Source organism: Lontra canadensis, unplaced genomic scaffold (genome assembly GCF_010015895.1).
Source record: "Lontra canadensis isolate GAN:19392208 unplaced genomic scaffold, GSC_riverotter_1.0 scaffold24, whole genome shotgun sequence".
Lineage (NCBI taxonomy): Eukaryota > Metazoa > Chordata > Mammalia > Carnivora > Mustelidae > Lontra > Lontra canadensis.
Genome location: NW_022631018.1, coordinates 7,936,813 through 8,008,901, shown reverse-complemented (window position 1 = coordinate 8,008,901; position 72,089 = coordinate 7,936,813). Strand labels below are relative to the sequence as shown.

The 72,089-nt window shown below is 41.7% G+C and overlaps 2 protein-coding genes across 5 annotated transcripts; both read right to left on the bottom strand.

Moving 5' to 3' along the window:
- Positions 1 to 36,180: 36,180 nt before the first annotated feature.
- LOC116870731 (torsin-1A-interacting protein 2-like) lies at positions 36,181 to 70,385 on the bottom strand. Of its 4 annotated transcripts, none has more exons than XM_032862733.1 (6): positions 61,129 to 61,227; positions 56,964 to 57,138; positions 46,294 to 46,472; positions 42,876 to 43,355; positions 40,344 to 40,445; positions 36,181 to 37,192 (listed from the first exon to the last, which is right to left on the bottom strand). In XM_032862733.1, exons 3-6 carry the CDS (start codon positions 46,325 to 46,327, stop codon positions 36,432 to 36,434), a joined length of 1,377 nt encoding a protein of 458 aa, XP_032718624.1. In that variant the 5' UTR covers positions 46,328 to 46,472; positions 56,964 to 57,138; positions 61,129 to 61,227; the 3' UTR covers positions 36,181 to 36,431. The 4 variants fall into 4 exon arrangements, with proteins under 4 accessions (XP_032718624.1, XP_032718626.1, XP_032718623.1 ...); XM_032862735.1 differs by lacking the exon at positions 61,129 to 61,227 and adding an exon at positions 58,147 to 58,163; XM_032862732.1 differs by lacking the exons at positions 56,964 to 57,138; positions 61,129 to 61,227 and adding an exon at positions 70,212 to 70,385.
- Positions 55,219 to 56,964, bottom strand: TOR1AIP2 (torsin 1A interacting protein 2). The gene has a single exon (XM_032862736.1). It carries the CDS (start codon positions 56,470 to 56,472, stop codon positions 56,077 to 56,079), a length of 396 nt encoding a protein of 131 aa, XP_032718627.1. The 5' UTR covers positions 56,473 to 56,964; the 3' UTR covers positions 55,219 to 56,076.
- Positions 70,386 to 72,089: the final 1,704 nt, after the last annotated feature.

Here is a 72,089-nt window from a genome sequence, read left to right as displayed (position 1 = left end):
CCAATTAGATCTTCAAATTTACTCAGTTTAATTTTATTTAACAACAGGTACAGCTCAACTAAATTTGAACTTTATTCCTTTCACTTCCCCTTGCCTGAAACAATAGTGTGATTAATCTGTCATTTGTTTGGAATATGTTATTCCTTTGTAGGCTTATTAAAAGACATTATCCTTAATGCTATTGGCTCATGAAATTCCACAGTGAACCTGTGCTGACTATATTTTTGGCAAAGACAAAATCAGTCTCTGAGTGTTAATTTGCCTCCCGAAACAAAACATTTGGCGATGTTAGCAACCCAACCCAAAGTAATAATTAGCATTGGTCAGTGCCATGGGATATATCATACTTCACGCCAAATATGAAATTATAAATATAAATGATGAATTATCTTAAATTTGTAATTGACAAAAACCTGCTAGAGCCCATTACTGGGGTTTGGGTTTGCTCTTTGGGTTTGGGTTTTGAGTTTGACAAACTTTAAATTTAATATACTGTTTACCATCTATAGCAACCTCCTGAAATTATAAACAGCTTTTGAATAGGCAAAACTGATAGAGCTGTTTTATAGTTTGGATGCTAATGTTTACCACAATAATTTTTTTTTAAACAAGACTACATCAGATTTAAAAGCATACAGACAGAAAATCTACACAGATGTGAATTCCAAAGACAGGCAAAATGAATTATTTATGTCATCTTGAATTAAGGAGAAGTTAAGGATCTGTGTCTTCAAAGGTAAGGGATGTCATCCTCAGAAAGAATTAAAAAGAGTAAATGGTAAATAAATGTTTGCTGGGTGACTCAGAAACAATGGGACAGAGAGAAGATCTCAATCTAACAGGCCCTGCTAGGTTCCTCCCTGTCCGCCATACCTAGCTCATAATGTAATGCAGTTATCTCTGGTGATAGCCCTCTTCCTGAAGTAGGTTCTCAATTTAATTTCTTTTTCAGGCAGTTATGGGGGAGGTAGAGCTTTTACTGAATCTGCTGGGATTTGATTGCTTTTTATTTATTTATTTATTTTTAAAGATTATTTATTTATTTATTTGACAGAGAGAGAGAGAGACCCAGCGAGAGAAGGAACACAAGCAGGGGAATGGGAGAGGGGGCAGCAGGCTTCCCACAAAGCAAGGAGCCCAATGTGGGGCTCCATCCCAGGATCCCGGGATCATGCCCTGATCTGAAGGCAGACGCTTAACGACTGAGCCACCCAGGTGGCCCTTGATTGCTTTTTAACTCAAAATAATCTTCATGCCAAAGTGGCCTGTCTTAGGGTAGCCCACCCTTGGCCCCTACAGTTCCTACTCCAAAGCATCCTTGAAGTTTCACAGATTACCAACTGAGCTGGTCAATAGCTTCTTCTTGTTGAACCCACAGAAATTATCTTAATACTGCTTTAGTATATTATAAACTATTTGGAACTTTCTATTAAGCATCTCTGTAGGAGTGCCCACAATACAGACTCCATTTTTGGCCCTCCGTCTTGCTCATGTTCATATGATGACCTTTCTTTGGGCTATGTTCTGGGCCCCTTGGAGATTAGTAGACATACTTTAGAAATATCCACCAAGGCCAGGATGGGGAAGCTTGCTTTGATCTCCCATGAATCTGTTAGAGATAACATAATCTTTCCCCCTTCCTGATGCACAGATGGTGCCACAAGATCTAATTAAAGGTTAGCTGTCAATTAGGTGCATGCAAACTCTTTAATCTCACTACAGTGCCCTTCTGCATGTCCCCTCACTCTGTAAAATTGTTACTGAATGATCTATCACAGCCACTAACTTAGGAAACAAATGGTAAGTCTTGGCATGCTGCCCTGGCCAACTGCTCCATCCTAGAGAATCCCAAAATTCTGGACAAATAAAAACATGGTTCTTGGATGGGTTTGCCAACAATGTTACTGAACAAACTTGGAAAAAAACATTGCAACAGAAGCCAATGACTCAAGAGATGAGGGTTTGGAAAAGAGAAAGGGAGCAATTTATTTCATGTGCCCCCAATCAGGGGAGGTGGCAGGCTCAGGCCTTAACAACCAATGCCTCCACCACCAAGATGGACACCTAGAGTTTTATAGAGATAGGTTTGGGGAGGGGGATGGTATATGCAAGACAGCAGCCAGAGAGCATAAGATCGTGGGTGGGTATCAGTGTATGTTCAGCCCATAATCGTAGGCAGGGAAGGGATCATGCAGGGTGAGGTCTTCTAGACATTCAGTCATTGCTATCAGGGAATTTACAGTCTGGTGGGTGGAATGTTCTAGTCATTGCAAAACATCTTCATCAATGTCTTAAGGTCTTAAGTGCGATATGAAGTATGCACAATAGGTTTTAGTTAGAACATGAGTTAAGTGGTCTTGTCTATTTGTGGTTCTAATTACTAGGGACTATTTGAGTAAGAGGGTCCATTGACAAAATCTGTGGACTAAAGTCTGGACTTTGCAGAGAATATGCAGCTGCCACGGAGAGCCATCTGCCTGATTTCCTGTCAGTAAGTTACCTTGAATAAAACTCTGGCTAAGTGTATGGGGTTATCTGCTTCATGTTCTGGTCTCAAAGTGCCTTTTCAGCTTGGGGGATACATTACTGTCTCTCCCCCACCTTCTAACAATCTTCATAAGAAAACGTATTTGAGCACTATTGTAAAAGGCAAGAGGACAATACCAAATATGGCTTCCTCATTAACCCTACAAAATTATTCAAGAGGTGGTTAGAGATAGAACAGACTATGTATATTGATTTCTGAGCATCCCTAGAGTCTAAAATGTACAGAGCACATGACTTCATCATTCTTTCACTCTCAATTTCATTATTGGGTCCCCATGCACATATAACCAAATTTGGGGGGGTTCTTCCTCCTATTAATCTCTTTCATGTCAATTTCTTAGACCAACTAGAAGAGCCTTGAAAAGCAGAATAAATTTTCTCATCCCCAAAATCTAGAATCAAGACTCCCAGTTATCTCTTAACGAAGGGTACCGCAGCTAGCCTACTTGGCCCTGCCCTAGCAAGATGGTTCAGATTCCTCCAACTTTGCCTTCAGAGGAAATATGCGCATTTGTTGAGTTTAGGGCTTGAAATAGGAAATGCCATGGAACCCCACGGCCCATTCCTGAGATCTGGCCTCACCCTAAACTTGGTCTGTTCCATCCCCTGCCTACAATGACCTGTATGACCTACCATGACATATGCACCCTACACACCTTGTCAGCTGACCCTTGGCTGCCATGGTACATTTGTACATTTGCAGGCCTGGCAGAGATTTATTATGTAAATGTAATGTCACTCTAAACTGCAATGGAAAGAGTGTTTTATTTCCTTGTCATCAGACCAAGCCCCAAATTTTGTTTTTACTGTGTTAAAAAAAAAACCACAGGCCTAAAATGACATCACTTAAGCCAAGTCCAAAAACCAAGATTTACTACCTAACTGAACTGCAGGTTCACTCCCCAGAAGGGTAAACTTTCATTAGTCAGCATGGAAAATCTGGGTCAATACTAGCATAGACCACTTCCACTCCACTTGAGGAGGACAACCTTTCCTACACAATGCATTCCTTGCTAACAAATTCCTTCTTTCTTCCTTCCCTTCCCTTTCCCCTTTCCCCTTTCCCCTTCCCCTTTCCTTTCTTTTCTTTTGCCTTGTCCAAGGAACATTTCTTTTAATAACTTTCTTGTCCCATCCTTCTTCTGTAAAAACCTTCCATTCTGTACAACTCCTTGGAGCTCCCTTCTCCTTGCTAGATGGGATGCTGCCCAATTCAGGAATCATATAATAAAGACAATTAGATCTTCAAATTTATTCAGTTGCCATTTTGTCCTTTTAACATATTTGGTGGTGGCATTGGGAACCAAAGCGAACTTCTGTTGGCATTTGGGTATAATGAGAGACACAGGAGTGGTGCCTCAAGAACACTTGTAAGTCCGCTGTCTTTCTCACCATTTCTGAGAGCTGTTGGTAAGCCCCTCTCCATTTCAGCTCTGTTATTTTGCATTCAAGCTACCCATCTAATTGGCTTTCCGGTCTAGATTAATGGGTGAGTCTAGATTGACAGGAGGCTCTAACAGAGTCCTGGTCCTTAGCTCTTGGTTCAGTCCACAATTCCACTTTGGAATCTTTGTCCCAGTTTCCCATCTGCAGTCTCCCTGAAGGGAGTCCGCTGGTGTAGCCCATATTGGGAATTGCTCATGGTGCCTATGGCCTTCTCTTGGCCAGTCTGCCACGACATTTTGGTTACTGGTGGTATGTTGAGGTGTGCATGTTTGTCTTGTGTTGTGTAAATAAAGGCTAGTGCTAGCTGAGATCTCACAGGTGAAAAAGCCATTAAAAATTGGGGGACACAGCTACCCATCTAACTGGTAACAATTAGCTAACACTTAGGAGTTATTAGAGGGACTACCACCTCCAGAAAACTCCCATGTTAGATTAAGTTTATCACGGACTGGATTAGATTAGATGGTGAGTTAGTTTCTCACCAACTAAGAAAACTACTCTGCAACAAGGCACACTATAAAACACGCACGATCCCCAGCCCCGCGGCAGCTGTCTCCTAGTTTTAGTTTGCCTACGAGAAACCCAAAGACCTAGCTAAAGGAGATGGAATTCTTTATATCCAGAAGTGAGGAAAGGCATTCTTTATATCCAGTACCTTCTGGCACACTTACTTGTTTTATGTCTCAGAATAGAAAAATTGTACTGAAAACAACATGGAATTACAATGGCCATTATGGGGAACATTCCAACTAGATAAGATCATTTAAAAAGTGCACTTGAAAGCCATTCCCAAATTAAGTGGAATGGGACACCTGTTTTAACTGGCAAGCAGAAGCCTCCCAAAGGTTTCAAAATTCCAAAAGTTTCATTAAAAGATTCATTGCAAAAAGTGAATGAGAGAGGGAAAGGACACCTAAACAAGACTACAGGACTGACATAACTCCTCCCATTGCTCCCCTCTCTCCTTTGTTACAGGCTTTCCTTCTCCTCCGGTGCCTACGGTTCTTGGTCACACCACTTCGGAAAATGAAGAGGTAGACCAGACAGAGAGGAGGGCAGCAAAGCAAGGTTTATTAAGAGATAGTAAAGTTTATTGAATGATAGGGTACAAAGCTCCCAAAGGGGGAGGGGACCTGAGAGGGCTGCCACTGGAGTTTCTAAGTTTAGGGGTTTATAGTGGGCTGGTCGGCAGGTTATTTTAATCTGATTCATCCTCCATGTGCCTGTCATCCAATTAGGTTTTTGTCATCTATCTGTCACGTGGGAGAGGCTGGGGAGCTCCTTCCAGGAGGGTGTTAGAGCCTTGTAAGGGTGGTTTCCTCTTACGGCAGGGGCCCCTTGTTCCTGCCTGCCTTTCTTCCAACTATCCTCATCAGTATTCATCCTAGGGATCCTGTCTGAATTGCTTTTCTATTCTTGAGAGGCTGGTAAAGTTAATGTTTGTTTGTTTGATTATAAGTACACTCCACACCAGCATGGAGCCCAGCTGGGGCTTGAGTTCATGACCCTGATTAAGTCAGATGCTTCCCAGACTGAGCCACCCAGGTGTCCCAAAAGTTACCTTTTAAAATAAGATCCTGTGAAGAAAAAAAAAGACAAAAGAGAAAATGTATTAATTAATTTGTGGATTCATTAAAATAAGACCCCCTCAGGCTACAGGTGCTCTGCAGATCTATGTTGCTTAGTCAACTTAAAGAATTTCTTAAACTTCAGGAGGATTCTCACAAGCTTGGGGGCGGGGGGTGGTTGGGGCTTTTCTTTTTTAATTTTTAAGTAATCTCCACACCCAACATGGGGTTCAAACATATAACCCAGAGATCTAGAGTCACATGCTGTACTGACAGAGCCAGCCAGGCACACCTAGCTGTTTGTCTTGCTTGTTTGTCTCATTTTACACCCTAAGAACATGGCTTGGTTTCTGCCTGCTTGGGATGGGTTCTGTCTGTGGCTGCCTTTGGGAGTGACTCTAGATCTTACAAAGATAGTATCTTTCACACTCTCTTTAAGGACACCTCTTTGGTTCATGAAGTTGTTTGATACTGCCTGAAATATTAACTATTTGTCCTGGTTGAAAACCTGGTAAGATAGTTCAAAGGATTTAATAATTCTATAATCAGAAATCTGGCCAAATTGGAAGCGGATATTCAGAGCCTTACAGGAGGTTTTTGTTTTTGTTTTGTTTTGTTTAGGTCGTCTTCCCTAAATTGTATATACCCAGAGGGAAAGAAGGCATTTTCATAGATGGATGGGTAAGTCTGTCCTTTGGTACCATTTAGGTGGCAATCAGTTCTTTGAGGAATTAAAAACCTCCAGTTCTTTGAGGAATTAAAAACTTTGAGGAAATTTTACACATTTGGTGTTCAAGCAGGATCAGAGGTGTAGTTCCAGAAACAATTCAAAGACCACATATCCTTTTTACAGATTCAAAAACCTTGCCTTTTTTTAATCTCAAACAGCTTGGAAGTATAAAGATTCTGGTCCTAAGGGAACACAAGTCCTTCTAGGGAAAACTTGCATTTTTTTCCCCTGTGCTTTTAAAATGTAAATGTTCAATATTCTGCCTGGTACTCTCCAGAAACTCTATCTAGTGCACCTCTTTTAAATGCAAATTACAAGGAGGTAATTCTTATCAAGAAAAAACAAACGGGGGGGGGGAATTATTTTGGAACTTGACTTGCCAAGGACAAATATGAATCTTAAGTGTCTTCTCTACAAATGGAAAAATAAGAAAGCTTTAGCCATCTAAACAGATATTATCCCATCCACCACAAAAACAAACTCAGATCCAACTTCTGTAACTAATAAATTTTGTACCTATTTCAATATGTCAATAATTTTAAAACAGAAGCTGTAAGTTCTCTATATCTGTATGTTCATCTGTGTCCATATATATATATATATATATATATATATATACACACGCATTGTAGTTACGTGGTATTTTCTACCTCTAGATGGTATTGCTAAAATTAATTTGTAAAAGAGCTCTATTTAGTTGGTTTGGAGGCAAATGCTTGTAAGGATTGGGCATTCTGAAACTCTCAGGCAGTCACCTGGGCGGCTCAGTTGGCTAAGTGTCTGACTCTTGACTTTGGCTCAGATCACCCTCTCAGAGTCCTGGGATAGAGCCAAGTGTCAGGCTCCCCACTCAGCGGGGAGTCTGCTTGAGATTCTTTCTCTCTTTCTTCCTCTGCCCCTCCCTCATTTGAAGGCCCCCTCTCTCTCAAATAAATAAATAAATAAATAAATCTTCATTAAAAATAAAACTCCAGGGGCACCTGTGTGGCTGAGGTGGTTGAGCATCTGTCTTTGGCTCAGGTCCCCAGGTCGGGCTCCCAACTCAGCGGAAAGTCTGCTTCTCCCTCTCCCTCTGCCTCTCCCCCTGCTTGTGCTGTCTCTCTCTCACTCAAATAATCAAAATCTTTAAAAAAAAAAAAAAGAAAGAAAGAAAAGAAAATACACTCTTTGTACTAAGAAGTAAAAAGACATCTTTCTCACTAGAGATAAGAAGGACTATGAAGCTAAGAAAACTATAGAAAAAACTTTATGACCTTTTTTCTAATCTACGACCTCAGCCCAAATTCTGCCTAGAATTCCTTACGAATAAAAGCTTCCAAACACGCTTTCTTTATCCTGCCAATGTCTCACAAATTTATTGTCTGTTTGTCTAAAGTGCATAAACACTGCCTACCTTGGTCATTTCTTTAGTTCTCAATTTCATTATCTAGCCTCTGGGGGCATGTAATAAAACTTTGGGTTGTTTTTTTTCTCCTATTAATCTTATATGCATTTCTTACTCCAACTGGAAGACCTTGAAGGGTATAGAAAGAATTTTTCCTTCCCTGCATCTTAAACTAATCAGCCACACACACACACACACACACACACACACACACACACATTTTTCTTTCTCCTTTAAATAGGCTCTAAGCCCAAAGTGGGGCTTAAATTCGCAACCCCGAGATCCAGATTTGCATGCTCTACTGACTGAGTGAGCCACGTGGCCCATCAACTAATCAGGCATGATATGTAGATTACACAGAAAACATTGTCAAATAAGTAATACTAAGCCTTCTTTCTACTGTATTTTTGAGACGTAGCACATGTGGATAAAGTCATCCTGTTTCTGCAAAAAACGGCCCCTTGTTGCCAGACTTTTGCCATCCTGGTGTCCTGGTAACAGTCTCCTTCTAAATTAGAAAAAAATAAGGTACATAATCAATAGCTACAAATTAAACAAATATTTGGAGCTATGGGAACCCCTAGATGGCCACTTGGTTCTTCCCGGCTCCCTGGCAAATACTGTTTTCCAGTTTTTGCATTACATTACCTTCCACGGGGCATTAAGATGAACTCAAATTATGAACTGACATTGGTAGAGAGACTTCTGTAAAACTGTAGAAATAGTTTACCAGCAATGTCGGATCTGCCAGCCCATAGTACTAGAAAGATGATTTTTGTTTGTTCCCAGAGGCCTCCTCCCTCTGGACCCCTGAAATGCCTACAGTGGGACTTCATTCCGTTGCCACTTAGCATGGGTTATCAATATGTTCCTGTTACGATGCGTGTGTTTTCTGGATAGATTAAAGCCTTCCCCTGCTGCAAAGCTGATGCCCCCACAGTAGCAAAACAACAACAACAACAACTTAAAAAGTACATTTCCCACTTGGGGAAATGATCTCCTGTGATATAGCACCCACTCCCCTGGAAAAATGATCTGAATCGTAACAAAAACCTTGCAAACTTCTTGAAATTCTATCAGGGTACAACCTCTCACTGACCCTTCTTTTTTTTCTTTTTTCTTTTTTTAACATTTTATTTCTTTATTTGACAGAGAGAGACACAGCAAGAGAGGGAACACAAGCAGGGGGAGTGGGAGAAGGAGAAGCAGACTCCCTGCCTAGCAAGGAGCCCAATGAAGGGCTCAATCCCAGGCCCCTGGGATCATGACCTGAGCCAAAGGCAGCCTCTTAACCAACTGAGCCACCCAGGCGCCCTACTGCTGACCCTTCTTGTCTCCTGCTATGATGCCCAGCTACTGTAACTCTCTAACATCTTACCCTCAAGCCAGTCATCCACAGGTCAGAGAGGCCTCTCTGGATCCCAGTTCAAAGGAACCTGTTGGTCACAGTCTGGAGTCTGGTGACTGGGTATTCTAGAAACATCATCAAAGGAAGACAGCCTTGAAGCGCACTAAGAAGGGACCAAGTGCTCCTGACCACTGACACTGCAGCAAAATGTAAAGATGCTGGAGACGTAAATCAAATTGATGAAGAAGAGAAGGAGCGGACATCAAGGTAGACTCCTTCCAAGATAGGTCCAAGATGACACATGAAGACTTCATACTTTATTTTTTTTAATTTGTATTTATTTTTTATAATTTTATTATGATTATTTTTTTAAATGTTGAGGGGCCCCTGGATGGCTCCGTGGGTTAAAGCCTCTGCCTTCGGCTTAGGTCATGATCCCAGGGTCCTGGGATCCAGCCCCGAGTTGGGCTCTCTGCTCACCGAGGAGCCTGCTTCCTCCTCTCTCTCTGCCTGCTTCTCTGTGATCTCTGTCTGTCAAATAAATAAATAAAATCTTTAAAAAAAATTTTTTTGAAGTCTTCATACTTTATTTTTTTAATCATTTTTTTAATTTATTTTCAGCATAACAGTATTCATTGTTTTTGCACCACACCCAGTGCTCCATGCAATCCGTGCCCTCTCTAATACCCACCACCTGGTTCCCCCAAACTCCCACCCCCCCACCTCTTCAAACCCTTCAGATTGTTTTTCAGAGTCCATAGTCTCTCATTGTTCACCTCCCCTTCCAATTTCCCCCAACTCCCTTCTCCTAACTCCCCATGTCCTCCATGCTATTTGTTATGCTCCACAAATAAGTGAAACCATATGATATTTGACTCTCCCTGCTTGACTTATTTCACTCAGCATAAACTCTTCCAGTCCCATCCATGTTGCTACAAAAGTTGGGTATTCATCCCTTCTGATGGAGGCATAATACTCCATAGTGTATATGGACCACATCTTCCTTATCCATTCGTCCGTTGAAGGGCATCTTGGTTCTTTCCACAGTTTGGCAACCGTGGCCATTGCTGCTATAAACACTGGGGTACAGATGGCCCTTCTTTTCATTACATCTGTATCTTTGGGGTAAATACCCAGTAGTGCAATTGCAGGGTCATAGGGAAGTTCTATTTTTAATTTCTTGAGGAATCTCCACACTGTTCTCCAAAGAGGCTGTGTACTCGAGGAACTACAGAACACTCATGAAAGAAATTGAAGAAGACACAAAAAGATGGAAGACCATTCCATGCTCTTGGATCGGAAGAATAAACATTGTTAAAATGTCTATACTGCCTAGAGCAATCTATACTTTTAATGCCATTCCAATCAAAATTCCACCGGTATTCTTCAAAGAGCTAGAGCAAATAATCCGAAAATTTGTATGGAATCAGAAGAGACCCCGAATCGCTAAGGAAATGTTGAAAAACAAAAATAAAACTGGGGGCATCACGTTACCTGATTTCAAGCTTTACTACCAAGCTGTGATCACCAAGACAGCATGGTACTGGCATAAAAACAGACACATAGACCAGTAGAACAGAGTAGAGAGCCCAGATATGGACCCTCAACTCTATGGTCAGTTAATCTTCGACAAAACAGGTCGAAGACAAAAAAAAGACAGTCTCTTCAATAAATGGTGCTGGGAAAACTGGACAGCTATATGTAGAAGAATGAAACTCGACCATTCTCTTACACCGTACACAAAGATAAACTCAAAATGGATAAAAGACCTCAACGTGAGACAGGAATCCCTCAGAATCCTAGAGGAGAACATAGGCAGTAACCTCTTCGATATCAGCCACAGCAACTTCTTTCAAGATATGCCTCCAAAGGCAAAGGAAACAAAAGCCAAAATAAACTTTTGGGACTTCATCAAAATCAAAAGCTTCTGCACAGCAAAGGAAACAGTCAAGAAAACAAACAGGCAACCCACGGAATGGGAGAAGATATTTGCAAATGACAGTACAGACAAAAGATTGATATCCAGGATCTATAAAGAACTCAAACTCAACACACACAAAACAGATAATCATGTCAAAAAATGGGCAGAAGATATGAACAGACACTTCTCCAACGAAGACATACAAATGGCTATCAGACACATGAAAAAATGTTCATCATCACTAGCCATCAGGGAGATTCAAATTAAAACCACATTGAGATATCACCTTACACCACTTAGAATGGCCAAAATTAGCAAGACAGGAAAAAACATGTGTTGGAGGGGATGTGGAGAAAGGGGAACCCTCTTACACTGTTGGTGGGAATGCAAGTTGGTGCAGCCACTTTGGAGAACTGTGGAGATTCCTCAAGAAGTCTTCATACTTTAAACATAAAACCCTTTCTCTTTCTTTTCCTTTCTCTTACTCTGACGTTGCCCTGGAAAGATAATGCCCTTATCTTTATCTCCCAAGCCATTGCTGGGGGCAGCGCTGGGGGCGGGGGTAGAGATTAGAAAGTGGGTGACCTCTGGAATTTAAAACAACCTTTTATTTTAGCCTAGGAGAAAATCTAACTGTGCCCCTAACTTTTCACAAGCAAAATAAGACATCTCATTGGTCACCTACCCTTAATTTACATTGTTGAGCTTAAAAGCACCTACCAGGTGGCTTTCCTGATTCAGGATTCACTCCTTTTGGCAAGTCCTTTTGTCCCTAGTTAGAGACAAAGGTAGATGAGGCTATGATCAAGAACTTCTCCTTAACTCCTGAAATTATTGCAAAATCTACCGCTAGAGCAATCGCAGCCCAGCAAAGAGCCTCACACTCTCTAGCCAGTCATCCTTGATAATCGAAGAGTCTTGCTTGTCTGTTAGCTAAGCAAGAAGTTATCTGTGCTATGGCTAGTACCTTCCAGGCCTGGATTAACACTTCAGAAGAAGTGAAAACTTGATTACATAAAACCCAAGAATAAATCACTTGGTCTAAAAGGGTGACTCCTTCTGTAGAGAGCAAGATGAAATGTCTGATGTCCAGCAGGGGCCGGGGTCAAGCCTTGATAGCAGCAGTTACCGCACTGCAGCCACGGGATATTGCTGAGACCAGCGCCAGTTGCCGACACCCCAGGGCTGATCGCGAGCACAGGCACAGGAGGTCCGCAGGGGCCCCAGACCCATTCAATCCCTTTGAAAAGGCGAAGGTTTTTGCAACAAACTGTCAGCCTCTCCAGACACTGAGCCCACTATGTCTGACCATTAAAAGAAAAGCAGCTGCCCCTGAAGGCTCTGCTCCATGGATCTGTTAAAGAGCCCAGACCGGTCACTGCCTGAACATCAGAAGCAGTGAGTGCCCAGTGTTGACCCCTGGGCTGAGGCCTCATCTCCACTGCGCAGCCACAGACGGACTTTGCACTTGGTTCACTAACTTCCTACACCCTTCTGTTACCTTGCTTGTCGCCTGGCTTGTCTTAGGTTCTACTCTGTGCGCCGTGTAAGAAGTCAAGTTTAATTACATGGTGAAATGTCATTGAGTTTGGAATCCTGAACCTGCTTTATAATTGTGGTTCAATTTCCTTTACGAGTGAAAAAAGCTGCGGACGTTGTAGAAAGACACAGCTCATGTGTGTGCCTTCCTAGAGTGCTTATGACACTTTCCATGAGTCTTCCTATGATTATTTGATTTTGATTTGTTTGGGTCTTGAGACTATGGCTCTAAAGTGCAGCCCAGGGATGCCTGGGTAGCTTAGTCAGTGAGGCGTCTGCCTTCGGCTCAAGCCCTGATCCCAGGGTCCTGGGATAGAGCCCTGCCTCGGGCTTCTTGTTCAGTGGGGAGCCTGCTGCTTCCTCTGCCTCCCCTCCCCCTGCTTGTGTTCTCTCTCTCTTTCCCTGACAAACAAGTAAATAAATAAATAAAATCTTTTTAACATTTTTTAAAAAGTAAAGTGCACTCCAAATATTAGGAGTAATCCTGTTTATAGTAATCATGATAATCCCACTCGCACGTTGCCTTCTCTCACAAGCTGTAACCGCCTGATTGCCGTCATTAACCATCAAGTAAATGATCTGAGACGGCAACATGTAAGGAACAAAAAGAACGACCAACTTAATATGAAACTGAAGCCATGGGGCACCTGGGTGGCTCAGTGGGTTAAGCCTCTGCCTTCAGCTCATGTCATGATCCCAGCGTCCTGGGATGGAGCCCCCCATCGGGTTCTCTGCTCAGGAGGGAGCCTGCTTCCTCCTCTCTCTGTCTGCCTCTCTGCCTACTTGTGATCTCTGTCAAATAAATAAATAAAATCTTTAAAAAGAAAGAAAGAAGGAAAGAAAGAAAGAAAGAAAGAAAGAAAGAAAGAAAGAAAGAAAGAAAGAAAGAAAGAAAGAAAAACTGAAGCCATGACCTGTGAATATCAAGGGGAAAAAGTCATGATCCTGATGGGAGTTGATATTAGGGTCTGAAAGTGAACTGTCAAGAAAGAATTCTTGAGACGGTTTTGGTGCAAAACGGTGGTTTCATTAAAGGACGGGGGCGGGACCTGCAAGCAGAAACAGCTGCACGGGGATTGTGAGGAATGACTGATTATATACTTTTTAGTTAGTGGGAGTTGGGGATAGGGTTAAGTCTCTAAGGAATTTGGAAGGAGGGCTCCCAGGACTTTGAAAGTCTAGCTGTTGCTAAGATAAGGTTATTTACTACTGTCTAGTAAAACATTCGGCATGAGACCCTTCGGGAGTGTATCACTGGGTGGGCCATATGCTTGGAGGAGGACTCCTAACATACATCTGGGGGGGGGTGGTTACGGTTATCAAAGTGAAGTTACATTAAGCAGAGCAAAGCCGCAGTAGGTCAAACATGAAAGGAAATCCTTGAGGAAGGTGTAGGAGTGTTAGAGTCCGAGTGCTTCCAGAATCCTGGTTGGAGACCCTGCACCACGGCAAAGTCTGGCCTTTGTCCCATTTTCCCCCATCAATACCACTCAAAAGAACAACAAAAACAGTGAGAACATCAGTGGTAGCCAAGAGGGATGCTATGCCTTAAATTCTGACCACGTCTTTCAGTTAAGCAGAGAGCTTATCGGAAGGGGTGAATTCCTAAAAAGAAAATCACAGACCCAAAATGGTATCACTTAGGCTGAGACTCCAAACTGGGGCTTAATACATCATCTCACTGTAGTCTCAAGCTCCCCCAGAAAAGTAGTTTTAACTGGTTAGTCAGGAATTTTTTTTTTAAGATTTTATTTATTTAACAGACAGAGATCACAAGTAGGCAGAGAGGCAGGCAGAGAGAGAGGAAGGGAAGCAGGCTCCCTGCTGAGCAGAGAGCCCGATGCAGGGCTCCATCCCAGGACCCTGAGATCATGACCTGAGCCGAAGGCAGAGGCTTAACCCACTGAGCCACCCAGGCGCCCTGGCACGATGGGTTCTTAAATTCTGCAGGCACTTCTATCACCAATGGGCATATAATTGCTATTTGCCTTCCTTCTAAAATCACTGTTGTTCACTGTTCAGCCCACACGAAGGAAATGGATGCTAAATCTTTAGGAAACAATAGGGCTGACAGCTGCTAAGTATGAACCCCAGATGGGCCCCCTTATCCTTTCTCCACTCAATTTTCAAACCTACCTTCATCCCCGACTAATACTATTATTAGGCAGGTGCCCCACAATCTGAGAAAGACAGTTGGATACAAAAGGGTGTTGAACAGTTATCAGATGGATGACACCATCTGATATTATTGACTCGCCACCAAATGGGCTACAAGCGCTGATAGGAAATAGTTAAGGAACTAAAAAAACGATTGGTTTTGTCTCTCATACACACGATTTCTGACCAAAATACTTGTCAAGTTGTGTACGATCTCACCAAAGTTCTGGAAGAAATCAGCATACCTCAGGAAAGTTTTCCAGCACTCCAAATGGATTTGAAAGGTTTGCCACCAGTCTCAAGGCTATTCTCACCGTCTGGATATTGTCTGTCTGTTTAGTGGATGGTCTGACACTAACCAATCGGACACGCTCGTGCCATAGCAATGGTAAAGAAATTAGTAACTGAGAGGCGCCTGGGTGGCTCAGTGAGTTAAAGCCTCTGCCTTCGGCTCAGGTCATGATCCCAGGGTGCTGGGATCGAGCCCTGCATCAGGCTCTCTGCTCGGCGGGGAACCTGCTTCCCCCTCTCTCTCTGCCTGCCTCTCTGCCTACTTGTGATCTCTGTCTGTCAAATAAATAAATAAAATCTTAAAAAAAAAAAAAGAAATTAGTAACTGAGATTATTCCTCATGTTGGCATTCCTTTATGGATTGAGTTAGACCAAGAAACTCACTTTATGACAGAGATAAACCACTTGCTTACAAAAACTTGGGGTCCTCATGAAAATTTCATACTCCATATCATCCTCAATCATGATGGCAAGTAGAACATAAAAATCTAGACATAAAAGGGACCTCGGGAAAGTTCTATCAAAAAAATTGGACTAAAATGGCCAGAAGCATTGCCGTTGGCCCTTACTGAGACCCAGAATACTCCAAACAGGAGACACTACTTTGAAATAGTGTTTTGTTCCCCCAATACCTACTGACATGGCTGAACCTGTCGATGTGACTACCTGGTGGATGAAATATAGAAGATGGATAAATGACAAGGTATGATGTCCATGACCAGAAGAACATTTCCCCTGATGAGCTACTTGGGCTTTAGACAATATCTATAGAAGCTCAAGGATTATCCCTTGTCTTAATAATGACAACAGTCAAATTTTTTTCCCTTTGCATTGAAAACAGACCCACCATTGGACTTCTCCTGAGTGATACACCAAGACTATATTGCAACCAAACTCTGTGGTTTGATGCTAAAAATGGCATCTTCATTTTTTTTTTAATTAGATTTTAAAACTTGGGTATAGTTGACACACAATGTTAGATTAGTTTTTGGTTTACAACTTAGTGATCTGGCAAGTTTATACATTATGCTACATGTACCAAAGTATAGCTACTATCTGTCCCATTACATTGCTAATATGATATCATTGACTATATTCCTTATGCTCTGCTTTTTATTCCTGTGACTTACTACTCATTCCATAACTGACGACCTATATTCCCCTCTCCCTTTTATCCATTATGCCCAATGTCTCATCCTCCTCCCCCCGTCCACCATCAGTTTGTTCTCTGTATTTATAGTTCTAATTCTTCTTTTCACTTGTTTATTCATTTTTTAAAGATTCCATTTATGAGTGGAATTATATGGTATTTGTTTTTCTCAGTTTGATTTATTTCACTTAGCATAATACCTCTAGGTCCATCCATATTGTCCCAAATGGCACAATCTCATTCTTTTTTATGACTATGTAATATTTATACATACACACACACACACACACACACACACACACATTTTCCTTATCTAATTATCTATTGATGGACACATTGCTTCCATGTCTCGGTTATTGAAAATAATGCTGCAATAAACGTAAGGGTACATTTATCTTTTTGAGTTAGTATTTTCATTTTTCCTGCATAAATACCCAATAAAGCAATTACTGGATCATATATTTCTATTTTTAATATTTTGAGGAAGCGCCATACTGTTTTCCACAGTGACTATACCAATATACATTCCTACCAACAGTTCATGAGAGTTCCTTTTTCTCCACATTTTGCCCATAGTTATCGTTTTTTGTCTTTTTGATTTTAGCCCTCCCCACCGATGGTGAACGTGACGCCTTCAACTCTGACAAGAGTAAAAGTAACTGTAGCATAGAAGTTTGCCAAATCACCATCTATTTTACGGGTCAGCCCTGTACAATATGGGGTAGCTCAGCTGATGCCTTGTTAGATGGCCCAATACCACAGATTATATTTGCCTGGATCAAAATTCTGGTCTGATTAGGCCAGGGGACAAAACTAAGCTGTACAGCTGCCTGAACGGAACCACAGGCCTCCTACATCAGATGTTTCTCAACTGGTTTTGCTCTCACAGATTGACAGAAGCACATGGAAAAAAGGAGATGTATGGATGTTAACATTATCAGTGGAAAAGGTCATGGAATGCTCTAGACCTTGAAGAGTATAGGTTCCAACCTAACCTTCTGTAAACCACACTAGTCTTTTTTATTTCATGGATCAATCAAGTATATACAGAGTTCCCACCTAAATGGTCAGAGTGATGTGGAGTTGGATACCTAGCTCCTTCTCTCACTGCATACTCCACTCCAAATGCCAGCCAAATTACAAATGTGGGCTCCTTTATTCATGAAGTTGTACCACATGGATGTGCCATTTGAGAACTTATAGAAAACTGCTTGTGTATCACAACTCCAAGGTTTTGTTTTTTTTTTCAGCCTTAAAGTTCTTACTCCCAATCTTCGGAGATTATGAATTGAAACAAGCCATCCTAAATCTCTCTATGGTAATGGAACAAGAGTCAATATCACCATGCAAACTTTGAAAATACTCTAGTCAGAAGTTAACAGCTTAGCCTCTGCGGTACTTCAGAATTGTCACATCTTAGCTACACTAACTGCCCAGCAAGGAGAAGTTGGTGCAATTGTCAGTGAAAACTGTTTCTTCTGTGTAAACTCAATGGGACAATATCTAACTTAAATCTACTAAGGGAAAGGATTAAAAATTTTCATCAGATAAATGAAGCACAGACATTCTATTAGACTAATCTATCTCCAGGGTGGGGGGCGGGGACTGATTGAATTGGGTGTGGGGAAATGTGTTTTGGTTTGTTCTTTTCTTTTGTTCATTTTCATTCTAATTGGTGATCTTTTCTCTCTTTGCCAATCTCTTACCACTCAATTCCTAGCTCGATTTCTTTCTCCACAGTGACCACCTCTGCTTTCAGTATAGGAAGCTTCCAGAGGAGAGAACTGTCCAATCCCAGGGCGGGCTGCCTCAGGAGGTGCCCCAAAGGCATATTGATTACGTTGAGTTCAAATTACCTAAGAAATGACCAGTGCAGGAAGAGCACTTTGACCTTCCTTTTTTTCTAGGAACCAAGAAATAGATCTCTCATGTGAAAAGTACCCTTCCCCTTCCAAGAGGTAGAAAGAAATAGGGAATTCAGGGATGAGAAGGCTGTATAAACCAACCTCGTTGCTTTACCAATTTACAACCCAGCTCCAAATCCTGTTTAGAATTTCTTACTATTTGAAGCTCTCAAATGTAAGTTTTCTTTGTCCTATCGATTCTTTACAAATGTATTGTCTCTTTGTCTAAAAAGTATATAAGCTAGATGTCCTGGTTATTTCTTGCTTATTCAACTTAATTCTTAGACAAGCTGGAAGAATATTGGAAGGAATAGTAAAAATTTTCCTCCCCAACAGGGATAATAGTAAGACACGTTTGTGAAATAACAGAGAAGAGTGGGGAATTTAGATGGACAGAGGCTCAAAAAACAGCCTTTACTTGTTTGAAAAATGCTCTCAGAACTGTTACTACATTGGCACCGACTTATGAGGACTTTAGTGCCTATACTCGCAAGAGTTTGCAACATGGTCACTGTGGACTAAAACAGCACAGGACCTAAAATCCTATCCAATTGCATTTTGGACTCAGAAATTCCCATGGTCCAAGAACAGATAACCCCCAATTCAAACATTCATCTGGGCATCCTATAAAGTCCTACAAAATACAGAGCCACTAACAGAAAATAAAGTAATTATACTTGAACTGCAACACCCCATCCTGGAGTGGGTAAAGCAGACCCCTGACAAACAAGGGGGAACTCTTCCTCACAATAAGGTCCTAACATGGAAATGTTATATTTCCAAGCAAGGCATACAGATGGGGGTTGACCTTCCCAAATAAATAAGGAAATCTCATCAATGCTGTTGGTAGATTTTTCTGGGATATCTAAGCTCAGGCCATTGGGCAGTTGGGACTATCCTGGTCCATGACACTCGACAAGGCATGGTTTATAGATGGGTCAGTCCCCATAATGCCACATGGAGTACACTGACAAGCTGTGGTCTTAAGACTAATGATGGTCTGCTGAGGAGAATCAGTTCAATACGCTGAACTAATAGCCATAAAATTGGCTGCCAATCTATTAAGGAGAATCAGAATAAGATATTTCTTTTCTTAGACTCGTGAGAAATCACTAATGAAATAACTCTTTGGTCAGGAACATGGTCAGAAATCAAGTGGAAAATAGGAAATAGGAAAATATAGGTAAGGACATATGGCAGAAAACATGACTGGCTGAATGCTCAGTTTCTTCCCACGAGTCTCTGCACATCAGAAGAACAAGTCTGAAGTAACCACGTTTAATAACCAGGTAGACAAACTCACTAGGAAAACGAGTGAGGTGAAGATTCCTGAAGTTTATGTTTACAAAACACACTGAGGGACACCTGGGTGGCTCAGTGGGTTGAGCCTCTGCCTTTGGCTTGTGTCATGATCCAGGGGTCTTGGGATCGAGTCCCACATCGGGGTCCTTGCTCAGTGGGGAGCCTACTTCTCCCTCTCTCTGCCTGCCTCTCTGCCTACTTGTGCACGCTCTCTATCTCTGACAAATAAATAAATTAAATCTTTAAACAACAACAACAACAACACACTGATTTGTGGCTGAGGAAACCAATTAAAAATGTAACCATGCATGGGGGCATCTGGGTGTCTCAGTCGCTTAAGCATCCAGCTCTAGATTTCGGCTCAGGTCATGATCTCAGGGTTATGAAATTGAGCCCCTTGTGGGACTCTGTGCTGGATATGGAGCCTGCTTGAGGTTCTCTTTCTCTCTCTCCCTCTGCCCCTTCCCCCTGCTCACCATATGCATGTGCACATGTACTCTATTTCTCTCAAAAAATACATTATATATAATGTATTTTATGTAAGGTATATATAAAATACATTATATATACATATTATAAACTGTATATTATATATATAGATAAACCATACACAAGAAGGGCAAGGGATCATGCAACCTGAACAGAGATATGCCAAATGATAGGGTCCTTGCGTGGGCACCTCAGCAAACAACTCATGCTGGCACACGTATCATTAGAACATGATTAGAAAGAAGAAATATGTACATACCTACCAAATACCTCCAAATTCAAATTAAGAAATGTGATTGCTACTGCATATTTAAAGCTTGGAGTCCTTTAATGAATACTCCAGATGTCATGAAAACGACAGACCCCTCCAAAATAAACAAATTGATTCTATAGGAGCCCTGCCTATATCGGGATAGAGTATACATGTGCTCCATTGTAGACACGTGGTGAGGAATAGGATTACTCAATCCCTACAGGAAAAATGATCAAAAATGCACCATCAGAGCATCAGAAATCTAGATGCTTGCTGTGGTATCCCAGCCATCGAAAAATCAGACCACAACACCCACTTCACAGGAAGGGGAATATAAGAAAGCACTATGGAACCAGGCCTAATATGAAACTCCCTTTTATCCATAACCCAACTGTCTTTGGATCAACGGAACGGTATAATGGTTTGTTTGAGCAGAAGTTCAGGTTGCTTACTGATAATCTAGATATGAGAGCTTATACCCAAACAATCTGGGAGGTGGCAAGACCTCTAAACCACAGATATAGAAAGGATGGAAAAATTCCTATTGAATTAGTATTGCAGGCACCCAAGAGAAAAGAATTAGCACTAACTAATTAATCTAAATTAATACCCTAGAATCTAAATTAAAAGGTAAAGAACTGATTGTTATTAGCAGCACGCGCAACTCATAACACCTTTAGGGAGATCAAAGGAGAGAGCATATTACATCAATTAAAGAAAATAATTTGATGCCACAATAAAAATTTCAGGCATGAAAAACCCCATCTTTGACAGTAGACGCCTAATATTTAGCCTAGCATGATGCAGAGCAACTGTGCTTGGGCCATCATAACAACAGATTTTCTTGGGCAGCAAGAAGAATAACAATAAAGAATAAAAAATGGACACTATTAAAATAGGACAGTCCCTTGATGTTGCAGGCATGAGACTACGCTGCATGGTTAGCTAAGCTACCGCTTGCTATTAGCTGCCATACCCACTGCGACTACCAAGACTCTGGCCATGCTGGCAAGAGCTGTGCACCATGGTTCCAAAGTGCAATGCCACCTTCTGGTCCAGATTCAAGGCCACTGTCTGTGACATCCTCACTTCCTTCACAGATCACTGTCCTGATCACCTGATTGCCAATGAGGGCTCAGCATCACCGACATCGCCAGCATCACCAAGCCCAACCTCCCCACTCCACCCTTCTTTACCAGCACTGCCGACTTGCTGGGAAACCTTCAATCAGTGGAGAAACCAGATACTTCGGGAAGCTGATGGAGCAGGGCAAACCTCCACTTCAATCTCTGCAAGAATCCAACAGGGATCCCGAAAGCGGAAAAATGTCTACTGGATTAGTACTGCAGGCATCCACAGTGGTAAGAATGAGCACTATTTCGTTAATCTAAATGAATTCCCCGGAATATAAATTAAAAGGAAAAGGGTTTTGTGGTTTTGTTATTGTGTTTGTGTTTGTTTTTGTTGAGAGAGAGGGAGTTCATGAGCATTAAGGGGCAGAGGGAAAAGGAGAGAAAGAATCGTAAGCAGTCTCCATGCTCAGCGTGGAGCCTGATGTGAGACTCAGTTTCAGGACGTGATGTCATCACCTGAGCCGAAATCAGGAGTCAGAGGCTTAACCAACTGAGCCACCCAGGCACCCCCCCAAAGGAGAAGTATTGATTAAAAAACATAATGATACATATAGTACCAGGGAAATTATAGCACCTGCTACTATAGTACCCCCAAAGGATACTGAGGTGTGGGATGAAGATTGGCCTGAACCACTAGCTGGCTCTTGGTGGTATGACCCAGCCCAGATACCAAGACGACAGGCAGTGACCTTTGTACTTCTCCCTCATCTTGCTGAAACAAGAGGCACACAACACACATGGCAAGAGACTCCATAAAAATGACCCCAGCTTAATTCCCAGTTTTCATTATGTTCTAGCATTTCGTTGGTAAAAGAGCAGTGGCTGATTTTGCAGAACGGGCAATTAGATCTTTAAATATAAATAGGCCAAAAAATGGATCATATATGCACTTTTTAATCTATACCCACTGTTAGAAAAATAAGAATAGATCCTTAGTCACTATATCGAGACATTAAAAGAGCAGGGACACCCTATAAAGTGTATGGAGGACTCATAGGAAATGCAGCATAGAACACATATCTTCTGTCATGGTACTTATCAGGCTCCTCACACCCCAGATTTCTACCCCAATACTTATTGTATTGGAACCTACAGTAGTAGACTATGCCTTGAAATTTAATATAGAGAAATTTCAAGCCAGATATAGATCTCCAAATGTTGCTCCATTTCATCTACATTTGTTTATGTCCAATTTATACTCTATGACCAAACCAGATTTGCTAAAAGGAAAGAAACGCGTATGGGCACCTGCATGGCTCAAATGGTTGAGTGCCTGCCTTCAGCTCAGGTTATGACTCCAGGGTCCTGGGATCAAGTCCTGTATTGGGCTCCCCACTCAGCAGGAAGCCTGCTTCTCCCTCTCTCCCTGCCTGTGCGCGCGCGCTCTCTCTCTCTCTCTCAAATGAATAAATAAAATCTTTAAAAAATAAAAATAAAGGAAAGAAACACGTATAGTTCCTTATTGGACTTGTAGGAGTTTTAATTGGAGGAACAATGACAGCCACTTTTTCTCAATTTCAAATTGATCAAATCACATTTGATTTTAAAAATTTTGAAACCAAACAATCTCAGTTGAACACATACACATGGCAGCTTTGTCAACGTTGTATATACAGATTGATAAAATTAGCAATACATCACAAAACAGAAATGAATTTCACATGGAAGTAAACAGAGCAATGGAAGTTTGACATAAAGCAGTTGGAGAAAATGCTAAAAATAATGAAACACTTTTAAAAAGTTCATAAACTATGCTTCTCCAAGTGTGGATTGTCAATGTGAAAGTTAAGCTTGGTTGGTATATGAAATCTTAAAAAAGCTATAATCTCAGGGCAGTTTTGGTCACCTGAGATCATAGACAGCCCAACGAGAAGCAGAGTAGACACCACACATCCCTAGTGGTTCTGATTCCTTGGGCAACTGTGAAATCAGATATTGACACCTGAAGGATGAAACGTGACATTGGTCCCACACTTTTGCAGTTCCCCAGTATCGGAAGGGAAGGTGGAGTCTACAGGCCACAGAAAGATCCCTTACGAGAGAAGGAAAACACATTCCTGAAGGTATATTGTTGGAATGCAACCAAAACACCTTTATGACTGTTGGACTTTTGGATATTCATACCTACGAAACAAGGACTGGTGATCATGACCTTGGTGCCTCCTCCACCAGTTAATACATAACACAGAAACTAGACCAGGATAGTAGGCTCTAAGCCAAATCTCATACTAGCCTATTGGGGTCGGGAAAACATAAGGAGCATAACATGATAGGATGTGTAAAAATAGAATAGGTAATGAATGCATCAGTAAAAGAAAAAATATATTTGAGGTCAATGGGTGATAAAGGAACTATTAAAATAACCAGAGAAATATTTCACATTAGACCTCCTAAAATTAATCTAGTAAATATAGGGGTACCTGGCTGGCTGTTGGTGGCATATGTGGCTCTTGATCTCAGGGTCATGAGTTCGAGCCCCACATTGGGTATGGACATTAAGGAAGAAAGGAAGGAAAAAAGAAAGAAAGGGAGAAAGGGAGGAAGGGAGGAAGGAAGAGAAGAAAGAAGGAAGGAAAAAAGAAAGACATTTTGTTTTTAAAAATATCTAATAAAGGTAAATCATACATTAGAAGTAAAATTGTTTTGCTATTGATTAAGGAAAACTTCAACTTTTTTTTTTAATTTTATTTTTTATAAACATATATTTTTTTCCCCAGGGGTACAGGTCTGTGAATCGCCAGATTTACATACTTCACAGCACTCACCCTAGCACATACCCTCCCCAATGTCCATAACCCCACCCCCCCGTCCCAACCCCCCTCCCCGCTGCAACCCTCAGTTTGTTTTGTGAGATTAAGAGTCACTTATGGTTTATCTCCCTCCCAATCCCATCTTGCTTCATTTACTCTTCTCCTGCCCCCTTAACTCCCCATGTTGCATCTCCTCTTCAACTTTTAAATTTTTATTTATTTTTAAGTTTTTATTTATTTACTTGACAGAGAGAGAACACAAGCAGGGGGAGTAGCACGCAGAGGGAGAAGCAGACACCCCGCTGAGCGGGGAGCTGGATGAAGGGCTTGATCCCAGGACCCTGAGAAGGTGATCTGAGCTGAAACCAAGAGTTGGACACATAACAGACTACACCACCCAGGCACCCTGACATCTTTAACTTTTAATATTTACGGGCTGTGTTCCTAGACTCCCAGGGAAGCTTTATTTCAACATTTAACAAGATCACAGTGACTTGGCAAAACCTCAAAGCATGGGCTCTCATGTCTCCCCTGAGCACACAGTGTTCATCTACTACGTTAAAGAAAGTAACCAACAAGGAACATTCTGAACACAAAAGAAAAAGGAAGAAAGTTCCCTGGTTTCCCCACGGCTGAAGTCATTCAGCCCCGCGTATACTAGAAACCTAAGGTCTGCAACTTTATGAAATGTCCTCTGTCTAATAGTTTGTAACTTTTTATGTAAAAAATGTGGATAACCCTACCCCCAAATGTTCTTTTCCTGGATCTTTGTGAAGATTGTGTAGCCTGAGCAGTAGCTTGGCTGGGCTTGGGCTCCAACAAAACTCTCTCTTTTTTTTTTTTTTTTTTTTAAGGCATTCTAGAAGGGTTGTTCACTTGGCACTGGCAATACAAACACGAAGTAAATGGTGTCAGGATGTCCTCATCTCATCTGTCCTCATGGATGAGATCTCAGTCCAACAGCTGCTGAGGGGCCTGCTGGGGTTTGTCAAAAGCAGATGAAGAAGTAACTACGGCAAGGGGACATGTAGACGGCAAACACGGAGTTTGTGAGGACCGGCCAGCAGTGTTTGGTCTGGGCAAGCCTACCATTTGCTCATCTGAAATCGCGACCTGGAAACCACGAGTCCCAGGGAGTAAAGGCAGTTTTTTCACGAGCAGTGGCCAAAGCCATGCTGCGGCTCCCGGCAGATTCTCTCGTCCTTCAACACCATCCCCCTCGTTCTCTAGCAACGTGTGCCGCACTTGGTCACGAGGGACATCTACTTCTGCACGGGCCGCACCTGCTCCCCCAATGCCAACTCACGTAAAGGCGCATCTCAGCTAAAGCTGGACTTTATCCCTTTCATCTCCCTTTACAGGAGTGATTAGTGTGATTAATCGATCATTGGTTTGGATTAGGTCTTCATGGTTTATGAGGAGACATCCAATAGGCTTGTGAAATTCACAAATACAGTGTGTGGTGTACATTAATTTGCCTCCCCAAAGAAAATGGTCTTCAGCAGGAATATGTGCATTTGTGTTTAGGGCCCAGGATTACTCAGCTGCCCGGTGCCATCAGCTGCATCAGTGGCCTGCCCTCACTCAGCACTTTCTCTATAAATTGGTTTCTGGCTGCTGTGAACTGGGAGGCCTATTCATGTACCGGGCATGCTCCTTGGGCCGGCCAAGGGCAATCAGACCCTCCACGCCTGCGGAGCCTGGACCATCCCCAGGCATCTGCATAACCTCCTGGACAAAGGATTCCCACCCGCGGCCAAAAAAAAATCTTTCTGAGGTGGTACCTTTAAACTGGTGACAGTCCCATCTGGACTGGCCGCCTGGTGGGGTCCCAGACTTGCCAATAATCAAGATGCCCAGGTGTCTTTTATTTTTTTTTAAGATTTTATGTATTTATTTATTTGAGAGAGAATGGGGAGGGGCAAGGAGAGAGGGAATCTGAAGCAGACTCCTCGCTGAGCTTGGAGCTCGACCCCACGACCCTGAGACCACGACCCAAGCCAGAATCAAGAGTCAGACACTGAGTCTCTCAGGTGCCCCTAGACTCTCAGGTGTCTTTTCGTGAAGGACCCCCAGAGCAGCCCACAAGGCTCCACCCTGGCCAGGTGGTCCATATTCTTCCAGCAGAGTCTTCTGAGAAAGATGGAACATCTGTGTAGATCAGGGCTGAGAATCAGGCAGGTGGCATGGACAACCAAGAACCCACTCGGAGTCCTAGATACTCCATACACTTCTCCAGTTCCGAAATCCTGCCAGCCCTGTCCTGCTGCCTATGAGCGACACACATCCCATTAACCAGATCTGGGCATCAAGGCCCTCAGCCTGAGAAACTCAGACAGTCCCAGCCCTCTGTAGAGGCTCCGTGGCAGAGTAGCCCACTCACTGGATGTCTTCCTAAAGTAGCAGAGAGAGAGAGCACACATGCGAGAGCAAGCGAGGGTACCATCAGGGGCAGAGGGATGTGGGACTCGATCCCAGGACCCTCAGATCGTGACCTGAGCTGAAGGCAGATGCTCAGCTGACCGAGCTGCCCAGGTGCCCCTAAAGCAACAGCTTTAAAGGGCCAGCACTCAGGCCCCACGTGGCCTGACTGCCGAATTTCTGTTGCAATCAAGGTGCTAGGTGTCTCTGAGGTGCCCTCAGAATGCAGTGTTGGCCAGGCAGGCCAGATTCCCCCAGCTCTGCCTCCCACCCTATTCTAGATCCCTGGCTGTCCTGACCTGTGCAAATTGCATGCACAGCCCACCCTGTGTCATTGGGCCTTGGGCTGCAGGGGGCTCTCCCGGCCTGGGGGGCTACACCTGGACCCTAGCCACCTGGTCGGCCTCATGGTAGAGGGAGCCCACGCTCTGAAATCTTTCTGAGACGACAGCTTTAAACTGGTGACAGTTGGTCCCCCTATGAACTGGCTGCTTGAAGGGATCCCAGGCTTCTCCAGCATTCAAGGCTCCCAGGCGTCCCTTATTGGAGGGTACCCCAGCCATCCTGCCCAGCCTCACCGTGGCAAGGCAGTCCAGACTCCTCCACCACTGCCCCAGGGGAATATTCACATTTGTGTAGGTTAAGCCTTAGGATTAATAGGATACCATGTTCTCCCCATACCCCGTCTTGTGACCTCGCCTCACCCGACATGGCCCTGTCCCAGGTCCCCGGCTCTCCAGGCCTGCAAGGCCCGCTCATGTGCAGTCCGCACTCTGTCAGCATTTCTCTGGCTGCCGAGGCCCTCTGGCCCCTGGAGCTCAGGCAGGATGCCCACCATCCAAATAGACTTTACAGCGGAGGAAGCCACCTTCAGCAACCACTCTTGAGCCCACAGTTGCAAACGGTGCTAGTGCGTATGTGGACCTGCTGCCCGATGCGGTGCCAAGCTTCTCTACAACACAGGGTTCTCAGGTGTCCCCAAATGGAAAATAGACTTTCCTGCCAGCCTGGGCCCTGCGTGGCCCCGCGGAGTAACCTCCAGCTCTGCTTTCGAAGGAAATATTCCAGCATGGGTGGATAGGCCTTGTGCATCAGGCCTCTGCCTCCTACCCCCCACAGCCTCCTCCTCTAACCTGGCCTCACCCAGCCCTGCCCTGCCCCAGATCACCGGCCCCACTGACTTCCATACTCACACAGCATACATCCGGGAAGTTGGCCTTGGGCTGACCTGGCCCTCCGAGCTTATGAAACTACCACAAGGCCCCAACCTTGGGGAAATTGCTTCAAGCAAACAGCTACAAATGAGAGACAGTGAATCTCAACATGGACTTGCTGCCTGATGGGGTCACAGGCTTCACAAAAACCAGGCCTCCCGGCTGTCTCCCCGTCAAGAGCTTCTCTGTCCTGCCTACCCAGCCCCTCCTTCACGAGGGAGCTGTAAAACCTCCATATCGGCCTGTGGAGGAAGATAACACAATGGTAGGTAAGCCACGTGATTAGGCCAACATTCTGGACCCCTATCAGCCCTCTCCTGGACCTCGGCCTCTCCTGATGACTGCTCTGTTCCAGGTTCCAGGCAAGCCTCACCTGCATGTCCCCTCACCCACCACTGGGTAGCCAGGGCCCCCCAGGCCTGCAGAGCTAGGACCCAGGCCCAATCACCTGCATTGCCTCAAGGGTGGAGGTAGACCACCCCCCATGAAAATCGAGGGGACTGAAATGGGTTACCGTCAGGCCCCTGGAGGACCAGCTGCCTGATGGGGCCCGGGCTACAGTGGCCGCCCAGCTCCCAGGTGTCTCTTATTGGCAGATGCCCCAGTCAGCCCACCAGATCCAGCCCTGGCAAGGCAGCCTGGATGAGCCTAGCTCTGCTTTCGGGGGACCATACCTGTTTGTGTAGGTTAGGGATCAGGGTCAGGAAGATGCCAGTTATCCCCCATAACGTCCAGGCCTGTCCCAGCATTGCACTGTTTCAGACGCCTGGCTATCTGACCTTCAAGGTTTACTCACATTGCAGTCTAATGTCTTTCAGCTGACCTTGGCCTACAGGGCCGCTCCAGGCCTGCAGAGTTCCACCCCGGCCTCAACCACCTGCTTGGCCTCAGGGTGCAGAAAACCCGCCACCCGAAAATCTTCGAGAGGCACCGGCTTTAAACCAGCCGCAGTCAGTACCTGTCTAGACTGGCAGGCTGAGGAGGTGAGGCTCCCACAGCAAGTAGGGCCCCCACGTGGCTCTGACTGGAAGGTACCCCAGCCCTCCCGCCCTGCCGCCTGGGCCCGCAGCACACATCCCTCCAGCTTGGCCTCTGGAGGGAATATACACATTTGTGTAAAGAGCGGGACTTGGAATTAGGCGGACGCCAGGTACTACCAATAACCTGGTCCTGTGACCAAGCCTCTCCCAACACTCGCCCTGGTCCAGGCCCTGGGCCAGCCTGCGCGGTGTGTCCCGTGCATGCGCCGTCCAAATCCGTCAGCCACTCTCCGGCAAGCAGGGCTCTCCACGCCGGTAGAGTAGGGCCCATCCCCAACCTCGTGCATAGCCACAAGGATGGAGAGAACCCACCCCCCAGGCCTCACTGTGGCAGCCGCTGAGATGGGTGAAAATCAATGTCCTGTAGTCTGACTGTCCTCGGGGGGCCCTGGCTTCAGCAGCAGGCCGGGCTCCCAGCTGTTCCGCTTTGGAGGCGACCCCGGCTTGTACAACCCACTCTGGCCAGGTAGCTTGGGTGACCCCGGTTACGTCTTCAGTAGGAACACGCACATTTGTGTAGGTTAGGGCTGAGCACCGGGCAGTTGCCCTGTCACCCCAGGAGCCCACCCCAGTTCTCTTGCCAGGATCGGATCCTTAGCTCCCCTGATCTGCACCATCCTCGTACGTGCCGCATGCACCTGTAAGACGGGTGCGAGCCTGTGCACCCCAGCCCGGCCTCACTCACCATCGCTCTGGGGTGGCTGCGGCAAGAAAATGGGTAACAGTCGGTCCCCGTGCGGTCTTGCTGCCTGACGCGGTCCCTGGCTTCACAGGTGACTCCTAATGGTCCAATACCCTGTCCTGCCTGGCCGGCCTCTTCCTCACAAGGGAGTCAATAGGGCGGGGCGGGGGCCATACTCTACCAGGGTAGGTAAGCCTTGCCCTACGGGTGAAGTTCCGACCCCTAAGGGCCCTCTCTTGTGACCTGGCCTCTCCTGACAGGTGCCCTGTCCCAGGTCCCTGACAACAACGATCTACTCATCCTGGAGATGCACATTTCATATCGCATCAGCCGCCCTTGGGCGGTCAGGGGCCCCCACGCCTGTGGAGCTACAACCTGTCCCCAAGTACTTGCTCAGCCTCAAGGATGGAGGGATCCCACCGCCCCCCTGGGGACATGGCTCTGTGGCGGCTGCTGAAATGAGCGACAGTCAGGGCCCACCTTGACTTCCCGGGACTCCCACATGGACTTCCTCCCAGGTGGCTCTTAGTGGAGGCTACTCTGGCCCATTTGGCAGATCCGACCACGGCAAGGCATTACAGATGATGCCAGGGAGGCATTCCTGGAGAATAGGGACATTTGCATTGGTTAGGCCTTGAAGTCAGGCAGTTGCCTTGTAACCCCAAGAGCTCTGAATACCGGAATTCCCCTCGCCCTGCTGGCTCACTGGCTACACCGACCACTGGGATCCACGCACATGCACACTTACACTGTCAGGGGCCTTTGGCAGCCTTGGTGCTCCAGGTCTGGGAGCTGGGCCCCCACCAACTGCATCGCGTCTCAGGCGTCAGGAGCCCACCCTCCAAAATCTTTCTGACTTGGGGCACCACACTGGCCACAGTAAGCCCCTATGTGCAATTTATTATGCCTTTTGGGTCCTGGGTGGATCCGTTGTCAAGGTTCACGGGTGTCCCTTAGTGAAGGACACCCAAGCCATCCCGTACCTCCTGCCACACCCTGGTAAGACCGTCCAGATTCGTCGAGCTCTGCCTTCAGAGGTAATATGCGAATTTGTGTGAGTTGAGGCTCGCAATTAGACAGGGGCCTTGTAGTCCCAACAGACTGTCCTCATTACCAGGATTCTCCCAACGTTGCCCATCAAGGGCCCGGCTTCCTGACCTGCAGGGCCCACCCACGGGCAGTCTGCCCTCTTTCAACAGTTTTGAACAAGTGGGGGGCCACTCCTAGTCTGTGGAGCTCAGACTGGTCCCCATCCATGTATATAACGTCCTGGGTGTAGGGAGACCACCCTTTGAAAATCCTCGTGAGGTGGCAGCTTTATCCTGGCAACGTTCTGTCCTCATTCACGCTGGCTGCAGAAAGGAGTCTCTGGATTTCCCAGTTATCAAGGCTCCAAGTGGCTCTCAGTGAAGGAGACCCCCCCACTGGGTGGGCCAGGACCAATCCTGGAAGGGCAGTCCAGATTCCTGTAGTTTCATCTTCAAGGGAAGTATGCCCATTTGTGTATGGTAGAGCTTGGAAGTAGGAAGAGACCACAGACTCCCAAGAGCCAGCTCTGGACCCTAGATTCCCCTGATGTTGCCCAGTCCCAGTCCCTGGTTTTGCTGATCTGTATGATCTGCGTGTGTGCAGTGTCCAGCCCATCAGCCTCCCGTCCGCATCATGGGCTTCTGGGAGCCATGGCCCAGGCCAGCCACCTTCATGTAGTGTCAGGTGTGGAGTGAGGCCGCCCACCATTCAGTGCTCTGAGACAGCTGCTGAAATGGGTGAGCCTGTCCCTTTCGGACTTCCTGCCAGCTGGGGTCCCAGGCTTCTGCAGCAATCAAGGCTCCAGGTGTCCCTTACTGGAGGATATGTGGGCCAACCGCATTTTCCACTCCCTGCCCTCCACAGCCCTGACAAAGCAGCCCAGAATCCTCCGTGTGGCCTTTGCAGAGAATATACACATCTGTGTAGGTTAGGGCTTAGAATCAGGCAGATGACTTAGACCCCTGGTAGCCCGCTGCCATGCCTGGCCTATCCTTACACTTACCCTGTGCAAGTGCCTGGTGACCTTGACTGCCGTGAACTGCACGTGCCCAGTATGTGCCCTGCCATCCAAACTTGGGCAGCCAGAACTCTTCAGAACTGTGGAGCTCGGGTTCATCCCTAGCCACCGGCATGGCCTGAAGTGTGGAGGGACCCCACCTGAAAATCACTCTGAGGCATCAGCTAAAATGTGTGGCAGTCCCCATGTGGACTGGCTGGCTGTCGGGTCCTGGGCCTCTGCTGTGATCAAGGCTCCCAGTTGTCTCTTACTGGAAGATACCCTGACCAGGCCTTGAAATCCAGCCCAGGCAAGGCAATCCACACTCCTCCAGCTTTGCCTTTGGGGTAAATATTCACATTAGATGCCACGGATCCCCAAGAGACCCTCCTTGCGATCTTGTTCTGCTGACACTGCCCAGTTCCAGTGACCTTGGCTGCCCTGATAAACACAGACCTTATCAGCAGTCCTTCCCAACCACCTGCACAGCCCCCGGGCAGAGGAGAGTGCCCCTCGGAATCTTTCAGAGGGGACAGCTTTAAACTGGCAACAGTCCCCATGTGGACTGGATGCCTACTGGTATCCTGGGGGTCTCTCAGTGAAAGCTATCCCAGCCAGTGTGCCCACCCCACCTTGGCAAGGCCGTCCAGGGTCCTCCAGCTGTGCCCACAGGGCAGTATGTGTGTGAGCATAGATAAAGCCTGAGAATTAGTCAGAGGCTTTGTGCTCTCAACAACCCACTCTGGGAGCAGCCATCACCCGGCACTGCGGGGAGCCCTCGTGAAGTCTGTTCACACCCCTGCAGCCTGCCTGGGGCAGTGGAGACCCTCCAGCCCTGCAGAATGCCTACTGGTCTTTAACCATCTGTATGGGCTCCATGATGGAGGGAGCCTGCTCCCTAAAATCTTTCTTAGCCAGTTGGCTCATATTGGAGAAAGTCCCCATTTGCTGGCTGCCTGATGTGGTCTCGGGTTTCTCCAGCAATCAAAGCTCCCAGGTGTCTCTCTGTGAAGGCGAACCCTACCAACAGCCCTCCTTGGCAAGGCAGGACAGAGTCCTCCAGCCTTACCTTCAGGGGAACTACTGAATTGCAATTGTGTAGCTTAAGGACTGAGAATTAGGCAGATGCCATAGTGCCCCAAGATCCTGCATTTTAGACCCGGCCTTCCGACACTCGCCAGTGGCACGTTCCGTGGTTTCCTTGACCTGCACCACCCATACACGCACAGCACAAGCTGTTGGCCAGTCTTGGGCAACTAGAGCCTCTGGGCCTGTGGAGTTCGGGCCCATCCCCCATCACCAGCCCTAACTTGATGTAACATCAAGTCCTCGTTTTGACTGCTTGATGGAATCCAGGGCTTATCAGGAATCTAAGCTCCCAGGAGTCTCTTAGAGGATCTCCCCGATAGCTTGCCTGGCCCTGCCCTGGCAAGATGGTTCAGATTCCTCTAGCTTTGCCTTCAGGGGGAATATGCATATTTGTCGAGGTTAGGTCTTGAAATAAGGCAAATGCTGTGGACCCCCATGGCCCGTTTGTGACATCTGGCCTTTCCCTACACCTGGCCTGTTCCATGCCCCTGCCTACCATGACCTGCATGGCCCATGTATGCACCCCCATGAGTTGGCTCTGGCCACTGTGGTCCTGCAGATCAATGGAGCTCAGGCTGGTCTCCAACCACCTGTATAGCCTTGTCCAGTGGGAGCCCACCTACGGAAATCGTCGAGGCTGCAGCTTAAAACTGGCAACAGTCATTCCCAATTGTGGTGGGCTGCCTGATGTGGTCCCAGGCTTCTCCAGAAATCAAGCCCCTTGGGTGTCTGTAATCAGAACATACCCAGGCCAGCTCTGCAGGTTCAACAGGGTCATGAGCTGGAGGGGGATAGGTCACAGGCTTGCTGAGCCTTACCACAAAGCTTGGAGGCTTTCAAAGGAAATACATTTAAACTATTTTATTAATTTTTTAAAAATACAAACAGAAACAATAGCATTATTACTTTTAGTGATAGGAAGTCCCTGGAACTTCTCTGCCAATCTTTGAAAACGAACTGGGAAACTTAAATTTACGGCAAAGGTGAAAAACCTCCAAAGTCCAGAGACAGTGTCTGATTCTACAACAGCTTCTTCTAGAAGTCTGGTATCACTCAAGAAGTAATTCATCTTAATGCAGAATGTAATTAGAGTTTTTCTGTGATAATAATTAAACAGCGATGTCTGGTATCATGTATGGTATCATATGCCCACAAGTCCCTGTTCTAAGTCAAAAAAACAGACGCCGAAAGTAATGAAAGATTAACTACCAGATACCCAAAAGAAAATCTAGAAACTTGAAAAACAAAACAACTGAATAAAAATTAACTTAAGAGGACATTAGATAATAAATTTTAATTATTTCACATTTAAAAAATATAAAGCTTTATGTTTTAAAAATAATCATTTTATTCATGAACAGAGCCAAAACGAATATACAGCTTCTTTTTAAAAAGTAAGTTTTGAAATAGTAGATAGAAAACTGACAATAGTTTTAGTTGATTGCACTTATACAAGGAAGGAAAAGTGTTTTTTTAACAAAGCCTGAACATTAAAAAAAAAAAAAGTGCCATTTTAAAAGCTTTTGCTAAATTATATTGAAAGGAAGTGATGAAAAACCACATTCAACTGAATGAAGAAACAAAAATTTTTGTTTCATTGGTGATTCGAATCACTGATAGAGGAAATGGTTATACACATTTCATACTGGTTCTTCATAGATCTGAGGTAGCTCAGGTCATCAGGCCAACAGAACAATTCTACAAGGCACCATTGGTTTTGTGTGACAGAACACTGGCTGGCACCTGAGATCTAGAAATACAGAAAAAAATTCAAACGTGGTATATAATTTTTCTTCAATTTTCTCTGATTTTATATTGGATTGATACTGGTATGATATTTACTATGCTTTGTCTTTTTGTTCAGGCAGGTCTTTCCTCAAATCTACTTGAGAGATTCCTTCACAAAGTTGCATATGTAAATAGTTCTTTCAGGTACGTCCCTACACTCAACTGAACACCACCTTAAGGCCCTGGTTAGAACAGATTTATATGTTTTTCCTGTGACAGATATTTTCCAATAGGTTCCTCTCCCATGTCTCCGTAATCTCCTTTTCGGGATCAATAAAGATCCCTGTATCTTCCTAGTGTTTCAAAAAAATCCTTCCATGTTTTAATCATGTGACTTCCTTCATGCTTTAATCGTCAAAATGCTTAAAGCATGAAGGAAGTCACATGATTAAAGGATGGAAGCGTTCTGGAAACACTAGGAAGATCTATATACATACACACATATATATATTATATATACATACATATTCCACTCTCATAACAGCAGAGGCCAAAACCTAGTTGCAATATTCCAAGATCATGGTAATAGTCCCCAGGTATGCCGTGTCATGGAACAGACCTTTCCTTAGGTCAAGATAATTTTAGTAGAGTTCTGCCTTCAGAGCTGCAATGCCAATCAACTACTATCTCCATGAACACTGTTCTCAATCTTTCTTATAATCACAGAACACGGTTCAACAACTAATATTGGTCACTAAAACCTCTTAGAATCTATTTACCATGTCTGCTTCCTTTTGCAAAGTATAATACCTCTTGCATTTCTTTAATTATTAGCCTAATGGTATTTCTAACCATCTAGTCGAGAAATGAGCTGCATTATATAATGTTCCATCACTGTGTAACAAGTAAACAGCATGGTGCAGTTAGTTACTGTACCCATATAAAACCTACTGTTCGATTAGTTCTTAAAAATCTGTTCTGCTTAAATGGTACTCAAACTCTCATCCTAGACAATTATAAAATTCCATTCAGGGGAGACAGAAATGATGATCAACAGAGATTAACAACAGCGTCAGAAATATGCTTACCAAATACTAACTTATACATTCTTCTTTTCATCTGTACGTCTTTATCTTTCATAAATAGCATGTCTGTACAATAAACCTATATTTCATCTTCTTCCAACTCATAAGATTTAATACATTCATTATTTTCCTATCTCCTAAGTTTTTTTTTTTTTTTCACTTAACCAGCAATTTTCAAATTTCATTATCAGTGGAACTCTTTGTTCCAACGAAATCTTTTTTTTTTTTTTAAAGATTTTATTTTTATTTATTTGACAGACAGAGATCACAAGCAGGCAGAGAGGCAGACAGAGAGAAGAGGGAAGAAGGCTCCCCGGTGAGCAGAGAGCCCGATGTGGGGCTCGATCCCAGGACCCTGGGATCATGACCTGAGCTGAAGGCAGAGGCTTAACCCACTGAGCCACCCAGGCGCCCCTGTTCCAACGAAATCTTATGGAGGGAGACTCCCACTATATAAAGTGGTCAAAAGCAGAACTGCTCTGATCGGAAGGGGAGGGCTGTCAGTAGACACAGCTTAGAAACCACTGCTCTAAAACATTCAAGAAGCTGAAGAAAAGATACCGTCCACTGGAACTTCTTCATTTCCAATGATTATAAACAATCTCCCCCTTGTTTCCACTTTTTAAGAACATTTCTTAAGGACAGCTACTTTTACCTCAGCCCATTAATGGAATAAAAAGCATAGAGCCCTACATATAGCTAAGTATTTGAATTCATATTTCTTTTTAAACTATTCAAAAATGCAAATTAGTGTAAGATGTAATCCCATGACTGGTTATTAAAATCAGTTTAAAAAATATTTAAGATGTGATAGAAAAAGGTTTTTAATTACCATTGCTTCGTAACTGTAATTGCTCTAGTCCAAGTCCAACACTAGCCAAAAGGCTCGTTAATCAAGAAAACAAAAATCACTCTGTAGTCATTCTGAGAAGGTTTTATCTTCTCATGTAATGATTCTGTGGCTATATTTTTGGATTAAAAAAAAAAAAAAAAGCTTCAGTTATATATTCTATGCATATTTTAAACCTGATTGGCTTGAAAGGCCAGGAAAAGAGGTCACGTTTTGTCAAACTTAGAAAGATAATACAAAAGTTAAAAAATGAAAAAACTTTTTTTTCTAAAATAAGCTCCTTTGTGCTTGCCAGGCTTTTCATCAACCTCCTTCCACAGAAACAGGTTTTTAAACTGACTTTTTAATAAATCCGTGCCTTCTGAAACCGACTCGGTGCTTAGCTTATAAAAAACACCCCTGTTCTTCTATGTTCCTCACAGGCTGGACGGGCAGCACCAGGTGTGAAATGCGGCTCCAGAGCCCACTCAGCTTGTCCGAGTCCATGTGGTTGAAGGAGTGGGGAGTGTCGGAGTTGGTGAACTTGGCCCAGAGTAAATCTCTCACTTTTTCCTCAGTTTCTCTTGGGCCAACACTTGCTTCTAATGTCTCCTCCTCCAGGAGAACAGTCAGCACCAGGGCCACGTCTTTGAAGGCGGCATTCTCATGGTCACAATACTTGTAGAAGATCAGGGTAGAGCCCGCGGGAAGGGATTCGAAGTGGTGTACCACAGCAGCCTTCTGGCCATTCTCAAATCCCGAGCTCAGCTCCATGTCAACCAAGTGCTTGACCGTGTCACTGTCCTCCAAGGTTCTTCCAGCCCCGTCGATCTGAATGGCGGAGACTTTCTGGGAGGAGGTGTAGGCATCTGCGACGAGGTGACTCAGGCACTTCAGGGTCTCTCTTCCCTCTTGAGCTGCTGTAAATATGATGGTGGCTGGCTCGGTGGGTTTCGAAGCATTGAGGTGCTTCTGGAGAAATTTACGTCCTCTCTGCCACAAGAAGGAGCTCTGGCCTGGGAATTTATCCTTCAATTGGCTAAACTGAGCCAAAAAGGCCTCTAAAGCTGGATTTTTGGGCACTTGCTGGGCTGGAGAGGAACAGTAGCTATTAACAAAACTTATCAAAACAACAGTCATAACCAGGAAGCAAAGAAAGATGGAGCCTGTCGGAAAATAGGATAATAAAATACAAAATTAGAACATCGACCAGAAACAAAACCTGAGGTAAACTGAAATGCATTAGAGATCCTGTCAGATTTTACTAACTGTGGAGAGTTTCTTTTGCCTATATCCTCTAAAGTTTGAGATATTAAGGTCTACCAAAAATACTTACTCTCTAAGTTCTTAAATTATTTGAAGATAAAATATTTTTGTTAAAGGGTGTAAGTTAAGTTTATGTATTTGTTGCTATGACTAATGATGTGACTTGGAACTATTGGGACAGTCTCCCACCTTCTCGAAGTACCTGTTACCCACAATAAGCCAATTCGTTCGTTATGGGTCAAAATGTGGAAATGCCACTTGAGAAGTTAATAAATACTCTGTAATAAAAAGCAGTTTTAGTTTCTTATTTATGAAAAGCCTTTCCTCCTATGGGAATTCCCATTTTGTTAAGGATGGCGAAATATCTGCCACGGCCCCTAAAGGAAAAATCCTTAAAACTCTATTGCTCTGGGGCGCCTGGGTGGCTCAGAGGGTTAAGCCTCTACCTTCGGCTCAGGTCATGATCTCAGGGTCCTGGTATTGAGCCCCGCATCGGGTTCTCTGCTCGGCAGGGAGCCTGTTTCCCCTCTCTCTCTCTTCCTGCCTCTCTGCCTACTTGTGATCTCTGTCAAATAAATAAATAAAATCTTAAAAAACAAACAAACAAAAAAAAACCTCTATTGCTCTATTTCACTATTAGTTATTATCAAGCACTTTTAAAAAACATATTAAAACTAGCCACAGTAATTAGACACCAAAGAGAAAAAAGAGGCTTCTAAATTGGTAAGGAAGAAGTAAAACTTTCACTATTTGCAGATGACACAATATTCTATATAGAAAACCCTAAAGACACCACCAGAAAACTACTAGAACTCATAACTGAATTCAGTAAAGTTGCTGGATACAAAATCAATGTGCAGAAATCTGGTGCATTTGTATAGGCTAATAATGAGGCCACAGAAAGAGAAATCAAGAAAACCATCCCACTTGCACACCAAAAATAATAAGATACTTTGGAATAAACCTAACCAATGAGGTGAAAGACCTGTACTCTAAAAACTAAGGAACACTGATGAAAGAAATTGAAGATGGCACCAAGAAATGGAAAGACATTTCATGCTCATGGACTGGAAGAACAAATATTATTAAAATGGCCAACTGCCCACAGCAATCTACAGATTTAATGCAATCCCTATCATGACATCAGTAGTATTTTTCACAGAACTAGAACAGATAATCCTAAAATATATATGGAACCACAAAAGGTCCCAAAGAGCCAAAGCAATTTTGAAAAAGAAAAGCAAAGCTGGAGGTATTACCATCCCAGACTTGCAGGTACATTATGAAGTGGTAGTGATCAAACAGGACGGTATTGGCACGAAAACAGCCACGCAGATCAATGGAACAGAACCGAAAACCCAGATATAAACCCACGCCTATATGGTCAATTAGTCTTCGACAAAGAGGAAAGAAAATCCAATGGGGGAAAAAGATGATTTCTCCAACAAATGGTGATGGGAAAACTGGACAGCTACATGCAAAAGAATGAAACTAAATCACTTTCTTACACCATACACAAAATCAAATTCAAAATGGATTAAAGACCTAAATGTGAGACCTGAAACCATAAAAACATAAAATCCTAGAAAAGGACGCAGGAAAGTAAGACCTCTGACATCAACCATAGCCACATTTTTCTAGGTATGTCTCCTGAAGCAAAGGATATAAAAGCAAAAATAAACTATTGGGACTACAACAAAATGAAAAGGTTTTGCCCGGCAAAGGAAACAATCAACAAAATTAAAAGGCAAACTACCTAATGGGAGAAGGTATCTGTCAATGACATGTCCGATAAAGGATTAGTATCAAAAATTTATAAAGGGCTTACACCAATCAACACCCAAAAAACAAATAATCAAATTAAACAGTGGGCAGAAGAAATGAACAGACATTTCTCCAAAGAAGACATCCAGATGGCCAACAGACCCATGAAAAGATGTTCGACATCATTCCTCATCAGAGAAATGCAAATCAGAAGTACAAATAGGTATCACCTTACACCTGTCAGAATGGCAAAGGTCAACAACGTAAGAAACAACAGATAAAGATGGCGAGGATGCGGAGAAAGGGGAAGGTTCTTACACTGTTGCTGGGAATGTAAGCTCTGGTGGTGCAGCATCCTCAAAAGTTAAAAATAGAGCTACCCTACTACCCAGTAACTGTGCTATTGGGTATTTACACAAAAAATACAAAAACACTAACTCAAAGAGATACACGCACCCCTATGTTTACTGCAGCATTGCCTACCACAGCCAAATTACGGAAGCAGCCTGAGTGTCCAGCAGCAGAGGAGTGGATAAAGATGTGGTGTGTGTGCATATGTACACACACATAATGGAATATTAGTCAGCCAAAAAAAATGGAATCTCATCATTTGCAACAACATGGGTGGAGCGAGAAAGTACAATGCTAAATGGAGTCAGTCAGAAAAAGGCAAATACCATATGATTTCAGTCATATGTGGAATTTAAGAAACAAGACAAATGAGCAAGGAAGAAAAGAAGAGACAAACCAAAATCACAGACTCTCTAGAGAGAACAAACTGATGGTCATCAGAGGGGAGAGGTGGGGGGAGGGGCACACAGGTGATGGGGATTAAGGAGGGCACGTGCCGTGATGAGAACCGAGTGATGGATGGAGTTGCTCAGTCACAAGACTGTACACCTGCAACTAACAGAACGCTGTAAGTTAACTGTACTGGAATGGAGACAAAACAACAACACGATATAAAACAATGTTAAAACTGTTGGAATCTGGGGCGCCTGGGTGGCTCAGTGGGTTAAAGCCTCTGCCTTCAGCTCAGGTCATGATCTCAGGGTCCTGGGATCGAGCCCCACGTCAGGCTCTCTGCTCAGTGGGGAGCCTGCTTCGTCCTCTCTCTCTGTCTACTTGTGGTCTCTGTCTCTCAAAATAAATAAATAAAAATCTTTAAAAAAAAAAAAAAAAAAACTGTTGGAATCTGTTTTCTAGTTCTAGGTTTCTCCTTTTCTCTGAGGATTTCTGAATGTGAATCAACACAACAATAAGACCAATTTTTTTTTTTTCTCCTACCATAACTCAAAAGATCCTTTTTATCCATCTTTCTTATGGTATCCAGTGCACTCTCTTTGTTTTCTTCCAACTCTTGTGTTTCTTGCTGATGACTCTCAGCCTCTGGGGAGAAAAGGAATATTATTTGCAGAAAATACACTAATGGGGTATCATATACTTTAAAACTCTTACCAAACCAAATCATGAGATTGAGAGGATTTCTGTACTTTGTAAAATCTTATACAAAGCTACTTTTTTCCTGTCTTTTCCTTAAGGCTATTACTTTTACTCTACTTAGAAGAATAAAATCAAGTGCTGTAAATTCATGTCGGGTTACTGTTGCTACAGTCACTATTCCTCACTGGTCCTCACGTCAAGGACAAAGAAACAAGCATCCTAATATTACAGCCAAACTTATCTACAATGTGTCTCGAGAAAATGTTCAAAATTAAAAAGGGATTTAAGAAGTGTTAGCTGTGGGCACCTAGCTGGCTCAGTTGGGAGAGCATGCAACTCTTGATCTCAGGGTCATGAGTTCAAGCCATACACTGGGTATAGTAAAGCTTACTCAAATAAATAAAGCGTACATTATAAAACACTTAAAAAAATTAAGTGTTAGCTGAACACAAGACTCATTATCACAGGGCAATGGTACTCTAACTCCAGGGTTCAAGTCATGTGGCAAGACTCCAAGTACACAAAAACAGAGACTCTAAGTTTAGAGAGAGGAGAGATCACTGTACAGTTACAAAACAGCTTATAAAAGCAAGTTTGAACTTCTTAGTGAAGGAAGTACAAAAAGCAAGGAATACAAAGTAAAGAAAATTGGTGAATTACATAAAAATGTAGGTGTGGGGCGAGATATCAATCTTAAAATGTGTGGGTGAAAAGGAGGGCAGTATTTTGTAGCCCTCTCGGTCACTCTACAGCCGAGATGGGTGCTTACGGTGTACTCCATTAACATAAAGAAATAAGATCATCTCCACCTATAAAGGGTCATGTATTTAGCCAAATTCCACCCCAAAAAATGGACTTTAAAATATCATATCACAGACTATAAAAGGATCTTTACTGATCCCCTACTGTAGCCTCACCTTACCTATCATGGCAAAAAGTCTAGTGATGTTAAGGGCTTTGCCCAAGGTCACATAAAGAGATGTGGCTAAGCTGAGATTAGAACAAGGCTTCTCATCTGCTAGGTCAGCTCATTCCATTATATTAAATTGCTTCCCGTGCACAGCCTGCATTTTTAAAACAGTATTTTCTTCCTCTACTCAGTGAACCTGCATACTGGTGAAAATCTGATGGAAGATTAATAGTTCATATAAGTCACATTCATTTATGTAACAACTATTCATAAAGTTGCTTCTCTGTGCCCGGTGCCACAGAAACACAATGAATGACAAAGACATAGTCCTTGCCTTCACTGAAGTTACAAACTATGCTAATTATTAGTGAATGAAACATATTATTTGAGATCTGTCACTGACTTATTGTGAAACATGAATTTCCAGTCCTTAGTCGAGTCCCTGATGAACAGAATGTCTTACATTTTATATTCCTTTGCACTTGGCAAATAGGCATTTTATACTTAGCTCTTCTGTGTACTTACGAAATACAAATCTGACTGTGCAATTATAGACAGTGAGAGCTAGGAGAGACCAGCTTTTGGATAGCTCTTATCCAACTTTTTCACACTACAAAGAGGAAACTGGAGTACCAAGGAGTTAAGAGACCTGCCCAGGGTCACCCAAGTTAGCAAGTGGTAGGGCCACAACTAAAATTCATGTCTCTTTTGTGTTCCAGTTAAGGACTTAGCCACTACAACTATTATCTTCATAGAAGATAGGATGTTTACTCTCCTTAATATACAAGTGGGGAAAATCATATAGAGAGAAATTAACTGACCTGCTCAAAGTCCTATAAAATATGACTGAGTTAAGGGCACTGGACCATTGATGCTGGTTTTTAAATATACCCATCTCTTGATTTATGTAGCATTTAGTTTTAAAAAAAAAAAAGATTTAAAAAATGTTAAGTAAAAATGTGTTCCTAAAAAATAAATAAAAGCCAGAGGTGAAGTTTTAAAAAGTCAATCTCTTTTTAAAAATCATACTACATTACTACAAACAGTAAGTAAATAAAAAGAGTTAAAGGGCACCTGGTGGCTCAGTCGGTTAAGCGCCTGCCTTGGGCTCAGATCACGATCCCAGGGTCCTGGGATCGAGCCCCACATCAGGCTCCCCGCTCAACGGCGAGTCTGCCTCTTCCTCTGACCCTTCCCTCTCTCATGCTCTAACTCTCTCTCTCTCTGAAACAAATAAAAAAATTTTTTAAAAGTTTAAAAAGGCAGTTTATGTGTTGGAAGCTACTTAAGTAGTGCAATGAGCTAGTCAAGGAGATGAGAAACCTCACTATAACCTCAGCTCAGTCATGTCTCTTTAAGTGGCCTTGATCCTATGAAGAGAAGTTCTCTAAAAAGAAGGCCCCTGACCTATGCTGTGTCCTCAGCAACAGAGCAAGACAAAACAGAAGTCCAATGGGCTTCCTCACCTGGTGCCGGCAGTCGCCTCCTCACGGTAGCCTGGCTCTCCGGCGCTGCAGGGGAATGCTCAGGGCTCGGGGCACCCCGAGGGTCTGCGGCAGGTGGCTCCGGTGAAACTCCAGGTCCGCTGCTCACCTCCTCAGGCAGGGCTGCAGAGCCGCTCAGTAAGACTGCATCTTCTCTTTCTACCCTGTCACTTGGAGATCTGGTGGGTTCTGGTAGGTTCTGTTCTTCCTGAAAACTCTGGTTGTTCTCATGTTGTGTTTTAGCCTTTGGATAGTTCCCATAATTTGTCCCATCTGGACTGTCTGATTGATCATCTGTGTCTGCACTTCCTGTATCTATGGTTTCTACCCCTTGGTGGACGACGTCATTGAGACCAGAGGCAGAGTCTGGGGTCTGAGCTTCTTCAATGGTACTTTCGGGGACTGTGGTCTCCTGTGCCTGAGGACTTATTGATACGTCATTTTTCAAATCCTTTTGAGGGGCTATTGAGATAAAAATTTATAATTTTTATTGAAAAGAATTCCCTATTTTTTTGTAGTTTAACAAGGTCCCTGATTAATAATAAGGAGTATGTGTATAGATTTGATGGTTTACAGGCACTCTTCCCAAACAGTACTTCTCTTGATTTCTACTCAAGGTGGTTAAGAAGGACTTACTATGTGTTAATAAATCTAATAATACTAATGTAGAACTATTTTGAATGACAGAACCAAATTTTGGTAGTATTAAATACATCCTCTTCCCTAACAAAGTAATGAACCTAGGCAAAAATCGTCAAGAACAATTAAAACCGCTATGCAAAAAGCTGATGAGACATTTTATAATGAATGAACCAACTGATCAACCTTAATATCACAGAAAGAGGGAAAAAACAGACATCATTAACCTCCCAATTCAGTGCAATGGGAAGTACACTATACCACCTATGAAGTATTCTTGCCAAATGAACTGGTATCTGATCAAGATTCTAGAGCTAATTACTGGCTTCCATGAAATATATGGATAGAGGAACATATTAAATCATGCCTCAAAAAATTAACATAATTAATAATTACTATAATAAAATCGAGTATTGATTAAATATTTTTAAAAATCATGCCTCAGACTTATAATCGGTAAAATCCAAAATGTGAGAAATTCAAAGGGACAAAAGACTTTGTTTCTGAAATAACACCAAGAAATAAAAATGGCAAGAAAAGGAAAAAATAAAAAAAAGAAGGGTGACCTATTAAGAGAAACTTAAACAGAAGAAATATGTCAACCAAATGTGATGTGTGACCACCTATTTAGATCTAGTGTTGAACAAACTGTTGAAGAAATATTTATGAGATAATCAGGTAATCTGAATGCCAGATATTTGGTGATACTAAGGAATTACTGTCCATCTTTCAAGTACAATATATTGTGATAATTTTTTTAAAGATTTTACTCATTTACTTGAGAAAGGGAGTAAGAGTGAGTACAAGCTGGGGGAGCACCAGGCAGAGACAGAGGGAGAAGCAGACTCCCTCCGCCACCCCCCGCCCCCCCACCCTGCCCCCAGGAAGGGAGCGTGATACGGGCCTTGATCCCAGGACCCTGGGACCGTGACCATGTTCAAGTGACTGAGCCACCCAGGCGCCTCGGCGATAATTTTTTTAGAGTATCCTTTTTAGAGATAAGAATCGCATATTTAGGGGCGCCTGGGTGGCTCAGTGGGTTAAGCCTCTGCCTTTGGCCCAGGTCATGATCTCAGGGTCCTGGGATCAAGCCCCACATTGGGCTTTCTGCTTGGCAGGGAGCCTGCTTCCCCCTCTCTCTGCCTGCCTCTCTGCCTACTTGTGATCTCTGTCAAATAAATAAATAAAATCTTAAAAAAAAAAAAAATCGTATATTTATGACTAAAATTACATGATGTCTAGAATTTGCCTCCATTCAAGAATGTGGGAGAAAGGAGCAAGACTACAGATGAAATAATGTGTTGACAGCAGATGAAGTCATTTGATGGGTACGTGGGATTCATCTCATCTCCGTCTCCATGCTTATGTATGTCTCACATTTTCTATAATAAAGCTTAAAAAGAAAGCAACCTAAAAGATGTATCAATCAAATATAGTGAATAGTCCACTATTAAAAAAAAAAACCCCAACCCCAACTGTGGAGAAAAAAAAGATTACAGAGAAAAAAAAAGATATGAGGTAAGTGGGGAAATGTACATACTAATTAAATATGTTATGATATTAAGGAACAACTATTAATATATTTTTCAGGTGTCATATGCTATTTTGGTTACTTTTTAAAAAAAATCTATCTTTAAGAGATGTAAACTGAAGTATGCACAAACAAAACGATATAATGCCTTGGATTTGCATTTTAAATATTCCAAGGCAGGCAACATGATCAGCATTATAGGAATGCCTGGGTGGCTCAGCTAGTTAGGCATCTGCCTTTGGCTCAGGTCATGATCCTGGGGTCCTGAGATCGAGTCCTGCATCCGGCTCCTTGCTTGGCAGGGAGCCTGTTTCTCCCTCTGCCTGCAGCTTCTCCCCCTACTTGAGCGCACACACAGGCTCCCTCTCGGACAAATAAATAAAAAAAAATTTTTTTTAAATCAGCATTATGTAGGTTATAATTGAAATTTAGATGTTGAGGGGCGCCTGGGTGGCTCAGTGAGTTAAAACCTCTGCCTTCAGCTCAGGTCATGATCCCAGGGACCTGGGATCAAGCCCCCGCGTTGGGCTCTCTGCTCAGCAGGGAGCCAGCTTCCTCCTCTCTCTCTCTGCCTGCCTCTCTGCCTACTTGTAATCTCTGTCAAATAAATCTTTAAAAAAAAGGAAAGAAAGAAATTTAGATGTTGAAATTACCATATTGTTTGCCTGAAACTAGTATTACACTGTATTTCAACTAACTGGAATTTAAATAAAAACTTGAAAAAAGAAAAAGGAATTAGATGTTGAGTATGTGGGAATTCATTATAGTACTTTTATATATTTTAAAATACCCTCAATAAAAGTTTTAAGTAAATATGCCCTCTTTTGAAATATCTACTTCTTATTTTGCCTATTTTTATCTTCTACCTATACATACAAGCAAGATAAATAATTTAAATTTCATCTTTCCCTATAACTGAAAGTCGATGGAACATTAGTTTTCTTGATTTTTAAAAATATAACTCTAAAAATTAGTCTACTGTCCCTACCGTATTTTTCCTAGGTTTCTACTACTGGAATCTCTAAAACATTAATCTTCCTTATAATTCGGGTCGGATACTATGGTAGACTTCTAAATACAAAAGAATAAGAATAATCATACCAAACTATCAAACTAATCTTTTTTACTTCCGAACTTCAGGTTTCCATCATCTGAGATCCTCCCTTAGAATAGGTCTAGATTCCTACAGCACAAATCTGGACAAACCAGTGCTGTACAGACTAGTCTTACCCTCTGCAGGATCCCTAAGTCCTCTGTCCGCCATGTTTGTTTTCTAGCTCTTCAGACTTTGGGATACTTTTTGTTAGTGTCTGGTTTTTCTTGTGAAGATGTCTTGTTTTCTTCTTGTCCCAAGTCCCAACAGACTCATGCTTCCCGTGGACCCAGGAAACAAGGCATTTATACAGTGACTAAAATAAAATGAAAAAAATTAAATGACTTTTTATTCATACATGGAAGAAATGCCAATTTCAGCTTTATTTATTCAATCTGTTTAGTTTGAGTAATAGTTCCTCTTTGAAACGTTTCTAGTGAAGAAGAAATGTTTTCTGGCTTTGGTGAGGATCTTCAAATCCTTGACTACAAGTAGAAAAAAGCTTCAGATTATTAAATTTTGCATAGATGCCATAATCTCCTAATACATTCCAGTGAGTTGAAAGGATGGAAAATGCTAAATGACCAGAATCTTAAAGAGAATGTCTTTGAAAATGGAATAAAAAGTAATTCTAAGAGTAGACATTTAAGTCACTGCTCAGTTAATCATCGCTACAGATTTCCTTTATTGTCTTCAATTTCTGTCCCATACAAATCTCTCAGCCCATCAACAGCTTTCACTTATCATTACTAAATAACAATGCACAGGGAGTACACTTACAAACTAAGGTAGCTGCCTTAGTATCAGGAGTAGGAAATACACATTAGGAGTTTTATCATTGCCTTCTCAGAGATTCCCTCACAGTATTCTTTTTAGATCTCTTTAATGCCTTTCCATATGGTGCTCAAAGAAGACTGATGTATAATTATGAGTTATATACAAAAGGAATCAAAATCAGAGGCAATTCATAATCAATAAAATATTTCTATAATCATATATATTTTATATATAGCATATATATAATATATATAAATATTATATATAAAAATCACATTTTTTTTGTCAGGAACAATAATACCTAAAATTGCTTCACTTGCCTTATCTGTAAAAATGATTAAGGACTGCTATGAGGATTAAACACAAAAGTATATGTGAAAGAGGTTTGGAAAGGGTTACATTTTTGATGGCGTAGTTGAGAGGCTAGCCAGTTAACATTTTGTCTTTTTCACCAGCACTCCTCTGTAAAATTTAATTTTACAAGTTAAATACTTTAATCCCAAATGCCTAGTATAATGCCTAGGGTAAAGGAGACTCCCTATTTTAATTTAAAAGAATATGGATAAATAAATGTATGAATGTATAGAGTGGAGCCAATTATAAACGTGAAAGGAAGGGAGGAGTTAGAGACAGGCCTTCTTTCTGCTGGTGTAAACATTCAGAGAGAACATGTCTCAGATTTGGAGAGTTCATGGTCACCCTTTTATCTCTTCGATCTCCTAAGACTAGGCTTTCAACTCTACTTTTCATTAGCATGATATGTTGCAATGAGGGTTTCTCACCTATCCTAGGTTCATAATAGGAAATAAAAAGTCCCCAGTCTTTTTCAGATTTGTTAAAACACTTTTTTTCTGTTAGCCCAAACCAAGAAAACAATGGGTAAAACTTTCTTATGCACCAGTGACAAAAATTTTAGAAAGCAAAGATGCTATTCATTATAACAATAAGGAATCTCATCGTAAAAACTAAAAGATACCTGGTAATAAATCTAACAACAGATATGCAAGAAATTTAGAATGGGATGAATTTTATGGTATGTAAATTGCACCTCAATAAAGCTGTATTTTAAAAAAAAAGAACTTTAGGAAGAAAAGCATGAAACTTTATTGAAGGACATAAAAAAGACCTAAGTAGAGAGATACATCATGTGCATAGACAGTAAGACTAAACCATTGATGCCAATTCTTTCCAAATTAATCTATATACTCACTGTAAATTGAAACAAAATTGTAAGACAATTTTTGGATTGTTGCATGTTTCTTAGAGAATGGACAGCTGACCCTAAAATTCACACAGAGCAGTAAATGACTAAAAAGAGGTAAGATAATTCTGAGGGAGGGGGGCTATCTTTGCCCCATACATCAAGACTTATTATAAAACTTACAGTAAATAAAAACGATAGGGCAATGGTACAAGAACAAATAGAACATACAGAAGAGAGAGCCAGGAAATATATGCACACAGAGATAAAGGAAACTGGCTAAGCGACAAGAGGGAAAGAATGGATTAATGAGTAGTTTGAGGACAAGTGACAGTTTAAATGGGAAAAAAATAGATTTCCCCTGCCACCTGACACAAAATCAATTCCAGATTAGAGACTTACACGTAAAGAGAAAAATTTTCAATTTCTTTATAATCTCAAGGTTTTCTTAAAACAAGATATAAAATGCACAAACCATAAAGGGGAATTCTGACGTGATCACATTTTAAATGTTAATTTCTATACAAATCATCAAAATCGAAGTTAAAACATAAATTCACTGACTAGAAAAATATCAGCAACACATATAATCAGCAGGGGATTAATATCCAGAACACATAAAGACTCCTAAGAGACAGATAATGTTATGAAAAATTAAGTGGACAAAAGAGCTTAACAGTTTTAACAAATTGTTAAAACGAAGAGGAAACCTACCATTCTAATGAATCAATAAGAAGAGTGGTCAAGGAAATGCAAAACAAATTAATGACATACAACAGCTTTTTACAACCAGTGACTGGCAAAAATTTACAAATAGGGCAATACCAGGTGTTGGCGAGGATATGGATATACAGAGTTCTTAAATGCTACTGGCAACGAGGCAAACTGTTACAACTTTGGAGGGCAATATGGCAATATCTGGCAAAGTTAAGATGTGCATGTTCTACAAACTGTCAATTGCACTTTTAGATTTATGCCTCAGAGAAACTTTCCCGCAAGTGCCCACCGAGGTTGGTGGCAGCATAGTGTAAAATGAGCAGAAAAGAGAAAACCACCTAAATGTCCATTAATAAGGAAGTGGATTTTAAAAAACTGGTATATTCTTACAATGTAGTAGTATATATGGCAGTTAAAACAATGAATTACAGATCTCAAAAATTTGTAGAAGTACAGCATTATCATTTTTACATACAACTTAAAAAATAAATTTATACTACACAGTGTTTCAAAAGAAGTGAACAAATGGCATAAATAAGAACTACTGATACAAACCACAACACGGATATTATCTAAAAAGTGTAAGTGAAAGTCACACATAGAGGAGTATCATGCCAAATGATTTCATTTATATGAACTTCCAGAATAGGCAAATCATGGTCTATGGTGACAGAAGATCTAACAGTAGCTCCTGGGAAAGGGCATGAGGAAACCTTTTGGGGTTAAGAAAGTATCTCATATCTTTATTGAGGTGTTGGTTACATTTGTCATCAAACTTAAAATCTGTACATTGCATGTACCCTCAATAAACTTTATTTCCAGAACTGAACATTATTTCCAAAGACTGAATGCTTTCAAAAATACATTGCCTGCTAACTAGAATGCAGCCAATATACTTTCTGTAAAAGGAACCATCACAGATCTTCCTATCATCTTACAAATGCTCAGCATATACCTTTCTTGTCACGAGGCACACATTCCTGCAGCCCATTTCATTCAGACCTTTTGTAACATATCACTGTTCATAGCTGAAAGAGTATCCCCTCAAGGCTACAAGGAAGAAGTGGTATAAACATGGAGGTTCTCGACACATCCTTGCAAGAAGTCACATGGTGGTGCAGCTGGGAGATCTTGAGGCCACTATTCCCAAAGCAGGTCACCTTTTGAGCAGTGTCCAATCCATATGAGGAAATGGAACCTCTGGGCTGATTAATGGAAGTGAGGCAGAGCCTCATCCTGATGGAAAATGGGAATGTTGGAGACATTTTGCAGCGGCAGTAAAAACCCTTCCATAATCATGTCCACAAAAAGATTCCTTTGATGGTATCGTTTGCAAAAAGAACTGATGAAGACCCATGTGCTTCATATGGCACAAGAGATATTTACTTTCAGCAAATCCCTTACAAGTTTGTGAAATGTTGGTTTTCAGTGCCCCATACATGGATGTTATGATTCATTTTGCCACTTAAGTAAAACACAGCCTCACCAATGGTGACTATCTGCACTTCCCTGTGACCCTGAAGCCTGCAGCAAAAGTTGTACCATTTAACTTTAACAGTCTCTGCATGAAGGATAAAGCAATAAAGTTTTATTCTCCCTTTACGGAGAACGCCATAGATGGTATCCTGAGGGATGCCTTCCTTCATTTCCACATCCTGGGACTCCTCTAAATAGAGACACAAATTTGTCTCCCTATTTCCTCTGCTGCTGTGATTGCCTTGGGCTCTTTTAAGGTGTATCCTTTCTGTTCCTCCCATTGTACCAATGGTAATGCTCTGACAGCTTGGTATGTGTTCACTGACTGGTACACTGCCTGACCTTTGCACCGCAGCAATCCAACCAAGTTTAGTGGACTCCGACACACAAAATGAAGTGTCGTAAGGGGAACTCTACAAACCCCTGCACATTACATCTTTATGCACAAATGTTACTGATGTTACTGAGTAGTAACATATTTAAAGCAGTCAATTGTCTTTTATTGCTCTGTACCATTGTTTAAATACACATAAAATAAAAAATTAAACACAGGAACAGGAAGGATACACATCAGCTTCCATTTGATGCTTGCTTCTGCTGATGGAAGGACCGGAAGAGGATGAGGACAAGAACGGGTTCCAACTCTATTTGTCAAGTATCTTAAAAAAAAGAAACTGAGGCAAATGTAGCAAAACATTAATATATTTTAGATCTGGGTACCTGGTGAATGTTATTTTCTGGACTTTTCTATATGTTTGATATAGTTCATACTTTTTAAAAATGAGTAATACAATGTATCAGCCTCTGTGAGGAAAAGTAAGAATCAAAAGGCAGGGCCTATGATGCTAACTCTTTGAGCTCGCAAGCAATGACTTTATGTTACACAGGCACACTTCAACCACAGCCTCCCGTGCATTTTGTCACAACCAGCTGGGAGGAGACAGGACCAGAAAAAGCTGCCTGTGAGAACAGTATCAGGGCTGGGAGAGCAGCAGGACTTTACCCAACTTCTACTCATCCTGAAAACCTCTGGTCCCACCATGGGGATCAGGCAGGAGGGAGGGAGGGGACAGAGACCTAGAGGAGACCTGGGGAATAAGGGGGAGGTAGCAGGAAGCACTGGAATCTGTAACACTTAAGTGATAATTCTTTTTTTTTTTTTTTAAGGATTTTACTTATTTTAGAAAGAGGGAAAGCAAGAGGGAGCGTGAGTGAGCATGAGTGGGGGAGGGGCACAGGGAGAGAGAGAATCCCAAGGTGGGAATCAATCTCACGACTCCCGAGATCATGACCTGAGTCAAAACCAAGAGTCTGACGCTTAACCAACTGAGCCACCCCAGGTGCCCCTATGTGGTATATTAAAAAAAGAGAGAGAGAGAGAGAGTGAATCAGAAGCTTAGCAGCTAAGGACAAAAGAGAATCAGTCAATTCAAGATGGTAATTTAGATATAAATGCCATCATGACTAACATGGCAGTCAGGGCCCAATAAATACATATTTTCTTTTTTCTATTTTTAAACACTTTTTTTTTTTAAAGATTTTATTTATTTGAGAGAAAGAGACAGCGAGAGCAGAAACACAAGAAGGGGGAGTGGGAGAGGGAGAAGCAGACTTCCTGCCGAGAAGGGAGTCCTATGTGGGGCTCTGGGATCATGACCTGAGCCAAAGGCAGACACTTAATAGACTGAGCCACCCAGGCACTCCTGCTTTTATTTTAGTAAATGGTGTCATTTTAGGCTCTAGGGATAACAAGCAGGTATCCTGGCCCTCAAACCATTTATAATTCTGCTGTAGAGACAACATTCAAAACACACACAACAAAAATAACTGGTAACATTTACTGAGTGCCTTGTTTATGCCAACAGCATCCAAAGCACTTTATGTATTAATTCATTTAATTTCACAACAGTCTTATGAGGTCTGGACCATTAATATTCTTACTATTTTACAGACAAGGAAACTGACAAACACAGAGCTTAAGAACCTTCCCCAAAAACACAACTAGTAAAGGCAGAGTCAGGATTGGAACACAATCTGACTGTGTGACCCAAGCTTTTACCCATGCCACTAAAAAAACAAACAAAAACCAAAACAAAAAATGCCTATTGTAAACATAGTATAAAGCGCCCGGTGTCTAGTTCTGAATTGTGACTCTGGCTCCTATGACCTGGTTCAACCTACACATAATCTTAAAGTTTTCTCAAACTGCTTGTTTTGGTGCTGCGTAAAGTCTCAGGTGATGTAGTAAATCACACAGCAATTACATCTACTACAATAATGACTGTCAACGAGCCTGAGAAACGTGATAAGGATTTGCTTGGGGTCCTCCATCCCTGTAGCCTTGTCTTTACACCTAAGACGTACGGCTTAACTCAACTACAGACTCACAGTTATCTTCACTGGAAGGTACTGGTCCTTCATTGGAAGGGACTTAAGAAGTTTCCAGTAATTCAGCATCAAGCTCTAACAATTGGCTTTAATCCCTCTTTCTGCCTCATTCTCCTGTACCTTTTCTAGTTCTAAAGACTTACTACGTGCCCTAGGATTGGCATGTATTATCCCATTTCAAACCCAGAGTAGAAGGTAGATATTACTGTACTATCTATGTGGCAGATAAAGTAACTGGAGAGAGAGAGGCTAAAATGCCCAAACTCATCTAATAGTACTAGAATTTGAAAACACACACAGGTCAGCTGGTTGCAAGACCATTATTTTTCCTATATAATAAGCAGTTTTCATGCTGTGTTCTCAGGACTTCGTGGACAATCCAGGGCCATCAGGGAAGACTGAAGAAACAAAAGGGGTATGGTTCATCTCACTCTTACAGATAAGTGTATCCTGCTGATTGCTACACATTCTTTGGATTCCATGGAATTCTTTTATGCTTCTCTGCTTGCCTGGGCTTCTTTCTCCTCCTATCACTTAAGAGATAATCTTAACTCAGTTACCCCCAATACAGGAGAGCCTCCTCTTCAATAAGGTTATTTCCTTCCCAGGTTACCCCAGCACATGTCTCTCAATATTCCACTCCCAGGTCTGCCATAAAATAACTGGAAGTGGTTTTAACAGTCATTTTAAAAATGGCCACCAATCCATGTAAGTAATATTATCAATTCTGCCACAGTATGAAGATGATTAATACGACTCATATAATCTAAAATAGCGGATAACCCTCTACATCATTTGTTGTGAGACTTAATTTTAGGAATATATTTATACTTTATAATTCACTATCTGGAATCATGAATTGGAACATTGTGGAGTACTTTAAGCCAAGTAAAGTCATACTGAGAAGACCAAAGCAGAAGAGCTTCAAAGTCTTCTGGATTTTCTGCTTTGCTCCATTTTATGAACTCTGCCACATTATGTTATTTCTGAGAGCTGACCATGTAACAGGTTATGCGATAATACAATCATGTCTGAAGGTATTCTTAAAGTAATTTTTAATATTTTTGATTCCTCTCTCCTGTCCATATACTCACAAAGCTTAGAATGACACCACACAGAACTACAGCAGTCCTGATTATTTTAATGAGAAACATGTGACTAATAATCTGAACTAGGACAGTGACCTACCTGCAGTCCTACAGGAAACCTCTTTATGTGGTAACAGCAAAGTACAAGAACTATCAACACCTTGTGGTATTATGAGTACTCAGTTCCCATCCTTTGAAGCCAGATAACTAAACACCATGGAGGTGCTACTGTTGTACTTCTCGAAGTAGCCACAGAGCACCTGGGTAAGAATCTCCTGTACCACTACTTAGAAATGAAGATTCCTGGGCCCTGTGAGCAACCTAAGGAATCAAAATTTCTCTAAGATCAAGAAATTTACATGTTTTGACAAACTCATCCAGGTACTGATTTGGAAATCAACAGTACAAATCTGTCTACTTTTTCTTAACTATTTAAAGGAAAGACTGGTTAAAACAATCTTTGGTTCAAACATTTTGCTGAGGGGCACCTGGGCGGCTCAGTGGGTTAAGCCTCTGCCTTCAGCTCAGGTCATGATCTCAGGGTCTTGGGATCGAGCCCCGAGCCCTGCTCTCTGCTCAGCAGGGAGCCTGCTTCGCCCTCCCTCTCTGCCTGCCTCCCTGCCTACTTGTGACCTCTCTGTCAAATAAATAAAAATCTTAAAAAAACAAAAAACCATTTTGCTAATACTTAAAACTGCACACATGTAGAGTGTTTGTCAGTATGTGTTTGAAAAAAATTTAGGGACCAATAATATTGGTCAAAAGCGTTACTTCTAAGTAAATTTTCACTTTTTAGAAAGAGCTTTAGTACCGTAAAGGAGTTCTTAACCGAGGGTTAATGATAAACTAACTCGTCTTCACTCAATTTAGCAGTCCACACAGTTTATTCCGCATTAACAGGAGAGAGCTTCCATTGCAACAGACATAAGGCAGATACAGGGTAGATCTCTGGGGTACATCCTTTATACAGATGAACAAATAACTTTAAGTTTCACAACATGTGGCCGGCATGATTTGTTGCATACCAACAGCCATTCATTCCTCCCTTCTCCCTTCCTAAAAGGGCCATGATTTTTATTAGGGGAGACTACGTGCCCTACCCACCCAAGCACTGCTAACCCCATCCCCCTTTGCCAGGTTTCCCCAGCTTATGAACCAGTACTTTCTAATGACACATAAGAAGAAATCTGTGAGGGACTTTTAAGATTTTTTTTTTCCCCCCAAATAAAAGACACAGACGTGAAAGGCAAAAGCTTTTGCTTCCTACTTCCAGCCTTTGGGAATGAAATGTCTGAATAGCCAATAGCCACACTTAGCTCACCGAGGAAACAACTATGAGGACAAAAAGCCACCATGATAAGGGCCCCAGTGGCGAAGAACAGAGCGATCCTGGGACCTTAGAACAGAGCTGAGCTGCTACACAAGCAACGGATTATCTAGGACCTTAGGCGGAATTTAAAAATTGTTCAGTGGCCTCTGAGATGTTTTCAACAGATAGTCTAAGTTTTCTCGTGTACTCTAAGTTCCATGATTCTCATCAAGTGAAGGCCAGCATGTGGTCAATGTCCAGCAAGACATTCTTAGTTCTCAGAAAGACGCTTCCTTTAGACCATTCATCTTGTCTGTGGAGTCAAGCTTGATAACTCCCTGCCACCTATGTCATGGCACAAGTACTTTTCCATTTCCAGGGGAGGACATTCTAAGTTCACTCACCACTAAAACAGGACAGCCTTTGCTTATGTGGCGTCAAGTAAGTAAAGACAGTGGCATTTCTGCATGTTTTTGTGTATCCTATGTAGGTATTACCCCTGGTTGATGTATGAGAGGTGGAATTTAGAACAATGCAGTTTCTAATCAAAGTATCTAGCGGTTTTACTGGAATAATCTATAATCCAGCTACAAAGTTGCTTTCTCTGTAACAAAAGTTATCACTAAAAGTATCATTATGGTACACACAGTACAGGGCCTCTCCTCCAAGACTATCCTGTCATAGATCCATAATAAGGCTGTGGAGCTTTTTAGGATGGGGAAGCTAATTCCAAAACATGGGGAACACAGATTAGACTGGTTCTAGATGAACAGCCCGACTGGAATACGGATTAAATTCATGCTGAACAAAGTATGTGTAGACAATGGGAATAGATCCAACAATTTAAGCAGTTCCCCAAGGTAGTGACAGTTTAGATCAGATTTAGAAAGGAGACATTTTCCCATTCTCCCTTGGGCTACTAGTACAGACTCGAGAGTCTCCATGGTTTTGACTGCTTAAGAAGTTACTTGTTTTGGCCAAGTTTTTTGTTCAAGGTTTTGTCCGTTCTGGTCAAGATTAACTGCAATGCAGGGTTAAAGCCAGCTACTCTAGAGTCATGTATCCTTTTTCTAACCAGTGGAGGACCCAGAAGAAACGGGTGGCAAGCTTTTTCAAAGGTCCATCTGGTAAGATTTTGGGGGGCCCACTCAAGTGGAAAAGACCAAGGTAGAACAAGGCTTCTGTTAGCAGGATTATCAGGGTAACATTCAGGGCAATAATCAGCTCTGTTAATGCGGTCTAAGAACACCTGGTAACATTCATTTTCAACAAGCTCAGTTTGGTACAACCAGTGGCCTAGTTCTAAACTAGGGAACCACTGTTGTCCACAGTCCGGGCAATGTGAATTATCTGAGAACATCTGGGCCTAGAGCGGTAACACAGAAACCAACGTAACAGTAAATGGCAACAATGACAAAGATACCCAAATAACCAGTCCTAGTACAGGTCTGGTAGAGCAATTTCTCAGTCCAACCAACGATACTTGGCGACCGGAGTTAAATTTGGCTTGCACCTCCGTGCAATTCTTCAAGATGTCGTTGTCTATTTTTCACTCAATTGCAACTCAGTCTCTGAACTCAGGGGCCGATCCGTCTACAATGTGATCAGTCACTCACTAGCAGCACAGATTCAGAATAGCTCCTTCAAATCCCAGCTTCTCGAGAAAAGACAGGGCTCTAGTCTAAATTGGTTATTTTTTCTTGTGTGTTATCAGCTGGTGGTGTCATGCAGAGGCACTTGGCTTACTCTGCTTTGCTGGTAAGTTATTATATCTGCTTGGTGAAACAGAGCAGCTGACAGGTCCAAAGGGTCTTTTGTGGGCGCTGGCACTTGCCGTTGTAATACACGTACCCAAGTCTTAAGGCCTTGGCACTTTACAGCGATGTAGGGGGGTCAGGAAAACCTGGTAGAGTCCTCTTGAATGTGGATCCAATGAAGTCTTTCTTGGGAAGACCTTAATCGGGACCCAGTCACAGAGAAGTAGCTGATGCTGAGTTGGTTGAAGCCTCTGGGAATGCTTCACAACCTGTAAATGATAAAACTTCAGACGACTCATATGGGCTTTGAGTTGCTCATATTATTATTAGAAACATGCATTTGGAAATCATTTGGACCAGTCAAGGTGGATGAAAATCGTCTTGTGGGTCTTTTTATGACAATTTCATAGGGGTTCGCACCAATTTATCCATTGGCAGTTATTCTTATGCTTATTTTGGGCACTAGGAACAGTTTTTTGGTTCACTTAGGATTCATACTAGATTGGGAGGCCTGGGTGGCTCAGTCGGTTAAGCGTCTGACTTCAGCTTAGGTCATGATCTTCAGAGTCCTGGGACTGGGCCCCAGGTGGGGGTCCCTGCTCAGTCAGGAATCTGCATCTCCCTCTCCCTGCTCATGTATGCACTCACGCTCTCTAAGTCTCTCTCTGTCAAATAAATAAAATCTTTTAAAAAACTTCTATACTAGCTTAAAATTTTTAGGACTGTATTTCTTTTTTCTAAGTCCTTCTGCACTCCAGTAATCGTAGTCTATATAATCATATTTAATCTAGTAAAACTCTTGAGATTTCTCGTGTATCTTTTCTGTGAAATGGGTACCATACATGGTATTCCTATAATGTGTGGACTAACTTTAACAATGGTGACAGCTTTTCTATAATATACTTTAATCCATCCAGGAAAATGCTTACAAAATCATCAGGAAATATTCTTAATAGCCAACTGTAGGAAGTTGGGAGGAAATCTTTCTGAAGGCTAAAAAAGAAAACAAGAGGGGTATGTCTCATTACCCATATCTATCTTCATAGGTTTATGCACATTATATATTTAAGAAAGAAAGAAAGGTATAATCTTGAGCAATAGTTCTGAGCAATTTTTGGAAAATATTTAGAAAATCAGTTGGAATTTGCAGATGCTATCATTATTTTTATTCTCCTTCATGACACTTAATATAACAAGTAAAAAAAGGTGGGGTTCTAGATGTATGAACAACTACATAGCCACCTAGGGAGTGCTACGTATCAGAAAACAACATAAACCTTGCTTTTCTCCAGTGCTCTTTTTTGTGAATTCTGAGGCTTGATCCTGTGAGAGCATGTACAGACACTGGGCAAGGCATGAGTGCTAAAACTTTATAAGTATTTGGCCTGGAACGCAGAGCAGTGACAGCCTTAGTTGTGGTCAAAGCATCTTCCTTCCAGACCATCAATAGTAGCTGTGACTATCAGATTTTAAAATGGAAGTTTAAAAAGGCAACCAAAAAGCCTCTCTCTGACAGTGCTGCAACACAGAGCTCCTATTCTGATGAGAGCCCAGGCTGAGGTGAGGCAGTCAGTGAAGGTGCATTGAAGTATCTTCTGAGGTGAGATGACAATGTGTGGGTGTGGGCTACCAACTCAGCTACTCAGGCATAGTTAACAGAAGGTGGGGCAGGGTTCCTGACTCAATACCTTCGTAGTGACAATACCGGGCATAAAAGATTTCCCCAAGGGCCTACTGACAAGAGCCACCACAGTAAAAGTTTCAGTTGCTGAATTGGGAAATCTTCCATGTTTAGTACCTGGCACAGACAGATGATGAATAAAACCCACACAACCATGGGGTTCAACATAAAAGTTAGTAGTAAAGTTATATGGCTAAGTCTAACGTCGAAAAGATAAAGAATTTTGGATTTTTTGAGTGAAAAGGGGATATGCAATTGAAATCACAACAAGATACTATTTCACATCCACCAGACTGGCAAAAATTAACAAGGCTGACAACTGGGGCTGTATATACTCTAGGCAAAACCACCCTCAGGATTCCACATCTCCACTGGCAGTGTCAGGAGGGAGGCCTAAAGCTGCAAATACTCAGAATAAACCCACCTTTCCCCCAACTTTTATCTCTCCAACTTCAACAGTCAACAAAGCATTAGAGCTCCAAATACTCCTCCAATTAAGAGAATTCTAGTGTTCCTTATGTTTCAGACAAGACAGCCCCTCCCCTGGTCCTCTAAAAACCACTACGGGCAAGTGTCAAAAGGGGACCCCAAAGCACTAAGTGCTCACATTAAGATTACTTGCCACCATCCTCCTTGCTCACTCTTAGCCTTACCACTAACGGATGAGTGAAGAGGGCCTCTTGAAAATGGTCCCGGCGTTATCCTCAAACCCCACCCCACCCCCACTCACTGCTTCGCTACCCTTATAGCCGACCAATCTCGTATCTCTGTTTATACTGACTACTAAAGGAAGCCCAGGGCTTCCTGGTTGTACCTCATCCCCTTAATCTCTAATCCCCATATACAGCCAAGAGCAGCCAAGGCAACATCCCCTTTTCCTTGCTTTATATTTTCCATTTTGATATATTAAATATTTTAGCTCTTTGTTTCTACAAAAATACACTCCTTGAGAACAGCACTTTTTGTCTTTATTTACTGTTGTACATGACCAATAAACATAAAAAGAATGAAAAAATATAATGTGAATCCTTATACCATAGAAGCATAAATTAGTACAACCATTTTTGGAATTAATTTGGCATTATCTAGTAAAACTGAACATATACGTGCCTCCTATAACTCAGTAATTCCACTCAAGTATAAATCCTAGAAAATTTGCACATTTGTGCTTAAACATGTGAATGAAAATATTAATGGTAGTACTGCGTGCAGTAACAAAACAGCCAAAATGGCCATGGACACTAAAATGGATAAATAAATCGAGGTACAGGCATACCTCGTTTTACTGCACTTTCCTGTGCTTCTCAGATACTGTATTTTCAAAGCATGAAGGTTTGTGGCAACTCTGCATCACCAAGTCTGTCCGCACCATTTTTCCAACAGTATTTGCTTGCTTTGTATCTCTGTGTTACATTTTGGAAATTCTCACAGTATTTCAAACTTTGCCATTATTAATTATATTTGCTATGGTAATCTACGATCAGTGATCTTTGATGTTATGACTGTTACTGTTTTAGGGTATCTGAGACCATACCCGTATACGACTGTAAACTTGATAAATGTCTTTTTGTGTTCTAACTAACTCACTTGCTCCCCGACTCTCTGTTCCCCCATCTCTCTCCCTCTCCTCGGACCTCCCTATTCAGAGACACAACAGTACTGAAATTAGGCCAATTAATAAAACTACAATGGGCCCTAAATGTTCAAGTCAGAGAAAGAGCTGCATGCCTCTCACTTTAAATCAAAAGCTAGAAATGATTACACTTAGTGTGAAAAGCATGTCCAAAGCGGATAGGCTGAAAAACAAGGCCTACTGCCCCAAACAGCTGAGCTGTGAATGTGAAGGAAAAATTCTTGAGGGAAATTAAAAGGGCTGCTCCAGTGAACACACACATGATAACAAAGTGAAACAGCCTTCTTGCTGATATGGGGAAAGTTTAAATGGTTTGGTTTGAAGATCAAACCAGCCACAACATTCCCTTAAGCCAAAACCTAATCCAGAGCAAATCCTCTCTTGAATTCTACGCAGTCTGAGAGACGGGAGCAAGCACAGCAGAAAGCAGAAGTCTGAAGCCAGCAGAGGTTGGTTCATGAGGTTTAAAGAAAGAAGCTGTCTCCGTAACATAGTAACAGTGCAAGGTAACTCAGCAGGTGCTGATGGAGAAGCTGCAGCACGTGGTCTGGAAGATCTAGCTAACTTACTGAATGAAGGTGGTTACACTAACAGCAGATTTGCAATGTAGATTAAAGCAGCCTTCTACCAATAAGATGCCATCTGGGACCTTCAGAGCTAGACAGAAGAAATCAATGCCTGGCTTTAAAGGACAGGCTACTCTTGTTAGAAGCTAATGCAGAGGCGACTTTAAGTTGAAGCAGCCACTGCTCATTCCAAAAATCCTAAGGCCCTTACGAATGATGCTATATCTACTCTGCCTGTGCTCTAGAAATAGAAAAAAAAGCCTGAATGACAGCACATCTGTTTACAACATACTTTACTGAATATTTTAAACCCACCGTTGAGGCCTACTGCTCAGAAAGAGATTTCTTTCAAAATACTACTGCTCCTTTAACAATGCACCTGGTCACCCACGGGCTCTGAGGGAGATGTACAAGGAGATTAATGTTGCTTTTGTGCCTGCTAACACAATGTCCATTCTGCAGCCCACAAATCAAGGAGTAATTTAGACTCTCAAGTCTTATTACTTCTGAAATATGGCTATGGCTGCCACTGGAGAAGGATTCCTTTCATGAATCTGGGCAAAGTAAACTGAAAACTTTCTGGAAATGATTCACCATTTTAGATGCCATTAAAAACATTCCTGATTCACGGGAAAAGGCCGAAATCAACATTAATAGGATGCTGGTAGAAACAGATTCCAATCCTTATAGATGACTGAGGGGTTCAAAATGTCAGTCGGAGGAAGTAACTGCAGATACGATGGAAACTGCAAGAGAACTAGAATTAGGAGTCAAACTGAAGAGGTGAGCAAATTGCTTTAATTTTGTAATAGAACTTCAATGGATGTGAAGTTGATTCTTATGGATGAGCAAAGAAAGTAGTTTCCTGAGATGGAATCTATTCTTGAAGATGCTGTGAAGACTGTTGAAATGACAACAAAAAAAGTTAGAGTATTACATAACTTCGTTGATAAAGCAGTGGCCGGATTTAAGAGGATTGAGTCCAGTTTGAAAGAAGTTCTACTGTGGGTGAAGTGATGTCAAACAGAATCACACGCTCTACGGAAATCATTCATAAAAGGAAGACCCAACTGATGCCCCAAACTTCACTGGTGTTTTATTTTAGGTAATTGCCACAGCCCCCCCGGCCTTCAGCAACCGTCACCCTGGACAGTCAGTAGCTATCAACATTAAGCTAAGACCTTCCACTCATTAAAAGCTCAAATAACAGTCAGCATTTTTTTAGCAATAAATTATTTTTTAAATTAAGGTATGTACATTTTAAAAAAACACAATGCTACTGCACAATTAATGTACTACAGTACAGTGTAACTAGAATTTTTAGGTACTTTGACTTGACTCCCTTTACTGAGATCCTTGCTTTACTGCAGTGATGAGGACAAAAAAACCCTCATTATGGCTATACAGGGAATACTGTACATACAGACACAGATGAAACTCAAGAATATTAAGCTAAAAAAATTAAAAGTAGCAGAACACCCCATTCCACCCACCCACACACTTATACAGTTTGCATTTACATTAAATTCAATATATTATCTAGGAATATTCAATAAAACTATAAAAGAATGAAGGATTAGCAAAGGACGACCCTTACCATTGATGGGAGAGGAAAGGGGATAGGGCTGGGGAGGGCATACTAATACATTTCAAAGATAATAATCTGGGGGGATGGGCAGATGGAGTAACTGGGTGATGGACATTAAGAAGGGCATGTGATACAATGAGCACTGAGTGTTAAATGAGACTGATGAATCAGTAAACTCCATCTTTGAAACTAGTAATACACTGTATGTTAGTTAATTGAATTTAAATAAAAAAATTTTTACAAATATTAATTTTTTTTTTAACTCAGTGGAGGTACGAGGTACGAGGTTCATTGTATCACAAGTTGTTAATGGCTTACAGAATCTCTATTCAATATGTTATAATTTTAAAAAACAGTAGAGTAGAAATAGCAATGGGCTAGAAAGAGAGATTTAGCAAAACCAGAATTCCACATTGTGGACAAGAAGAGCAGGAGTAGTTACTTTGCCCAGAGGGTAAGTAACATACAGAGGATAAAAGCCTACAGAAGGATATAGATGCGGGCACCTGGGTGTCTTAGTCTGTTAAACATCTGCCTTCAGCTCAGGTCATGACCCCAAGGTCCTGGGATGGAGCCTGCTTCTCCCTCCCTCTGCCACCCCCTCCTGATTGTGTTCCCTCCCTCCCTCCCTCAAATAATTTTTTTTTTTAAAGGAAGGATACAGATCTTCATTTTTCTCATAAAATTGTAAGCAACTATCTCTTCATAGAAATAAAAGAAGCCTACCTGATGCTGGTGTGGAAAAGAAAGTTCATCTAAGCATATTCCCATAAAGGCATGCATCTGCATGCAAGGACACATGGTGACTTTGTGCTAAATTAGAAAAAAGAACTCTTCCTGCAAGTAAGCTGTAGCCCAGAGAACCTCACGTAGCCCAGTATTCCACAGTAATCCTTTGTCTGTTAGATAATAAGGCTTACTAACAATAACACCAAGTACCACTACCCATTCTAAGCACTTTACATATATTAACTCATGTAATCCTTACAATAATCAATTTTATAGTTAAGGAAACAGAGGTTGAGCAACTTGCAAAGGTCACAGGTCACTGCAGAGAAATCAGTATCTGAATCCAGGCAGACTGGTTCCAAAGCCTGTATCTTAACTACCAAAGAGAGTACCTTTTTGTTTAATTACATAAATGTTTTTTTTTTAAATTAACATATAATGTATTATTTGCTTCAGGGGTACAGGTCTATGAATCATCAGTCTTACAGAATTCACAGCACTCACCATAGCACATACCCTCCCCAGCGTCCATCACCCAGCCACCCTATCCCTACCCACAACGCCCTGCAACCCTCAGTTTGTTTCCTGAGATTAAGATTCTCTTAAGGTTTGTCTCCCTCCCTGGTCCCATCTTCTTTTTTTTTTTTTTTTTTTTTTAAGATTTTACTTATTTGACAGAGAGAGAGAGAGAGAGAGAGAATGAGCACGAGCTAGCTCACAAGTAGGCAGAGAGGCAGGCAGAGAAGAGAGGGGGAAGCAGGCTCCCCGAAGAGCAGAGAGCCCGATGCGGGGCTTGATCCCAGGACCCTGAGATCATGACCTGAGCCGAAGACAGAGGCTTAACCCACTGAGCCACCCAGGCGCCCCCCATCTTCTTTCATTTTTTCCCCTCCCTTCCCCCCATGACCTTTTTGAAGCAGGAACAGTTAAGCTTTAAAAAACCCCTTCAAAAACTGTTTGCTACTCTTCAATGGTGTGTATGTACTGAGGTACGGGTGGAGAAAATCACCTACCACAATTTTCCATTTCCAGACAAAAAATCTAGGATAGGTTTAGGGAGTCCTGAATCCCTTGAAATTACATCAAAATTTTTTATGTACACTTGTGCTTTTTTTCTGGAAAGAGAATAGATACTTTTAAACTCCCCAAAACCATTAGGTTGTTAATGGTTCCTAATCATTTTACTACCAAATGTAATTTTTATTCCAGCACATCCCTCCTCAGATCTCATTTTGGAAGGATGTCTAAACAATGAGCATTCTTCCAATAATTTCATTTTCTCATTTTTTTATTAATCAGATGTCTGCCAATGTCAATCTGCCAATCAAAACTTCAAAGAAGATAATTATTGTTACTTGCCCTAGTTTAGAAATTTTCAGTATTTTAAACTGCAGATAAATATTCAAAATGCCTCTATCATAAAGTCGGAAAGATTTAGATATTCCGGATTTGTTTCCTTCCTCAACTCGTTGTTAGCTTATGTTAAAAGCAGTTGATTTAAAGTAAATATATGATTACTTACTTGGCTCGCAGAAACGCTGAAAATACCTTGACAACCACCATTCCTCTACTGATTATTAAACGTAATTGTTTAAGTTACCCAGGAAACTAACCATGTAGTTGGCTCAACGCCAAGTACTATGGATATATAAAGAAAAATCTTACAGGACTTCCAGATGTCCAGGGAATCCAGATTGGAAACAATACTTTGGGTAAAGGTTAAAAGTCTTCAGATGGATATTAAAAGACTGCATGTAGAGTTCATAGGAAATTCTGGAAGGCCCACAGAAGAAGCAAGGTTTTCAAACCTTTTAACCAGCAACAGTGGGTAAAAACCAAAGTTTAAAGAGTTTCCCTACTACACAAATGCTATACAACAGGAAAACAAAAATCAGGTTTTTCTGTGTGTAAGAACTACAGTAAAGTTAGGATTCTTCCTGAAATTTTGGAGACAATTTAGAAAATAGCACTTTAACTGCAGAATGAAAATGCAATTCTAACCCACTGAAATCTGTATCTACTAATAACGGCAGCTTAATACAAATTAAATATTTATCTTCTCTAAATATTCTATTTCATTCTTTGCTATTTCCTGAATGGCTGTTAGTAAGCAAGCTCAAATCTGCCTTTGTCAGACAAAAATTCTCTTGTTCTTTTTATAGTAGGATAATGTAAGTCTCAGACTGAGTCAGGATTGGGGTGACTTCTCCAGGCAAACATATTCCTTAGAATTCAGCCTCCACTAACTCTTTAAATATATAAAATCAGAAGACAGATATACAGAAAAAAATATAAAAATATAAATTAAACCATGAGTTCCCATTTTAATTATTTTCTTCCATGGAGTATTATATTCTAAGGTTAACCAATTAAAAAAAAATAACTCTTTTTTATATGAGACAATTTCTCTGCTAAGTTTCATACACAAAGTCAAACCATTCAAGTTTCATATTTTGTAAGTAGTTTGGAATTTATAGGCAGGAGATTAAGGAGCACGGGGATAAACAGGAACGTTCTTTTTAAGTTCTCATAAATCTAAAATAATTGTGTTAAATATATCATGAAAATAAATGCTCCTTAGAAAGTCTTCAGACTGCTTTGTGAGAAACTATTTCTAATTTGGCAGTGTTGGAATCAGTGAGAAAAGACATATGGATGACAATCTTCACAACTTACCATATACACTGTTCCCTCTTATAAAGAACACATGAGCCAAACAAACAAACAAATAAACAAAAAAACAATCCTAAGTTAGAAAACAGCTGCCTCTCACTCTGGCAACTGACAGACAAAACAGGTGTATGTGTGGCCTGCAAGCATACCTACAACAGAACAGCTGCTTCAGACATTTATGCGTACATTTCAATTGACCTTGCCCTAATGGCCCAAAAGTCACGGTTCATATTCAAACACCAGCAGTAAAATCTTTAAGGTTAATACACAACTTCCAATAGTGGGACCTAGTGCCAAGTTCGGGTATTTCTATTCCTATACGTATGCTATTTGTGTCTGTGTTTAAAACTAAATTTCTAAGTCTTGCTCACTCCTCTGGACTGTATTTATTGTCATAATATGCCAGTATTATTCTCTATCTCGTAAAAAAACTAAAATCTTAAATAAAAAAACCAAGAAACTAACATTGGTACACATCAGTTAACTAAACTACAGACTTTTTAAATTTCACCAGTTTCTCCATTAATGTCCTTTCTCTGTTCCAGATCCTATCTGGGATCTCATATCACATTTAGTTGTTAATTCTCCTGAATCTCTAAACTGTGACAGTGTCTTAGTCTTTACAGTTTCTTTTGTCTTTTGTGAACTTACTTGGTCTTTGCGACCTTGAAACTTCTGAAAAGTAACTGTCACTTATTTTGTAGAATGATCCTCAATTTGGGTTTGTATAATGTTTTCTCGTGACATTTCTCATGCATTTTTAGCAGCAGTATCACTGAAGAAATGATGTTGTATCCTTCTAACTGCATCATATCACTGAGTTCATGATGTCCATGTCCTACTACTGGTGATGTTGACTTCAATCATTGGGTTAATATGGTATCTCCAATGCCAAGTTACTGCTTTTCCTTTCCAGCTGTAATTATCTTGAGAGTTTTTCAGAATATTCAAATATCTTGATTTTCCTCAAACTTCCATCCACTAGCATTATAAGTGAATTCTGTCTGCAGTAATTACTACAAGGGCACCTGGGTGGCTCAGTGGGTTAAGCCTCTGCCTTCGGCTCAGGTCCTGATCGCAGGGTCCTGGGATCCAGCCCCACATCGGGCTCTCTGCTCAGCAGGGAGCCTGCTTCCTCCACTCACTCTCTGCCTGCCTCTCTACCTACTTGTGATCTCTCTCTGTCAAATAAAGAAATAGATCTTAAAAAAAAAATTACTACAGTGCTGTATGCCTGATGATTTTCTACTTCCTGCTTTTCATTCATTTCATTCACTAGACTTCTTCAGTTAAGAAAGAGTTGTCCCTTTTCCTGTTTGTTTATTCAACTACACCCATTCAAGGATACTTAATTTTGTTCCCTGCCTTAAAATTCAATACTACCATTATTCATTTTGTTGCTTAAATTGTTCCAACTTTGGCCATTTGAAGCTCCTTCAAGTTGGTTCCCGTGTCCTTTCGACAAGCCTCTAAATTTTTTTGAGCATTTCCTTAATTTCAAGCACAAGATGTTCCAGGGTCCCTGCTTCAGCCCTGGGATCAACAGTGTTTCAAAAAAAATCCTCGGTCCTTTTAGCAAAAGATAATGCTTAAAAACCAAAGTTTCACTGTCAAATCAACAATTTGGATAGCCACCACTATTTGTTTCCTTACTAAACTCATTAGCTGGAAATCATTAGCGTCATCTTGGAGCATATTAGAAATGCAACTTCTTGGACCTGACCCCAGACCTACTTTAACCAGAATATTTGAGAGGCTGGTGCAGGCTATGTTTTAAGAGGTTTGACAAAAGATTCTAATGCTTTACTACGAAGTTTGAGAAACACTACTTTGAAGAAGTTTTCTTTCAGTGTAGACCCTTTGTTTAATAAACACAGGAAAATTTACTCTTAGTAACTCACCTTGTATATAAATCATACTTTTACTGACACAGCTAATAAAACTATAGGTGAATGCTTCACTTGTTCAGACAGTCTATACTTCCCTATTCTTCACTATTTTCCTATAAAAAGTTTTTTAAAGTGGTTACAGTAATTATAGATACTGTTATACTTTTATACAAAGAAGTTTTAAGTCAGCCTCCAGGATCAATTTCTGCCTACATATACGACCTAACTTCCAGACACTGAAGGTACAAAGATAAAGCCCTTGCAGCACTGTACTCTAGAGTCAGACTGCCTGGGCTTGCACAGTTGTTGGTGAACTCCTCTCTTTGTCTTCTGTTTTCTTAACCACAAAAAGGAGTAACACTACCTAGAAAGAAGAGGCACTGAGGGTTAAAAAGATAATGTACCACATTTGCCACTATGAGGACACAAAAGAAGCCCTCAAAAACTATTATTATTTGAACTTGGGCTAAAATAAAGTTCTGCTGTTTCTTCGCTAGATCAGAATAAAGGCAGACCCAGAGAGCTCTATTTATATAAAACTCTCAGAAGTTAACACACCATTCTTTCAAATTTGACTTTTTGTAAAAAGGTTATATTTACATTATGTATACCTATGGTGAAGGGCTAAAGGAATATATTAAAAAAAAAAAAAACAATTTGATCTGTTGAGGTAGTGGAATTATAGGTGAATTTTCTTCCTTTCTGTTTTGATTATCAAAATCATGGACCAACTTCCTTAGTGTTAGTAGCCCAATTAGTATTAACAGTTCCCATCTATTGAGTCCTTAAACTATCCTATTTAATACTCCAAATAACCCTATACATCTCAATTTTGGAGATGAGGAAAGGAGCTCAGAGCAATACAGCAACCTGCCCAAGTCACACAGTGACAGAACAGGAATTCAAACTCAGCTCTGACTCCAAACTCAGTCATGATCAATGATGGGGACAATCATTCTTTATTCACAAAAAGCTTGAGGGGCGCCTGGGTGGCTCAGTGGGTTAAGCCTCTGCCTTCTGCTCAGGTCATGATACCAGGGTCCTGGGATCTAGCCCCACATAGGGCTCTCTGCTCAGTAGGAAGCCTGCTTCCCCCTCTCTCCGCCTACTTGTGATCTCTGTCTGTCAAATAAATAAATAAAATCTTTAAAAAAAAAAAAAAAGCTTGATTTGCTGTGCAAAACTTAAAAGTGTAGTCGCTATATGGACTTACGTCTTGTGGGACACAATAGTAGTCATAAGATGTAAAACACTAATGAGATTTTAACACAAATTCTATATGCAAAATGAGAAACAGAAAGCAGATAGGGCTACTCTGAGCAAACTTCCCGTAAGGAAATTCAAATGGAGCTTCAGAGAAAGGTGGAGTTCCATGGTATACAGTTTAAAATAATGTCTCAGGCAAAAATAAATTACATACAAGACACAAGACATTACTAAAATACTCCAAAATCCTCAAGTATTATTAGCTAAATTTGTAAGTTACTCTATTCATAAGTTACAGGAGCTCTCGGGCGAGTATTTTCTCTATGGTAGCAAGGAAGATACGTGAAATAGAACTTAAGTGAGTCACTCATGGTTATGTGATGAACCAGCAGTGAAACTGGTAATCAGGTTGTGGCCTCTGCCTTCAACATAATAAAAAAATTACTGAGGAGAGGATCTCGAAGTTTCTGTAGCAAATACCAGTTTTTCAAACCGTTGTAATCCACACAGGTGCTTCCAAGGACATTTTTAGTTCTTCTACAATGAAGTTCCTTTTTTTCATTAAATGATTTTCCACTAACCATGTATATGTTAATCATGTACTTAAAAAATAAAACTGATAAATATGGATAGTTTCCATGGCCCTAAATCTTTTCCTTGTCCAACAGCCCCAATTCTTTAAAAAAAAAAAAAAAGGGACAAGTAAAGGGTTTCTCATACAGATCAAAAATAAAATGTTTTAAAACTCAGGTAAAACTGAAACAAAAGCAGTATGTAGAATCAGATTAAGAAAACTCTATGTAGAAAGTCTAACAAGCCTGACTGATAGAACACTACACACTTTCCTGAAGGAAGAAAAAGGGGTAAACTTTCAAAACGGGTATGAAATTCAACTGAGAAAAAAATATGTATGTACATATATAATATGTAAACAAAATAATAAATGTAGGTTCTTACCAAAACTTCAAACTTAGCCCTTTTTAGCACCATTAAGGCTAAAAAAGGGGGGGGGGGAGTACTGTTTTATAGGATAAAGATGACGAAATAATGCGACCCTGTTAGGCATGCAGGTAAAGAGTGTAATCTCCACCTGCACTGGCCGATTTCCCGTTTATATTTTGGGAGTTACAGGAATTCTAATTCTCGTCTCAAAGTCCAAACCAAACAATTATTCCCACCTTAATTTGTTTAGTGTTTGTAACACCTGATTTCTCTTGTTTTACTCCAAAACAAAAATATGCCCCCAAACTGCTCCGCTTAAGGTTTTTTGCAGTACGGAGGTGGGGGTGGGGAGGGATTATTTCAGAAAAATCTCTCCAAAGAAGATATCAGATAAAATATTAGCACACGGAAAAGTTGTATACACATTTTACTTACTTACAAATTCTAGCAGGGTCTTAAACTGTGAACTGTCAACGTCAGGGGAGCCCTTCGGGTGTTCTTTCCGCTCCACGACGCCGCCGGGCTGCACCCCTCCTTGGACGCGGCCGATCGGAACGTCGTCCCAGCTCCTGTCCACGTGACACGACCTCAGTGGGGAGGGGAGGAGCCCGTGGAATGCTGGGACTGGTAGTCGGCCCGCCCCTCCTCCTCCTCAGGACGCACCCCCCTTCCTCCATTCTCCCCCCTCCACCCGCCAAAGCCCGGGCGAGAGGCGTGGCGAGCGCGCCCCACAGAGCCGCCCGGGACCAGGTCCCCTGCAATCCCACAGGAAGGCACCCATCTCTGCAAAATGACCACAGACTCTAGTCTTTATAAATTTACAGGCTGGAACAACCCATGGCACCAACTCTGTGAGGGGCACTACCCAGTAATGGCAAGCACCAGGCAGACGTGACTTGGAACCTCTGCTAGGTGTGTGTCCGCAAACGAGTTGCTTAATCCAAACCTCCGTTTGCTTGTGTCAAATGGGGGCAAGGCTCTTACATACATACCTCATAAGGTTATAGTGAGCAAACGTGCTAATTAATGAACGTAACGGTATTTGCTAAATGACAGTAGTAAATTTTTTAAAATAGCTATTATTTTGATTATATAAATGTTAAGATTGAGAGCAAGGAATTTACGCTAGAACACATGATCAGCCAGGGGCAGCCAAGAAAGTCTAAAATTCCTCTTCCTGATCAACACCAATTCAAAACAACGCAGAAGAAATCCCTCTTAAAGCTCACTCTTCCTTATTTTTTCCTCGTAACATTTCTGACCAAGACACTATTTTACTGACTTTGATTTTTATCTGACTCCCATAGAATATAAATTCCATCGCAGGGTTGGTTGTATTTTAGTCGTCTTTCACTGCTTTATCCCCAGAACCTAGAGCAGGGTTTGTCTAGTACAGAGCAGAAGCTCAAGTATTTATTTGGTTAATGATTCTTCATGTAGTGGTGATTTGGGGTGCCTTCATCTCTCATTCTTTCTGCGGAAATCACAGAAACACTGTGATTTGGGAATATTCCTAGATGCTGCAATTTCTTTTTTCTTTTTTTTTTTTAAGATTTTATTTATTTGTCAGAGAGAGAGAGAGAGAGAGAGCGAGCGCACAGGCAGACAGTGGCAGGCAGAGGCAGAGGGAGAAGCAGGCTCCCCGCCGAGCAAGGAGCCTGATGTGGGACTCCATCCCAAGACGCTGGAATCATGACCTGAGCGGAAGGCAACTGAGCCACCCAAGCATCCCGATGCTGCAATTTCTAATTCAACAAAGCATAAGTATTACAACCCACTTACTTTAACTTTTTTTAAAATTTCAGTATAACATTTCCAGCTAGACACTTTCATTTGTATTAATGGTCTTTAAAATATTTTTCCTTTTACTTGTGAGAATGGGGAATGAATGGAGTAAGCTACTATTTCTTTAGTTTACTTTCTGAGTATTTTAATCTTTAACTTATAACAATGTTGCTTTTCTACTAAGATACAAAGTTCTTTCCCTACTGACCAGAAATGTGATTATGCGCAAAGAACTGATAGATGCTTTCTCAGTAAATAACTGGATTTCTGCTTATCCTAAACAAAAAACTCTCCTACAAAAATTACATTATTTTTAAATGTTTCTTTTAGAACAGCTGCTTTAGAAATTCAGTGTCAACAACACTAGACTTCTAGACCTAGGCATGAAAGCTGGGTATATAAATGATGCCAGTCATTTAATCTGAATTATAATTTTTTGTGTATGTCTTTCTCCGAATAAATGGCAAATTCCCTAAGGATAAAGAATACACATTAATTTAACCCATACATTTATCAAATGTCTATTCT

Excerpts from the sequence above, each read along its gene's own strand:
- LOC116870731 (XM_032862732.1), bottom strand. The coding sequence starts at position 46,327 with ATGGCGGACAGAGGACTTAGGGATCCTGCAGAGG. Across the intron at positions 40,446-42,875 it reads GAGGCGACTGCCGGCACCAG|AGGCTGAGAGTCATCAGCAA; the intron begins GTGAGGAAGCCC and ends TTTTCTCCCCAG. Across the intron at positions 37,193-40,343 it reads AAAGGATCTTTTGAGTTATG|GCTCCATCTTTCTTTGCTTC; the intron begins GTAGGAGAAAAA and ends ATTTTCCGACAG.
- TOR1AIP2 (XM_032862736.1), bottom strand. The coding sequence starts at position 56,472 with ATGTTCTCAGATAATTCACATTGCCCGGACTGTGGACAACAGTGGTTC.